The 72,089-nt window shown below is 35.8% G+C and overlaps 2 protein-coding genes and 1 pseudogene across 2 annotated transcripts; all 3 read left to right on the forward strand.

Moving 5' to 3' along the window:
• The first annotated feature begins 495 nt into the window (after positions 1-495).
• Positions 496-1,907, forward strand: LOC119542896 (annotated as a pseudogene).
• An 18,688-nt stretch (positions 1,908-20,595) lies between these two features.
• LOC119542897 (taste receptor type 2 member 13-like) lies at positions 20,596-39,247 on the forward strand. Its single transcript, XM_037847495.1, is given in 3 exon segments — positions 20,596-20,650; positions 38,422-39,012; positions 39,015-39,247. Coding segments are annotated over 3 exon segments (879 nt in total).
• Positions 39,248-55,753: 16,506 nt separating this feature from the next.
• On the forward strand, positions 55,754-56,704 carry LOC119542898 (taste receptor type 2 member 8-like). The gene has a single exon (XM_037847496.1). It carries the CDS (start codon positions 55,754-55,756, stop codon positions 56,702-56,704), a length of 951 nt encoding a protein of 316 aa, XP_037703424.1.
• Positions 56,705-72,089: the final 15,385 nt, after the last annotated feature.

Consider the following 72,089-nt stretch of genomic DNA (forward strand, 5'->3'; position numbering starts at 1 on the left):
AAAGTTCTGAGTTTAGATAGGTATAGCCTGTCAAAGGGATAGCTTCATTTCATTTCTCCTTATATCGATGTTGAATACTCATTCTATTTTCCAATTCTTCATGAATTCTAAAAAGTTTAATTTTAAACTAATCACCATCACATTCATAAATAGCCAGAATTAACTCACCATTGTAGCATTTGTAGTTTGCTTGTCTATATGTCTAATGAATTTTGTTCATAACATCTGTTTTAGCTCCTATAATACTGCATTATAATTATATGTATTTATTCTGGGAGTTGGGTGTGGTCCTTGCACCATAAATACTTTCCTTAAATAATTTCTATAAATCATGTTTCATCATAAAATGCTTGATATAGAGGGATCTTATTACATTGGTAAGAAAGAATGACTAAATTATGCAACTTTTTCTAGCAATTTATATTCAAAATCAAAGATATTTATATTCAAATGATATGGCTCAGGGGAGATGAAAGTACAAATTAGTGGAAAACAATCTCTCTCCTATTTGCTTGTTTACATGCTGACTTCTTCCTCGTAGGCATTGCCACAAATGGAAAATTGTAGCTGGTGTTGAAGATAAATTGATTCCCTTAGCATTTACTCTGGAAATTATCTAGTACCCGACTGAAAGTAGTAACAAGGGTGTTCAGGAAGCTTGGTGAGCCTGTATCTCTTAATAGAACTCTTTGGTTTAATATTGGAATTACAATATAAATAGAGTGACCTATTCTTTCATGAAGATATCTGAAACTATCTCAGATGGCAGAATTTTGGCAGTATCTTCTGGAATGAAAACATATAGAGAAAGCATCAGAAATGGATTTGCAACTGTTTGACCATGAAGCTATCAGTGAGGTACTACATTAGAAATACTTTTACAGAAATGTCACTTAGAATAAAGATTTCCTTTCTGTTAGTGGCAACAAGAGAATTCTTATTGGGAATGCTGGAAAATGGATTCACTGGATTGGTGAACTTCATTGAATGGATCAAGAATTGGAAGTTCTCATCAGCTGATTTTATCCTTACTAGCTTGGCTATAGCCAGAATCATTCAACTGTGGATGACACTAATTGATTCAACTATGGATGACACTAACTGATTCATTTATAATGTTGCTGTCTCCTCATCTCTGTTTCACCAAAACACTAATAACACTTCTGAGTATTCTCTGGGAAGTAGCTAATCACTTAACTACCTGGTTTGCCACCTGCCTAAGCATTTTCTACTTCCTTAAGATAGTTTCTCCCACTTCTTTTTCATCTGGCTGAAGTGGAGAATGAACACGGTGATTCTTATGCTTTTTCAGGGGTCTTTGTTTTTACTGTCTATTAACATTTTAATACAGGATGTTTGTAGTGAGTTGTGGATAAGTATCTAACGTGCATGAAAGAAACATGACTTTGCATTTAGATGTAAGTAAATTTTTCTATCATAAAAGACTTATTCTACTTAGTTTGACTTACTTTATCCTTCTTGTTCTGTCTCTAATCTCTTTGCTCCTTTTATTTCTGTCCTTGGTGAGACACTCTAAAAATTTGCAGCTCATGAACTCTAGGGACCCCAGCACGGAGGCCCATAAAAGGGCCATGACAGTGGTGACAACTTTCCTCCTCCTCTTCATTATTTATTTTTTTTCAACTCTATTAGAAACTTGTATCTTTCTTAAGGTACAGGGATATCAGGCCACTATGTTTTTCACGGTGATATCAACTACCTTTCCCTCAGGCCACTCATTTATTATTATTTTGGGGAAAAGCAAGCTGAGACAGATTGCTTTGAGACTACTGTGGCATCTTAAATTCTCTCTGGGAAAAGTAAAACCTTTAGCTTCAAAGATAGAATTTGAAGAAACTTATGGGTTAATTATCAGTTCCAACATTTCTTTCACTGAGTTCTTTTAAATATTGTTAAACAACACTAAAATTTCCCTTACAACATACTGTTAACTAATCATATATTTTCATAGTCATCTGACATAATATTTGATTAAATGAAATATCTATTCTGTAATAACACTTGCTGATTACAAAAGAATATTTGAGACAGTGGAGAAGAAAAGTTATAAAACATATAATGGGGAGGCGGGGCAAGATGGCAGACTGGTGAGCTGTAAGTTTTAGTTACTCCTCCAGGAAAGTAGGTAAAAAGCCAGGAACTGTGTGGACTGGACACCACAGAGCAATCTGTTTTTGGGCATACTTCATACAACACTCATGAAAATGTCGAACTGCTGAGATCAGCGAAATCTGTAAGTTTTTGTGGCCAGGGGACCTGCGCCCCTCCCTGCCAGGCTCAGTCCCGGGGGAGGAGGGGCTGTCAGCTCCGGGAAGGAGAAGGGAGAACTGCAGTGGCTGCTCTTATCGGAAACTCATTCTACTGATTCAAACTCCAACCATAGATAGACTGAGACCAGACACCAGAGACTCTGAGAGCAGCCAGCCCAGCAGAGAGGAGACAGGCATAGAAAAAAAACAACACGAAAAACTCCAAAATAAAAGCAGAGGATTTTTGGAGTTCTGGTGAACACAGAAAGGGGAAGGGCGGAGCTCAGGCCTTGAGGCGCATATGCAAATCCCGAAGAAAAGCTGATCTCTCTGCCCTGTGGACCTTTCCTTAATGGCTCCGGTTGCTTTGTCTATTAGCATTTCAATAACCCATTAGATCTCTGAGGAGGGCCTTTTTTTTTTTTTTTTTTTTTTAAATCCTTTTTTCTTTTTCTAAAACAATTACTCCAAGAAGCCCAATACAGAAAGCTTCAAAGAATTGCAATTTGGGCACGTCAAGTGAAGAGCAGAACTAAGAGAGCTCTGAGACAAAAGGCAATAATCCAGTGGCTGAGAAAATTCACTAAACAACACAACTTCCCAAGAAAAGGGGGGTGTCCGCTCACAGCCACCATCCTGGTGAACAGGAAACACTCCTGCCCATCGCCAGCCCCATAGCCCAGAGCTGCCCCAGACAACCCAGTGTGACGGAAGTGCTTCAAATAACAGGCACACACCACAAAACTGGGCGTGGACATTAGCCTTCCCTGCAACCTCAGCTGAATGTCCCAGAGCTGGGAAGGTGGAGCAGTGTGAATTAACAAAGCCCCATTCAGCCATCATTTGAGCAGACTGGGAGCCTCCCTACACAGCCCAGCAGCCCAGAACTGCCCTAGGGGGACGGCACTCACCTGTGACATAGCACAGTCATCCCTCAACAGAGGACCCGGGGTGCACGGCCTGGAAGAGGGGCCCACTTGCAAGTCTCAGGAGCCATACGCCAATACCAAAGACTTGTGGGTCAGTGGCAGAGACAAAATGTGGCAGGACTGAACTGAAGGATTAGACTATTGCAGCAGCTTTAAAACTCTAGGATCATCAGGGAGATTTGATTGTTAGGGCCACCCCCCCTCCCCGACTGCCCAGAAACACACCCCACATACAGGGCAGGCAACACCAACTACACACGCAAGCTTGGTACACCAATTGGGCCCCACAAGACTCACTCCCCCACTCACCAAAAAGGCTAAGCAGGGGACAACTGGCTTGTGGAGAACAGGTGGCTCGTGGACGCCACCTGCTGGTTAGTTAGAGAAAGTGTACTCCACGAAGCTGTAGATCTGATAAATTAGAGATAAGGACTTCAATAGGTCTACAAACCCTAAAAGAACCCTATCAAGTTCAGCAAATGCCACGAGGCCAAAAACAACAGAAAATTATAAAGCATATGAAAAAACCAGACGATATGGATAACCCAAGCCCAAGCACCCAAATCAAAAGACCAGAAGAGACACAGCACCTAGAGCAGCTACTCAAAGAACTAAAGATGAACAATGAGACCATAGTACGGGATATGAAGGAAATCAAGAAGACCCTAGAAGAGCATAAAGAAGACATTGCAAGACTAAATAAAAAAATGGATGATCTTATGGAAATTAAAGAAACTGTTGACCAAATTAAAAAGATTCTGGACACTCATAGTACAAGACTAGAGGAAGTTGAACAACGAATCAGTGACCTGGAAGATGACAGAATGGAAAATGAAAGCATAAAAGAAAGAATGGGGAAAAAATTGAAAAAATTGAAATGAACCTCAGGGATATGATAGATAATATGAAACGTCCGAATATAAGACTAATTGGTGTCCCAGAAGGGGAAGAAAAGGGTAAAGGTCTAGGAAGAGTATTCAAAGAAATTGTTGGGGAAAACTTCCCAAATCTTCTAAACAACATAAATACACAAATCATAAATGCTCAGCGAACTCCAAATAGAATAAATCCAAAAAAACCCACTCCGAGACATATACTGATCACACTGTCAAACATAGAAGAGAAGGAGCAAGTTCTGAAAGCAGCAAGAGAAAAGCAATTCACCACATACAAAGGAAACAGCATAAGACTAAGTAGTGACTACTCAGCAGCCACCATGGAGGCAAGAAGGCAGTGGCACGATATATTTAAAATTCTGAGTGAGAGGAATTTCCAGCCAAGAATACTTTATCCAGCAAAGCTCTCCTTCAAATTTGAGGGAGAGCTTAAAATTTTTCACAAACAAATGCTGAGAGAATTTGCTAACAAGAGACCTGCCCTACTGGAGATACTAAAGGGAGCCCTACAGACAGAGAAACAAAGACAGGACAGAGAGACTTGGAGAAAGGTTCAGTACTAAAGAGATTCGGTATGGGTACAATAAAGGATATTAATAGAGAGAGGGAAAAATATGGCAAACATAATCCAAAGGATAAGATGGCCGATTCAAGAAATGCCTTCACGGTTTTAACGTTGAATGTAAATGGATTAAACTCCCCAATTAAAAGATATAGATTCGCAGAATGGATCAAAAAAAATGAACCATCAATATGTTGCATACAAGAGACTCATCTTAGACACAGGGACACAAAGAAACTAAAAGTGAAAGGATGGAAAAAAATATTTCATGCAAGCTACAGCCAAAAGAAAGCAGGTGTAGCAATATTAATCTCAGATAAAATAGACTTCAAATGCAGGGATGTTTTGAGAGACAAAGAAGGCCACTACATACTAATAAAAGGGGCAATTCAGCAAGAAGAAATAACAATCGTAAATGTCTATGCACCCAATCAAGGTGCCACAAAATACATGAGAGAAACACTGGCAAAACTAAAGGAAGCAATTGATGTTTCCACAATAATTGTGGGAGACTTCAACACATCACTCTCTCCTATAGATAGATCAACCAGACAGAAGACCAATAAGGAAATTGAAAACCTAAACAATCTGATAAATGAATTAGATTTAACAGACATCTACAGGACATTACATCCCAAATCACCAGGATACACATACTTTTCTAGTGCTCACGGAACTTTCTCCAGAATAGATCATATGCTGGGACATAAAACAAGCCTCAATAAATTTAAAAAGATTGAAATTATTCAAAGCACATTCTCTGACCACAATGGAATACAATTAGAAGTCAATAACCATCAGAGACTTAGAAAATTCACAAATACCTGGAGGTTAAACAACACACTCCTAAACAATCAGTGGGTTAAAGAAGAAATAGCAAGAGAAATTGCTAAATATATAGAGACGAATGAAAATGAGAACACAACATACCAAAACCTATGGGATGCAGCAAAAGCAGTGCTAAGGGGGAAATTTATAGCACTAAACGCATATATTAAAAAGGAAGAAAGAGCCAAAATCAAAGAACTAATGGATCAACTGAAGAAGCTAGAAAATGAACAGCAAACCAATCCTAAACCAAGTACAAGACAAGAAATAACAAGGATTAAAGCAGAAATAAATGACATAGAGAACAAAAAAACAATAGAGAGGATAAATATCACCAAAAGTTGGTTCTTTGAGATCAACAAGATTGACAAGCCCCTAGCTAGACTGACAAAATCAAAAAGAGAGAAGACCCATATAAACAAAATAATGAATGAAAAAGGTGACATAACTGCAGATCCTGAAGAAATTAAAAAAATTATAAGAGGATATTATGAACAACTGTATGGCAACAAACTGGATAATGTAGAATAAATGGACAATTTCCTGGAAACATATGAACAACCTAGACTGACCAGAGAAGAAATAGAAGACCTCAACCAACCCATCACAAGCAAAGAGATCCAATCAGTCATCAAAAATCTTCCCACAAATAAATGCCCAGGGCCAGATGGCTTCACAGGGGAATTCTACCAAACTTTCCAGAAAGAACTGACACCAATCTTACTCAAACTCTTTCAAAACATTGAAAAAAATGGAACACTACCTAACTCATTTTATGAAGCTAACATCAATCTAATACCAAAACCAGGCAAAGATGCTACAAAAAAGGAAAACTACCGGCCAATCTCCCTAATGAATATAGATGCAAAAATCCTCAACAAAATACTTGCAAATCGAATCCAAAGACACATTAAAAAAATCATACACCATGACCAAGTGGGGTTCATTCCAGGCATGCAAGGATGGTTCAACATAAGAAAAACAATCAATGTATTACAACACATTAAAAACTCGAAAGGGAAAAATCAATTGATCATCTCAATAGATGCTGAAAAAGCATTTGACAAAATCCAACATCCCTTTTTGATAAAAACACTTCAAAAGGTAGGAATTGAAGGAAACTTCCTCAACATGATAAAGAGCATATATGAAAAACCCACAGCCAGCATAGTACTCAATGGTGAGAGACTGAAAGCCTTCCCTCTAAGATCAGGAACAAGACAAGGATGCCCGCTGTCACCACTGTTATTCAACATTGTGCTGGAAGTGCTAGCCAGGGCAATCCGGCAAGACAAAGAAATAAAAGGCATCCAAATTGGAAAAGAAGAAGTAAAACTGTCATTGTTTGCAGATGATATGATCTTATATCTAGAAAACCCTGAGAAATCAACGATACACCTACTAGAGCTAATAAACAAATTTAGCAAAGTAGCGGGATACAAGATTAATGCACATAAGTCAGTAATGTTTCTATATGCTAGAAATGAACAAACGGAAGTGACACTCAAGAAAATGATACCATTTTCAATAGCAACTAAAAAAATCAAGTACCTAGGAATAAACTTAACCAAAGATGTAAAAGACCTATACAAAGAAAACTACATCACTCTACTAAAAGAAATAGAAGGGGACCTTAAAAGATGGAAAAATATTCCATGTTCATGGATAGGAAGGCTAAATGTCATTAAGATGTCAATTCTACCCAAACTCATCTACAGATTCAATGCAATCCCAATCAAAATTCCAACAACCTACTTTGCAGACTTGGAAAAGCTAGTTATCAAATTTATTTGGAAAGGGAAGATGCCTCGAATTGCTAAAGACACTCTAAAAAAGGAAAACGAAGTGGGAGGACTTACATTCCCTGACTTTGAATCTTATTATAAAGCCACAGTTGCCAAAACAGCATGGTACTGGCACAAAGATAGACATATAGATCAATGGAATCGAATTGAGAATTCAGAGATAGACCCTCAGATCTATGGCCGACTGATCTTTGATAAGGCCCCCAAAGTCACCAAACTGAGCCATAATGGTCTTTTCAACAAATGGGGCTGGGAGAGTTGGATATCCATATCCAAAAGAATGAAAGAGGACCCCTACCTCACCCCCTACACAAAAATTAACTCAAAATGGACCAAAGATCTCAATATAAAAGAAAGTACCATAAAACTCCTAGAAGATAATGTAGGAAAACATCTTCAAGACCTTGTATTAGGCGGCCACTTCCTAGACTTTACACCCAAAGCACAAGCAACAAAAGAGAAAATAGATAAATGGGAACTCCTCAAGCTTAGAAGTTTCTGCACCTCAAAGGAATTTCTCAAAAAGGTAAAGAGGCAGCCAACTCAATGGGAAAAAATTTTTGGAAACCATGTATCTGACAAAAGACTGATATCTTGCATATACAAAGAAATCCTACAACTCAATGACAATAGTACAGACAGCCCAATTATAAAATGGGCAAAAGATATGAAAAGACAGTTCTCTGAAGAGGAAATACAAATGGCCAAGAAACACATGAAAAAATGTTCAGCTTCACTAGCTATTAGAGAGATGCAAATTAAGACCACAATGAGATACCATCTAACACCGGTTAGAATGGCTGCCATTAAACAAACAGGAAACTACAAATGCTGGAGGGGATGTGGAGAAATTGGAACACTTATTCATTGCTGGTGGGACTGTATAATGGTTCAGCCACTCTGGAAGTCAGTCTGGCAGTTCCTTAGAAAACTAGATATAGAGCTACCATTCAATCCAGCGATTGCACTTCTCGGTATATACCCGGAAGATCGGAAAGCAGTGACACGAACAGATATCTGCATGCCAATGTTCATAGCAGCATTATTCACAATTGCCAAGAGATGGAAACAACCCAAATGTCCTTCAACAGATGAGTGGATAAATAAAATGTGGTATATACACACGATGGAATACTATGCGGCAGTAAGAAGGAACGATCTCGTGAAACATATGACAACATGGATGAACCTTGAAGACATAATGCTGAGCGAAATAAGCCAGGCACAAAAAGAGAAATATTATATGCTACCACTAATGTGAACTTTGAAAAATGTAAAACAAATGGTTTATAATGTAGAATGTAGGGGAACTAGCAGTAGAGAGCAATTAAGGAAGGGGGAACAATAATCCAAGAAGAACAGATAAGCTATTTAACGTTCTGGGGATGCCCAGAAATGACTATGGTCTGTTAATTTCTGATGGATGTAGTAGGAACAAGTTCACTGAAATGTTGCTATATTATGTAACTTTCTTGGGGTAAAGTAGGAACATGTTGGAAGTTAAGCAGTTATCTTAGGTTAGTTGTCTTTTTCTTACTCCCTTGTTATGGTCTCTTTGAAATGTTCTTTTATTGTATGTTTGCTTTCTTTTTAACTTTTTTTTTCATACAGTTGATTTAAAAAAGAAGGGAAAGTTAAAAAAAAAAAAAAGAAAGAAAAAAGACAAACAAGGAAAAAAAAAAAAGATGTAGTGCCCCCTTGAGGAGCCTGTGGAGAATGCAGGGATATTCGCCTACCCCACCTCCATGGTTGCTAACATGACCACAGACATAGGGGACTGGTGGTTTGATGGGTGGAGCCCTCTACCATAAGTTTTACCCTTGGGAAGATGGTTGCTGCAAAGGAGAGGCTAGGCCTCCCTATATTTGTGCCTAAGAGTCTCCTCCTGAATGCCTCTTTGTTGCTCAGATGTGGCCCTCTCTCTCTGGCTAAGCCAACTTGAAAGGTGAAATCACTGCCCTCCCCCCTACGTGGGACCAGGCACCCAGGGGAGTGAATCTCCCTGGCAACGTGGAATATGACTCCCGGAGAGGAATGTAGACCCGGCATCGTGGGATGGAGAACATCTTCTTGACCAAAAGGGGGATGTGAAAGGAAATGAAATAAGCTTCAGTGGCAGAGAGATTCCAAAACGAGCCGAGAGATCACTCTGGTGGGCACTCTTACGCACACTTTAGACAACCTTTTTTAGGTTCTAAAGAATTGGGGTAGCTGGTGGTGGATACCTGAAACTATTAAACTACAACCCAGAACCCATGAATCTCGAAGACAGTTGTATAAAAATGTAGCTTATGAGGGGTGACAATGGGATTGGGAATGCCATAAGGACCAAACTCCACTTTGTCTAGTTTATGGATGGATGTGTAGAAAAGTAGGGGAAGGAAGGAAACAGACAAAGGTACCCAGTGTTCTTTTTTACTTCAATTGCTCTTTTTCACTCTAATTATTATTCTTGTTATTTTTGTGTGTGTGCTAATGAAGGTGTCAGGGATTGATATAGGTGATGAATGTACAACTATGTAATGGTACTGTAAACAATCGAAAGTACAATTTGTTTTGTATGACTGTGTGGTATGTGAATATATCTCAATAAAATGATGATTAAAAAAAATAAAAATAAAAATAAAAGAACAAAAAAAAACAAAAAAAAACAAAAAAAAACAAAAAAAAACATATAATGGAATATGAATAAATGTGTATGTAATATATAATGCGATTGAATAAGTGTATATGAAATAACAGTCACTGGACAACGGAAAGGGAAAGAATAAGGTAATTCCTTAGAACTGAAGATAAATTCCAAACTAGAGTATGGAAAAGAATTGTAAAATGTTAAATATAATATAAATTGAGTAATCTCATGATACTAATTTTGGAAAGGATATGAAGTAATGATAAAACTACTTTCGCCAACATTTTGGCTTTATTTTAATGAGGTGGCAATGCATATCCAAAGACCCAGTAATGTACTCCTATTTATATGTCCTAGAGAATCTTTGGTATATGTGCATCAGGAGACATATATGAGGATGTGTATATCAATATTGTTTTAATACCTAAAATGAGAAATCACCCAAATGTCCATTAGTGATAAAATGTATAAATAGATTATGGTTTATTTATGACATAGAATACAGAAATGAAAATCAACAAAGTAGAGCAATATGGTTAGAATTGGATATTATATAAACAAAGAAAATGAAAAAATTAGAGTTACATGGTTAAGTAATGCACACCAAAAATTGAGAGAAAATGAAAAGATACTAGAGAAAATTTTCAGTGCAATCTTGGTTATAGAACATTTAAAATAGGTAAAACTTTACTGTGTAAAATTCATTCTGTGGGTGGCCAAACTCTAAAGTAAAACAAATTAGTGATTGCCATAACAATTTGGGATAGTAGGGGGGAGGATGGGAAGGGAAAACAGTAAAAACAGAAAATAATGTATGGGCAATGTGTGGATTGCTGCCAGTATCCTACTTCTTGACCAATGTTGTTACATGAATGTTTTTGTTCAAATTATTTCTTTCACTGTGAATTTAGTTTTATTATTTTCTATATGTGTGTTATGTTTCACAATAATTAAATGTTTAAGAAACAGAAAAAAGAAAACAAATTAATGAATATAAAATTAAACTAAGGTGGAATGATGGGTGTAAGATTTCCTGGCTAATGAGTAGAAGAACAGTGTTCAATCCCAGATTAGTCTAGCTCTAAAAACAACACCCATCCATTCTATTCCTCCTGCTTCACCATAATCTCCAAAGACTATCTGGTCCAACCCTCTCATAAAAGAAAAAAAAATAATCTGGAATAACATACTCTCATAGACGTCTTAGAGCTCTTGCCATAAAAAAGGAGAATAAGTATTATTATAGTAAGAAATCCAACTTAAAATTTTAAAAATACTAATTGAAAAAAGTAAGACTTAAGCAGGAAAGGGAGATCAATATTCTTAGTACTAATGTTAATTTAAAACCATAAATTTTAAGTGTTTGGTAGCTCCTAACACCTCTTTTCTTTCTAAACTCCAATTTAATTATTTCTAATAAACATTACAAAATGGCAGAAATTAGTGAATTTTCAATGTCTTTTGGTACAGATATTAAAAATATAGGATAGTTATCCCTAAATCAATAATTATATTGCTACCAAAGATCATAATCACAACCATACATTAAGATTGTGTGTGAATTTGTGTGTGTGTGTGTGTGTGTGTGTGTGTGTGTGTGTGTAACTATGCATGTATACAGATGTGTGTTAGGGCATATATTTTGTTACATTATAAATTTTTTGAGTTCCTTGTCAGAACAAAATTAGACATAGATACACCCAGAAGGGTAAATTTATTAAAGCATAATACATATTTATTTTAATGTTTGAATATTTTTAGGTATATGTAGTGCTACTTTGACTATTGTAATAAAATAACCCAGATTTAATAATGGTAGCTGGAACTGTAAATAAGCAGGTGGGAGAATTTTGCTTGCTAATGAGGCTATTAAAATGTGAAATAAAGATTATGTACTGACTGTTTATTGTACAGAGGGTATATCCGTGTCACTTTTGTCATAATTTTTAGAATGCAGTAAAGGAAAAAATAGGACATAAATCATCAGAAATACATGAGTTTTAGATTGTTTTTGATGAAGTACTAGGTGAAGGTATTCCTCTAGGCTAAGCCCTGATGCTGGGAATGATGCTTGAATTATAAAGCATAAGGAACAATGGTAGTGTTTTCCTATCACAGTAACTCTGCTACTTGAAAAACTGAACTAAAGTCACAACTATCATGTAGGGTGCTCTCACTTAGATGCCATCATCACTGTCATCATCACTGTTGTCTTTGTCATTGTTGTCATTATCACCATCAACATCATTATCACCACCAATACAGTAAGTGTATCTCACTTAATGACTTATATTTGAAAATTTTTACATATATAATTTGGACAATGTCTAACTAATTTCCTAAAGATTATCATTGTGAGTAACTTACTTTAATATAACATAAAGTTCCTGTCAATATGAGCATGTTAAAAATTGTGTATATTTAGAAATTGTGTGTATTTTAGCTTCCAATGTACTACTTGAGCAAATGATTTATAGATTATTTTAAACTCAAAGATATAACAGAGGATGATAATATGAAAGATTCAGTTTTTCATGTATATGAAATTCCTTTAATAAGAAAGATAAAGTAAATGAACTAGTTTGTGAGCAAATTCTTATTTCTGAAGAGAGAGCTTTAGGAGTCAGTGGATCAAATAGGAGTAATACCTCACATCTTCTCATACTTAAGGGAGATGTTGTTCTGAGGGAGAAGCAGAGCAAAAGGACTACTTACAAGTTAAGTTATGCCATAGTATGATGTTGCTGTGACTGACGTACTGTATCTTGTTTATTTGAATGACATTTTGAGATCAAGTCATGCTTCTGAATTACTTCATAATGAGAACCTATGACAAGGACCTTACAGTGAACTAGCCACCATCCAAGAAAAGCTACTCTTGTCACATCCATTGCCTGTTTGTTCCAATTTGTGGAGAGTGACTAATCCATGATTTAGTTTGAAAAGAAGGAGATTGTTACCACTTTCGTGTCTATACTAAAAATAAATAGCTTTCTAAAAAGAGATTGTTGTTATGAATGTAGGCATACCCTGAAGATGTTGTGGATTTGGTTCCAGACCACCTCAATAAAGTGAATATCACAATGAAATGAGTCACACAATGTTTTTTTGGTTTCACAGTGCATTTAAAAGTTATGTTTACACTTTACTATAGTCTGTTAAGTGTGCAATAACGTTATGTCTAAAAAACAATATGCATACTTTAATTAAAAATACTTTATTGCTAAAAAATGCTAACCATCATCTGAGCCTTCAGTGAGTCATAATCTTCTTGCTGGTGGAGTGCTTGCTTCAATGTTGATGACTGCTGACTGATTAGGGTGGTGGTTGCTGAAGGTTGGGGCAGCTGTGTCAATTTCCTAAAATAAGACAATGAAGTTTGCTGCATCCACTGACTCCTCCTTTCACAAAAGATTTCTCTGCAGCATGTGATGCTGTTTGATAGCATTTTACCCACAGTGGAGTTTCTTTCAAAATTGGAGTCAACCCTCTCAAACCCTGCCACTGTTTTATTGACTAACTTTATGTAATATTCTAAATCCTTTGTTGTCATTTCAACAATGTTCATAGCATCTTCACCAGGAGTAGATTCCATCTCAAGAAATCACTTTCTTTGCTCCTCCAACTCCTCATCCATTCAAGTTTGATCATGAGATTACAGCAATTCATTCATATCTTCAGACTCCACTTCTAATTCTAGTTCTCTTGCTGTTTCTGCCACATCTGCAGTGACTTCCTCCACTGAAATCTTGAACCCTTCCAAGTCATCCATGAAGGTTGAAACCAACATCTTCCAACTCCTGTTCATGTTGATATTTTTACTTCCTCCAATTAATCATGAAGGTTTTTGATGGAATCTAGAGTGGTGAATCCTTTCCAGAAGGTTTTCAATTTACTTATTCCCAATGCATCAAAGGAATCACTATTTATGGCAGATACAGCCTTATGAAGACTCTTACTTTCACTTGAACACCAGAGGCCATTGTGGGGTTATTACTTGGCCTAATTTCAATATTGTTGTATCTCAGGGAATAGGGAGGCCTGAGGATGGTGAGAGGGAAAGGGAAATGGCTGGTCAATGGAGCAGTCAGAACACACACAACAATATCTATTAAGTTCGCTCTTATATGGGCATTGTTTGTGGTGCCCCAAAACATTTATTGTAGTATCTTCAAAGATCACTGATCACATATCACCATAACAGATAAAATAATAATGAAAAAGTTTGAAATATGGCAAGAATTACCAAAATGTAACACAGTGACTGAAGTGAGCACATGCTGTTGGACAGATGGTGCCAACAGACTTGCTTGATGCAACATTGCTACCAGCAATCAATTTGTAAAAATGTAGTATATGCAAAGAGCAATAAAGTGAAATGCAATGTAGTAAAGTATGCCTTTATTTTATTCAGTTTCCCCATAGAAGATGATTTATAGAAGGAAAGTCAAAGTTTGCTTCTGTCACCTGAAAGTAATACTTAAAAATGTAATAATCATGAATTAAAAACTCAATAGATTTAACAACCAATTAGACATAAAGGAAGAATTAGTTAATTGGAATGTAATTATGCAAAATGAAGCATAAAGAGACAAGGAGATGGAAAATATAGGCTAGAGGATAAGAGAGATTGAGTCTACATTGAGAAATTATAACATATTTATGTAGTTTTTTAAAGAGAGATTACGGGGCAGGGACAATATTGCTGAGGATTTCCTAAACTGATAAACTGTATCAATCTCTTGATATGAAGCCAACAAGCCCCAGACAGGATAACTAAATGAAATCCACATATAGATACTGCAGGAAACCAATGACCAAGAGAATATCTAAAAGTGGTCATAGAAAAAAGAGATTATATTCAAAGCAATAGCTATTTGAATGACTGCTGATTTTAACAGAAATAAATGGAAGCTAGAGTTCAGTGGAATTATACTTTTAATATACTTCAAAAGAATAGTAGCTCTTTCATCAATGGAAATTCAGAATGATACCCTTCAGACAGAAGAAAAATTATTCCAAATAGAAAACTGGAGATGCAAGAAGGAATGAAAATGAATGGAAAAAGTAAATATGTGGGTAAATTCTAAATGAATATTGACTGTTAATAACAATGCCTTCTAGGGTTAAAATATCTAACAAATAAAATATATGAGGATAACAGCATATGACTGGAGGTGAAGGTAAAAGTGGTAAATATAGTTGAAACATTTTTTTTAACTTTTCTTTTCTGTGAGGAGGGTCAGAATATCATATACGATGACCCTACAATTTTACTTCTTATACCTAACAGAAGTGCATCGAAGGACATGTAAAATAATGTTCACAGTGGCATTATTCACAATATCTCAAAAAAGAAATACCACAAATATCTATCAACATAAGGATGGATTAATAATTATAGTAAATTCATACAGTGGAATAGTACAGAGAAATGAACCAAATTGGGCATAAGTTTCCTAAGTCCATTTCATAACATAACTATTGAAGGTCAAATAATTCAGACTGTTGTTTCCTAATATTATTCAATGATTTTTTTTTTTTTTTTCAGGTCAGAGAAAAGTAACTCAAATAGACTTAGGTTTACACAACTGAAAAGTCAAGGGACAAAGCAGCTTCGCATATAGCTGGTTTTAAATGAACATGTGACACCCGTGGCCAAGCCCACATTAAATCCTGGAAAATTAGCATACTTGTTCTCAACTTCTGTAGTAAAAATAGAATGAATTTTGTCACATACCTGCACTCTTCAATAAAACCAATATACATCTTTTGTTAGACTGTCAATGATTCCGTTTTTTAAATAAATTTATTGGCCTCCTGTACTTATTAGGAGATAATGACCCCTCAAAGATGTTCACATCCAAATATCTGGAATCTGTGAATATTTATGTTATATGGCAAGGGGAAAATTAAGGTGACAGATGGAATTAAGTTTCTTAATTGACTGACCTTGGGGAGATTATCCTGGATTATCTGAGTGGGCACAATGTTATTATAAGTGTCCTTTTAAGTGAAAGAAGGAAGTAGGAGAGTCAGAGTCAGAGAAGGAGATATGTTATGGAAACAGATTGGAGTGAATTGATTGCTTATGAGATGGCCATGAGCTAAGGAATGCAGGTAGCCTCTAGAAGATGGAAAAGGCAAGGAAACGGATTCTCCCTAGGGCCTCCAGAAGGAATGCATTCCTGCTGACACCTTGATTTCAGCCCAGTGATACCCATTTCAGACTTGTGACCTGCAGAACTATAAGGTTATAAATTTGTGTTGTTTTAAGCCACCAAATTTGTGGTAATTTTTTACATAGGAAACTAATGTACTTCCTTATGAAAAAAATTTTCACCGTAGATAACTTCTGTATTCATGGATTATCCAAACACATGATTTCTGATCATGGCTTTTTGTATAAACTGTTTTTGAAAAGTACTGTACATATACATAACATGTATCATCCATCCACTGCAGTTCATTGGGAGATCATCGTTAATCAAACTGAGTATATTCACATGTCCAATAACATATTTATTTCCACAAATTGAAATGACAATATGTCTGGTACACCTACCTATCTTACTATTGTGAAATATTTCTGTAAATTTGACTATATTCAATTTCAACCATCCCATTGCACAGCAATTATGGTCTCAATATTATTAGTTGTGGCCCCACTACCAAATAAATTGATCCAGAAAGAGAAGAAATCACAAATATTTTAAAGAGTAGAAAAATTAGAGATTAGACATTTTTAAAATGTAAAATAACTCAATGAATAATTTTATGCCAAACATTAAAAATTCAAATAAAATGTGCAATTTTTAGAAAAGTGTAGAAAAAAGGAATTTTCTTATGAAGAAATAATAAATTTTCATGTGTCAATAATGTTGCAAGAAATTTAATTATGTGATTATCCCACAAGTTATCTTTTCTAGAGGATTTTAGGTTAATTTTTACCAAATTTTCATGGAAGAGAAAATTATCATGTTCTAAAAACTATTTCAGAGAACAAAAAATAAGGAAAACTACTCCATTTACATAATGAGGATTGAAACAGAACAAAATCAGTGCAAGAAAAAAGAAATATGGGGCTATCTCACTTAATAATGTAAGTCCAATAATCCTAAATAAAATATAAGCAAAACAATCTGGCATAGCTAAGAAACATTGATCCCAGAAATGTGAATGTGATTTAACAGAAAGTAGTCTATCATAATTTGACTCACTAATAGACTTAAGGGGAAAATAATATGATTATAAAATAGATATAGACACTCAACATTGCCCTAGCAATTTTAGACAATGTAATAAGATGAGAAATAGAGATTAATTTAAGAACTTGAATAGATATAATCACACCATATCCAGATATATGATTGCCTTTAAGGACACTCCAAAAGAATCAACAGGTAGTATTAGAATAAGATACTCCAGCAAAGTTGCTGTATATATCATTGCTTTTTAAAAAACAACATTTTTCCCTATCATGAACAATAACAAATTATAGAATATAAATTTTAAAAATTACATTCATAATAGTGAATATATATGTATATGTACAAATATATCTTTTATATAGATAGCTTAGAAATACATAAAACAAAAATTTGTGGAAGTTATTTTTAAAATTTTAGAAATATTATCTTAGTTTGCCAGGGCTGCTATGACAAATACCACAAAATGAGTTGGCTTAAGCAACAAGAATTTATTATCTCACAGTTTTGGAGACTAGAAGTCCAACATCAAGGTATTGGCAGGGCTTGCTTTTTCTCAGTCTTCAGTGTTATGAGAAATCCTCCCTCTCCTTGTGTCTGCCCCTCTGGTTCCCAGATTTCTGACTTCTGTTGATTGACTGTGTCCAAATTTCCTCTGCTTATAATGACTCCAATCATATGAATTAAGGTCAATCCTGATTCAATTTGTTCTCATCTAAATAGGATCTTCAGTGATCCTATTCAGCAATGAGTCCACACCTTAACTAATAATAGCATCTTCAAAAGTCCTATTTACAAATGAGTTGACACCCACAAGACCAGAGGTTAGGACTTGAACATGTCTTTTGTGGGGGACATGATCAATATCCAAAAAAGGCACAAAAGAAAACCTGTATAAATGTTCATAGATAGATAAACTGAATATATAACATGTAATTTTTTCCAAATCAATTCATATATAAATGCAAGTTGAGCAAAATCCCATTAGGAACTTTTTTAGAAGTTGAAAAAAACTGATTAAAAAATAAACATGTATGATTAACAGTTCAAATATAGCCAAGACAATCTGTAAAAAGAAGAAGGTGGGTGTTCTCTTGAGTTTCAAGATATATTATGGAGTAAGCATTAAAAGAAACCAATGGAATTTTGGCATGTAAAGAGACAAAAAATCAACAAGAGATAATGGCAAGGGAATGTACATATATGTTGCTCAGAAGGAGAAATACCTGAAGAGATGTCAGTCCACTCCACTACAGGTGTCCAATACAGCTATGATGAAAAGCCTCTGATGAAAAGATGTTTTACTCATGAAGAAAAGAGACAGAGCAAAGTCAGCTTCACTAAGTGGATGTCGGTTCCTCATACCCAGCAGGTCTCAATACATGGCCTATGCAGGGAGATATTTTACACATACCAACCTCTCTTATGTTTGTTTCTGCCAAAGAGGAGGGACTGCCCCCTCCCAGCTGGGGACAGATATACCATTAGGGTGTGATCTGAATGTCCTAGAACAGTCCATCAGACTCAGACCATCTCCATGGAATGTTTATATATGCTTGGGACATTAGGGGAAGGAATGTACCAGCAGTCTTCTTATCTACTGGGGGATTTTTATCCTGCCAGGCTGAGACACCTGGTCCTGAACACAGGATGCATTTGTAGGTCCTAGGGAAAGGTGACAGACACCCTAGGACTGTCCCCTACCACAATACATAATTTGTTTTATGTTAAAATTCTGATTAGAAATTAGTAGGTTGACTAAATGACTCCCAAGGGAATGAATCTCCCTGGTGATGTGGGACATGACTCCCAGGAATGAGCCTTGCCTTGGCGGTGAGGGATTGAAAATAGCTACTTGACCAAAAGGGGGAAAAAAGAAAGGAAACAAGCTGAGGTCACAGTGGCTGAGAGATCTCAGATAGAGTTGAGAGATTATCCTGGAGGTGTCTTTTATACAAGCTCCAGCTAGACATCCCAAATAGCCACAGTATGCCATGCCTTTACCAAAAGTAATCCCCAAATTCCTAGGTCCCTACCTGAGATTCTGTAAAAGATTCACTCACTAAGTTTTATCTTTCAGAAATTTAAATCCACCAGAGTGTTCCTATGCCAGACAAGTCCTAAAACCCAGAGGCAACAGCCTCCTTAAGATCAACAATCAGATGCAGCCTCCTTTCCCATACTGTCAACACCCCCTTTCAATATGAGCAAGTTATGGTGCTCACTGCCTAGACACACCTGAGGATGGAGAAAGAGATTAAGTGAGAGGAAGGGGTAGCAACAAACAAGATAAGTTTTAACAAAGGTCTGTGAATACTGAAGCTTTATATATTTGGATGCTAGGGTGTTGGAATAGCTGGAAGGAGGTAGATAACATGGTGGAACTGTGGCCTATTACATCCTTTGAGATTTCCTCTATAGCTGCTTGTTGAACTGTGCTTTCAAAGTCTTCACCTTTCTTAATATAACTTATATTGCATAATAAGGAAATAGCTGAAATGATGGAACTGTAACTCATAACAATTTTTGCAATTACATATATAACTGTTGGGCTGTATATCAAAAGTTAACACCTTTCTACATGTATGTCATATTTTTACAGTAATGGAAATAGTTGAAGTTGTGGAACTGTGATCCATGACCACAGTTGTGGTCCATGACATTCTTTGAAATTTGCTCTCCAACTACTTGTTGAATTGTACTTTGAAAGTTATCACATATTATGTAAATATGTTAAATTCACAATAAAAGAATGCTTTAAAAAAGAAAAATTAGTAGGTTAAAGTTCTGCAATAAATTGTTTGGACATTTGACTTTTCATATGGAGAAAAATCAAAGGAATAATTTTTACTATAAAAAAATTCTAAAGGTACTAAGCTCTAAATTTGAATAACAAAATTTGAAGCTATTAGGTGAAAATATAGAATATTTTACAAATTTAAGGTAGACAGACTTTATATGGAAGATACAAAAAACATAAATTATAAAATAAAATTTGATAAATTTAAAATGTCTGGGAAAGAGCTTTTAATTAACCCAGCTTGAGTCAGAAGTCCAATTTTAGCTTAATTAGCAAAATTACACATCTTGACACCCACAAATAAGTACAGACAAGTCATTAAAAAGGAGGATTATATAAGTGGAGAGAAAAATGACAATTATTTCACTTAATAAAAGATCATATTGTTAGATGGAAGACTATGTTGTAGTGACATCAATTTTTTTCTACATTCAGTCATGTATATAAGGTATCACAGCAAAATTTCCTTTCTCTTTTTTTTTCCCCAGTTTTTTTTTTTTTTTTTGTTGTTGTTAAAGGTCTGGGAAACATTGTAGTCTCAAAGACTTACCCAGAAGAATAAAGGAGAATGAATAGTTAGAAGAAGACTGAAAGTGAAAATGAGTAAAGATACAGAGTATGGGGACCATCTTTCTATTATTAAAATATATTCTAAAAATGTAAAAATGGTACCCAAACCAGGCAAAGCCAGAAATATGGAAACTCTTTCATACACTGCGGGTAGGTGCATATAGTGGGATATTCCCTTTGGAGGGGAATTTAGTATAAATATACCTACACTTTATGTTTATACCTATGCCTGTATCTATCTGCACATACATATATGTGAGATATATATATATATATATATATATATATATAAAATACAATATATATTTGCTATATTTTGTATAGCAATTTATCATTTCTAACAATTTATCATAAAATAATTACAGATGTACACACAAAATTAGATATATGTGTAATTATTAACATTAATCTATAAGCCTAAAAACTTTTATTTTGCTTAAAACCATTCAAATACATCAATGTACTAGAATGCCCCACATCTTTAAGAGAGATACAGAGCAGCATTTTCTAAAGTTTTGAAGATCACTGGTTTATCAGGTGGTTAAGGGTTATTACAAAGAGGCAGTTCTCAATTTTTAAGTAATTTTTAGTAATGTTGGTGTTCTAGTTTGCTAATGCTGCTGGAATGCAAAACACCAGAGATGGATTGGTTTTTATAAGAGGGGGTTTATTTGGTTACACAGTTATAGTCTTAAGGCCATAAAGTGTCCAAGGTAACACATCAGCAGTTGGGTACCTTCACTGGAGGATGCCCAATGGTGTCCAGAAAACCTCTGTTAGCTGGGAAGGCACGCAGCTGGCGTCTCTTCCAAAGTTATGGTTTCAAAATGGCTTTCTCCCAGGATGTTCCTCTCTAGGCTGCAGTTCCTCAAAAATATCACTCTTAGTTGCACTTGGGATATTTGTCCTCTCTCAGCTTCTCCAGAGCAAGAGTCTGCCTTCATTAGCTGTCTTCAATCTGTGTCTCATCTGCAGCTCCTGTGCTTTCTTCAAAGCATCCCTCTTGGCTGTAGCAAGCTCGCTCCTTCTGTCTGATCTTATATAGTGTGCCAGTAATTAATTCAGACTCACCCAATTGGCGGGCCAACACCTCCATGGAAATTATCCGATCAGAGTCATTACCCACAGTTGGGTGGGGTGCATCTCCATGGAAACACTCAAAGAATTACAATCTAATTAACACTGATAGGTCTGCCCACCCAAGATTACATCAAAGATAATGGCATTTGGGGGACATAATACATTCAAACTGGCACAGTTGGTTTAAGCAAAATTAATCAGTTTTCTTTATCCCAGACTTCCTATGTACTTTGTTAATATGCAACGGGAAGTACTGTAGGTGGGGTTTCCCAAGTTTCTTTATCAGTAAAACTATAAGCAGTTTCAGAGAATATCTTTTATATCTAACATTTTCTGTTTCTGGAAATATCTTTTAAATCTGATATCTGGGGACTTTAATTTGGGAAACTTGAATCTCAAGGGACTGTATATCAGTCAGAAATAATTTCAGTTTTTTAAACATGTAAGCACATGTGTCATTTTGGATAGATCAGTGAATGTAGCAAAAATGTAAGAGTTCTACTCTGGATCAAAAGACCTCATTTTAGACCAGATCTGTCACATGTAGCTGCATGATTTGGGCAAACTGTTTAGATTCTGTGATCCCTAATTTATACATTTTAGTTAGAATATTCTTCTAACTCTACTAAATGATGGTTTTGAGAAGTAAATGAGAAATCAAGCATAAAAATACATTGTAATGTGTAAGCACTAACCTAGAGAATATTGATCAATATTACTGTAATTAACAAAATAAAAATTCTTCTGGTAAAATGTAATATATTTCTTTTAAACTTTAATTATTGACATTCATTTTTGTCAAGTTTTCCCAATTTATGAATTATTTGCAACTGGCTATCTTCTTTCATCCTACTAGAGTTGATTTATTGGTGCTTTACTTTTTCTTTCTTTCTGATGGTGCTTTTTGTGTTGCTGAATTTCCATTTCTAATATCAGTTTTTGGCTACAATTTTATTTCTGCAGACGGCTCTTAGAAACTCCTATTTGGTGATGTTTATGTTTTCTTAATGTGTATTTTAGGGTAGGGCAGAAGGTGAGACATTGAAAGAGAATCTTTCTCCATTTGCATCTAAGCAAACTAAATTTCATCCTTTCACTCATATTAGAATATGGAAAATTACAGCAGGCATTACTATACAAGAAGAAAGACCTCTTTTATTGGTAAGGAAATCACAAACTAAGGCATTTTAAAGGAAGTGAAATGGTTTTCACAATGTTGGCTAGGCCCAGTGTGATAGCACAAGCTGGTGTTTATTGAAATGGAATGGAAGACACAATAAAAACAAAAAAGTACCACAAAAAATTTTAGTTTTAATCCATCAATTCATCAACAGTGATATTTGAGATGGTAATTTTTCACTCAGAAGAAATGTTAGGCACAAAGGACATCTTTTTTGATTGTCTTAACTGTGGAATCCACAGTAGGTATTTGGGGAAATGGATTGATTGGGATAATAAATGTACCAACTGGGTAAGAAACAGGAAAGTCAGCTTCATTAACCTCATCCTCACCTGCTGGTGAAACATAATACTAATTGATTCATTTTTACTGATAACTCCCTTCAGATTCAAATAACATTGATCAAATTGAAAAAGTTAATATTTTACTTGGAATAGTGACCAACCACTTAAGAATCTGCTTTGACACATGCCTCAGCACATTCTGTTTCCTGAAGATAGCTGCTTTTTTCCATTCTCTTTTTCTTTGGCTGAAGTAGACAACAGAGTGGTTATTATTTTTCTGGGGCCCTTGCTCATTTTCCTTATTTGCCCCCCAGTAATAGCATAATTCCTGGTGTTTTAAATCCAGAAAGGATCAATACTTGATGATCAAAATGTATGAAACTCAAAGCATTCTTTTCTTAATTTTCATCAATGTTGAGATCACTGTCCTCATAATTACTTCCATAGCATCATTTCTGTGATTTCTTTCTCTTTGGAGATACATCAAGAGAATAAAGTTCAGTACCACAGGCTTCCAAGGTCCCAGCACTGAAGCACATATAAAAGCCAAGAGAATGGGGACTTCTTTCTTTTTTTTATCTTTTAAATTTATATTGTGTCAATTCTTATCATAGTTTACAGCATTTTATCATCTCCTAACAAGGTGATATTGACATTTGGCAAAGTAATAAAATTTGTCTATCCTTTAGGACATTCATTTACCATAATTTTAGGGAACAGCAAGCTGCTCTCTTAGGGTTTGGGGACAGAGGAAGTGCTTTCTAAAAGGAAAGGAAACTTAAACATAATAAAGTGTAAATAGAGGAAGTTAAGTGTTCTAACAATGTTTGGGGGAATTTTTAAAACTATTCCCATCTTCTCCCACCTGACTTTCTTGAATTTTAAAAACATATCCTTGGAATAAGATCTTGTCTGTATGACTAATAATAAATATATACATATTTATAATTTTATAATTTACAATGTATACATTTCACACATTTATAATAAAATCAGATGCATTTTTATATGCTGAATGATATCTGAGAATATAGACCTACAATATTACTCTTCAAGAATAGTCTGTCAACTCTAATATCACTTACTGTTTCTTATAGAAACTCTTTCCTGAGTGATGGAAGTTAAAGTTGGGTAATCCTGAGAACGAAACCAGACTGACATTCAAAGGCAAAATTCTCAGCTGGGAGTTTTTTTCCTGTAGAATTCAGTAATGATAATTGTCTATTTTTATTGATTGATTGATTGATTGATTGCTTCTAGACACAATTTCTCCTGGTAGGATCTGACACCTATAATGTGTAAGTTGTTTTCTTATGTTCTACTCTGTATTTATTTCTCATGCCCCCCTCTCTGCATAAACTTACTGAAACATTTTTGTTAATTTCAGCATTTTCAGTTATGAAGAAGTGTTCTCCAAAGTTGAGCTAGAATATGTTAAAAGGGGGAGCAGCACTTTCCTTGACATTATATTGAAGGATATAATAATATTATTGAGAGAAATAAAAATGGAAGATGTAATTTAAAGATTCATTTCAAGGCTACTTTGTGGGCTGTTCTATCAGGAATTTTTTTTCAATTAATAAAACTGGTTTGTTAAGGAAAGAGGCATGTGGGGAAGACAGTTCTAAATATTGTTTTGGTATTTGATGGTACCATGAGGCATTGGCTAGAGGCATACCCTAGAGAGCCTGGGATGAGCCAAGTAGGATCTCTGGAAACTGAGGCAGAGGCCCTTTATTGTTTGCTGTGCTTTTGAATTAATGCCATTCAACTTGCTCTTTTGTCCAATCACCTCAGATAGTTCTAGTCTATCAGGCACAATTTCAGATTAGAATTAAAAGTGGCTTTTATATATATATATATATTTCATTTTTTAAAAATTAACTCTTTTTTTTAATCAACTATATAAAAAAATTAGAAAAACATACAATAAAATAACTTTTCAAACAAATGATAACAAGGGAATAAGAAAAGACAACTAACCTAAGATAACTATTTTACTTCCAACATGTTCCTACTCTACCCCAAGAAAGTAACCTAATAGCAACATTTCTGTGAACTTGTTCCTACTATACCCATCAGAAATTAACAGACCATAGACTTTTCTGGGCATTCACAGAACGTTAAATTTACTCACAATAACTTATCTGTTCTTATTGGGTTATCATTCCCCCTTCCTTGTTTTCTGTCGCTAGTTCTCCTACATTCTACATTATAAACCATTTGTTTCACATTTTTCAATGTTCACATTAGTGGTAGCATATAATAGTTCTCTTTTTGTGCCTGGCTTAGTTCGCTCAGCATTATGTCTTCAAGGATCATCCATGTTGTCATATGTTTCACGACATAGTTCCTTCTTACTGCCATGTAGTATTCCATCATGTGTATATACCATATTTTATTTACCCACTCATCTGTAGAAGGACATTTGGGTTGTTTCCATCTCTTGGCAATTGTGAATAATGCTGCTATGAATATTGGCATGCAGCCATCTGTTCATGTCACTGCTTTCCGATCTTCCGGGTATACACCGAGAAGTACAATCACTGGATCGAAGGGTAACTCTATATCTGGTTTTCTAAGGAAGTGCCAGACTGTCTTCCAGAGTGGCTGAACCATTATACAGTCCCACCAACAATGAATAAGAGTTCCAGTTTCTCCACATCCCCTCCAGCATTTGTAGTTTCCTGTTTGTTTAATGGCAGCCATTCTAATAGATGTGAGATGGTATCTCATTGTGGTCTTAATTTGCATCTCTCTAATAGCTAGTGAAGCTGAACATTTTTCATGTGTTTCTTGGCCATTTGTATTTCCTCTTCAGAGAACTGTCTTTTCATATCTGTTGCCAATTTTATAATTGGGCTGTCTGTACTATCGTCATTGAGTTGTAAGATTTCTTTATTTATGCAAGATACCAGTCTTTTGTCAGATACATGGTTTCCAAAAATTTTTTCCCATTGAGTTGGCTTCCTCTTTACATTTTTGACAAATTCCTTTGAGGTACAGAAACTTCTAAGCTTGAGGAGTTCCCATTTATCTATTTATTCTTTCGTTGCTTGTGCTTTGGGTGTAAAGTCTAGGAAGTGGCTGCCTAATACAAGGTTTTGAAGATGTTTCCCTACAGTATCTTCTAGGAGTTTTATGGTACTGTCTTTTATATTGAAATCTTTGATCCACTTTGAGTTAATTTTTGTGTAGGGTGTGAGGTAGGGGTCCTCTTTCATTCTTTTGGATATGGATATCCAACTCTCCCAGCCCCATTTGTTGAAAAGACTGTTATGTCCCAGTTCAGTGACTTTGGGGGCCTTATCAAAGATCAGTCGGCCATAGATCTGGGGGTCTATCTTCGAATTCTCAATTTGATTCCATTGATCAATATGTCTATCTTTGTGCCAGTACCATGCTGTTTTGACAACTGTGGTTTATAATAAACTTCAAAGTCAGGGAGTGTAAGTCCTCCCACTTCGTTTTTCTTTTCTAGAGTATCATTAGCAATTTGAGGCATTTTACCTTTCCAAATAAATTTGATTACTAGCTTTTCCTGCAAAGTAGGTTGTTGGAATTTTGATTGGGATTGCATTGAATCTGTAGATGAGTTTGGGTAGAATTGACATCTTAATGACATTTAGCCTTCCTATCCATGAACATGGATTATTTTTCCATCTTTTAAGGTCCCCTTCTATTTCTTTTAGTAGAGTTATGTAGTTTTCTTTGTATAGGTCTTTTACATCTTTGGTTAAGTTTATTCCTAGGTACTTGATTTTTTTAGTTGCTATTGAAAATGGTATCTTTTTCTTGAGTGTCTCTTCAGTTTGTTCATTTCTAGCATATAGAAACATTACTGACTTATGTGCATTAATATTGTATCCTGCTACTTTGCTAAATTTATGTATTAGCTCTAGTAGCTGTATCGTCAATTTCTCAGGGTTTTCCAGATATAAGATCATATCATCTGCAAGCAATGACAGTTTTACTTCTTCCTTTCCAATTTGGATGCCTTTTATTTCTTTGTCTTGCTGGATTGCCCTGGCTAGCACTTCCAGCACAATGTTGAATAACAGTGGTGACAGCGGGCATCCTTGTCTTGTTCTTGATCTTAGAGGGAAGGCTTTCAGTCTCTCACCATTGAGTACTATGCTGGCTGTGGGTTTTTCATACATGCTCTTTATCATATTGAGGAAGTTTCCTTCAGTTCCTTCCTTTTGAAGTGTTTTTATCAAAAGTGGTGTTGGATTTTGTTGAATGCTTTTTCAGCATCTATTGAGATGGTCATTTGATTTTTCTCTTATGATTTGTTAAGTGTTTTAATACATTGATTGATTTTCTTATGTTGAACCATCCTTGCATGCCTGGAATAAACCCCACTTGGTCATGGTGTATGATTTTTTAATGTGTCTTTGGATTCAATTTGCAAGTATTTTGTTGAGAATTTTTGCATCTATATTCATTAGGGAGATAGGCCTGTAGTTTTCCTTTTTTTGTAGCATCTTTGCCTGTTTTGGTATTAGATTGATGTTAGCTTCATAAAATGAGTTAGGTAGTGTTCCATTTTCTTCAATGTTTTGAAAGAGTTTGAGTAAGATTGGTGTCAGTTCTTTTTGGAAAGTTTGGTAGAATTCCCCTGTGAAGCCATCTGGCCCTGGGTATTTATTTGCGGGAAGCTTTTTGATGACTGATTGGATCTCTTTGCTTGTGATTGGTTGGTTGAGGTCTTCTGTTTCTTCTCTGGTCAGTCTAGGTTGTTCATATGTTTCCAGGAAGTTGTCCATTTCCTCTACATTATCCAGTTTGTTGGCATACAGTTGTTCATAGTATCCTCTTATAATTTTTTTAAATTTCTTCAGGATCCGCAGTAATGTCACCTTTCTTACTCATTATTTTGTTTATATGGGTCTTCTCTCTTTTTGATTTTGTCAGTCTAGCTAGGGGCTTGTCAATCTTATTTATTTTCTCAAAGAATCAACTTTTGGTGCTATTTATCCTCTGTATTTTTTTTTTTATTCTCTATGTCATTTATTTCTGCTTTAATCCTTGTTATTTCTTTTCTTCTACTTGGTTTAGGATTGGTTTGCTGTTCATTTTCTAGCTTCTTCGGTTGATCCATTAGTTCTTTGATTTTGGCTCTTTCTTCCTTTTTAATGTATGCATTTAGTGCTATAAATTTCCCCCTCAGTACCACTTTTGCTGATTCCCATAAGTTTTGGTATGTTGTGTTCTCATTTTCATTCATCTCTATAAATTTAGCAATTTATCTTACTATTTCTTCTTTAACCCACTGATTGTTTAGGAGCATGTTGTTTAATCTCCAGGTATTTGTGAATTTTCTAAGTCTCTGATGGTTTTTGACTTCTAATTGTATTCCATTGTGGTCAGAGAATGTGCCTTGAATAATTTCAATCTTTTTAAATTTATTGAGGTTTGTTTTATGTCCCAGCATATGATCTATTCTGGAGAAAGTTCCATGAGCACTAGAGAAGAATGTGTAACCTGGTGATTTGGGATGTAATGTTCTATATATGTCTGTTAAATCCAATTCATTTATTAGATTGTTTAGGTTTTCAATTTCCTTATTGGTCTTCTGTCTGGTTGATCTATCTATAGGAGAGAGTGATGCGTTGAAGTCTCCCACAATTATTGTGGAAACATCCATTGCTCCCTTCAGATTTGCCAATGTTTCTCTCATGTATTTTGTGGCGCCTTGATTGGGTGCATAAACATTTATGATTGTTATTTCTTCTTGTTGAATTGCTTCTTTTATTAGTATGTAGTTGCCTTCTTTGTCTCTCATCACAGCTTTGCATTTGAAGTCTATTTTATCTGAGATTAATATTGCTACCCCTGCTTTCTTTGGCTGTAGCTTGGATGAAATATTGTTTTCAGCCTTTCATTTTCAATTTCTTTGTGTCCCTGTGTCTACGATGAGTCTCTTGTATGCAACATATTGATGGTTCATTTTTTTTATCCATTCTGCCAATCTATATCTTTTAATTGGGGAGTTTAATCCATTTACATTCAACGTTATAACCGTGAAGGCATTTCTTGAATCAGCCATCTTATCCTTTGGTTTATGTTTGTCATATATGTTTTTTCCCTCTCTCTATTAATGTCCTTTAATGTACCCATACTGAATCTCTTTAGTACTGAACCTTTCTCCATATCTCTCTCTCCTTTCTTTGTTTCTCTGTTGGTAAGGCTCTCTTTAGTATCTCAACTAGGGCAGATGTCTTTGTTAGCAAATTCTCTCAGCATTTGTTTGTGAAAAATTTAAGCTCTCCCTCAAATTTGAAGGAGAGCTTTGCTGGGTAAAGAATTCTTGGTTGACAATTTTTCTCTCTCAGAATTTTAAATATGTCATGCCACTGCCTTCTCGCCTCCATGGTGGCTGCTGAGTAGTCACCACTTAGTCTGATGCTGTTTCCTTTGTATGTGATGAATTGCTTTTCTCTTGCTGCTTTCAGAACTTGCTCCTTCTCTTCTGTATTTGACAGTGTGATCAGAATATATCTCAGAGTGGGTTTATTTGGATTTATTCTATTTGGAGTAAACTGGGCATTTATGCTTTGTGTATTTATGGTGTTTAGAAGATTTGGGAAGTTTTCCCCAACAATTTCTTTGAATACTCTTCATAGACCTTTACCCTTCTCTTCCCCTTCTAGAACACCGGTGAGTCTTATATTTGGATGTTTTATATTATCTATTATATCCCTGAGGTCCATTTTGATTTTTTTTTTCCCCATTCTTTCTTTTGTTTTTTCATTTTCCATTCTATTATCTTCCAGGTCACTGATTCGTTGTTCAGCTTCCTCTAGTCTTGTACTATAAGTATCCAGAAATTTTTTAATTTGGTCAACAGTTTCTTTAATTTCCATAAGATCGTCAATTTTTTATTTACTCTTGCAATTTCTTCTTTATGGTCTTCTAGGGCCTTCTTCATGTCCTTTATATCCTGTGCCATGCTCTTCTTCATGTCTTTGATATGCTGTGCCATGGTCTCATTGTTCATCTTTAGTTCTTTGATTAATTGCTTCAAGTACTGTGTCTCCTCTGATCTTTTGATTTGGGTGCTTGGGCTTGGGTTATCCATATCATCTGGTGTTTTCATATGCTTTAAAATTTTCTGTTGCTTTTGGCCTCTTGGCATTTGCTTAACTTGATAGGGTTCTTTTAGGGTTTATAGACTGATTGAAACCCTTATCTCTAATTTGTCAGATCTTCAGCTTCGTGGAGTACACTTTCTCTAACTAACCAGCAGGTGGCATCTGTGAGCCACCTATTCCCCTCAAGCCAGTTTTCCCCGACTTTGCCTTGTGGTGAGTGGGGGGTGTGAGTCTTGTGGGGTCCAATTGGTGTACCAAGCTTGCGTGTGTAATTGGTGTTGCCAGCCATATATTTGGGGCGTGTGTCTGGGCAGTTAGGGAGAGGGGGCGGCTCTAACAATCAAATCTCCCTGGTGTTCCTGGAGATTTAAAGCTGCTGCAATAGTCTAATGCTTCAGCTCGGTCTTGCCACAGTTTGTCTCTGCCACTGACCCACAAGTCCTTGGTATTGGCGTATGGCCCCTGAGTCTTGCGAGTGGGTCCCTCTTCCAGGCTGTGCACCACCAGTTCCTAGATTTCACTGATCTCAGCTGTTCCACGTGTTCATGAGTGTTGTATGAAGTATGTCCAAAGTCAAATTGCTCTGTGGTGTCCTGTCCACGCAGTTCCTGGCTTTCTACCTACTGCCCTGGAGGAGTAACTAGAACTTAAACCTCACCACTCCGCCATCTTGCCCCACCCCTTCTCTCTGGCCTTTATATTTTATAACCTCAGTACTGGGTTATAGGACCTAGAGGTAGCTTGTTAAAAAGAATATAGACTTTGAAGCCAGGTTCAAGTATTTTATATTTTGACTGTGTGATCTGAGGAAGTTATTCAAACTTTATGACCCTCAGATTCTTCATGTGTGGAATGCGGAGTGTAGGCTTCTTGTGCAAATTCTTTTTTTAAAAACAATTTTATTCACATACCATACATTCTATCGTAAGTGTATAATCAATGGCTCATAGTTATGCATTCACCACCAGAATCAGTATGAGAACATTCTCATTTCTTCCAAAAAAAAATCCCATACTCCTTTCACCACCACCCCCGTTATTGACATTTGGCTTTGGTACAGTGCCTTTGTGACAATTAATGAAAGAATATTACAATGTTACTGTTAGTTTGCATTAATTGTATTTTTTCCCATATGCCACCCTAGTATCATTTAAGAACTTTTTTATATTTATACAATTAACCACAGTCATCTCCTACTCTATGTTTCATTAAGTTATACAGTTCCAGGTTTTATCCTCGAGCTTTCCTTCTGGTGGCATACATGACCCTAGCCTTTCTCTTTCAACCATACTCACACTCAGCATTGTTAATTATACTTACAGTATAGTGTTACCATCACACAGTATTATGCTATCCATTTCTAAACATTTACAATCAACCATATTAAACATTCTGTATTCCTTAAGCATCATTTGTGCAATCTCTTCCCACTTTCTATCTCCTGATAACCTATGCTCTTGAATTTAACTCCCAAAGTTTTCTCATTATAATTAGTTCATATTAGTGAGATCATACAATATTTGTCCTTTTGGTTCTCACTTATTTCGTTCAACATAATGTCTTCAAGTTTCATCTGCATTGTTGCATGCAACATGACTTCATTCCTTCTTACAGATGCATAATATTCCATTGCATATATATGCCACAGTTTGTTTATCTACTCATCAGCTGATGGATATTTGGGCTATTTCCATCTGTTGGTAATTGTGAATAATGTCACTATAAACATTGGTTTACAAATGTCCATTAGTGTCTTAGCTTTCAGTTCCTCTGAATATATATCTAGCAATGGAATAGCTGGGTCATGTGGCAAATCTATACTTAGCTTCCTGAGGAACCACCAAACTGCCTTCCAGTGTGGATGCACCATTATACATTCCTGCCAACAGTGAATAAGTTTACCTCTTTCTCCACATCCTCTCCAGCACTTTATTATTACTTATCAGTCCCTTAATTAATGAGATATTATTATAAAATCTGGGATTTTTGGCTCTGAAGAGAGGCCAAATACAGAGGAGAACATTTTCATTGTGTTATTAACTGTAGAATTTACCACTCCCTTGACTAGGGAAAGAACAGGATGATCAATTTCAATGACCTCATCTCACCAGCCAATCCAAACTCAGAATATGTTTCTTGATGGTAACACTAATCAATTCATTTCTACTGGAGTTCTTTTCAGAACTTCAGGGAGGAAGGAGAATTCCTACAAGAATCCTACAGAATACAATTCTTAGAATCCTACAAGACATGAAATGTTGGACAACAGCCCTAACTACTATTTCACTACCACTGTGCTATTTACATATCTAAACCTTAATGATACAGAAAAGTTAAAAGTAAATTTTAGAAACATATATACAAAGCACTAACAAAGAAAAGCTAGAATAATTATTTTAATATCAAACTATGCTTTAGGGAAAAACACATTAGGGTAGGTTAAATCACTTCATATTAATAAAAAGGTTAAATTCATCATGAAAATACAACTTTAGTGTTGTATACACCAAATAACATGGTATCAAAATATATAAAGCAAAAACTGACAATAATTCAAAGAGAAATATAGTTGTCTATACTCAGAATAGTCTATACTCAGAACAAGATGACAAAATTCAGGAAGCCTAAAGGATTTAAACATCACAATTGAAAAATAGACGTAATGGATGTATGGAAAAATATGCAAAAGCTACAGAACACACATTATTTTCAGCACATACAAAACATTTACCAAAATTTTCCATATAAATGCCATGAAATAAATTTCAACAGGTCTCACAAGTTGTCAATATACAAATTATGATATAAGATGTTAATTCAATTTTGCTAGAAGTCAAAAATAAAAAGATAATGGAAAATTCCATGTGTATGGAAATTTAAACATATTCTTTTTTTAACATTTTTTATTGTAAAATATAACACACATACAGAAATGTCATAACTTTGAAAGTATGGCTTAACAAGTAGTTATAGAGTGAATTTCAAAGAATGTTATGGGGTACAGTTCCACAATTTCAATTATTTCCTTCTAGCTCTTCTAATACTTTAGAGACTAAAAAAAAAAAATCTATATAATTATTCAATATTCATAATCCTTTGTTAAATCCCATCTTGTCCATTGCTACTCTTCCCTCTCACTTGATCACTGTCTCAGTTGTCAGGGATATCTGGGCAGTGGCCACTCTAACTTGTTCATATTGAAAAGGAGTGTGAACATTATGGGGAAGGGAGATGCAGCTGGTTGATGTTCTTGAAGAGGCTGTTGTCTCTGGGTTTTGGGACTTATCTAGCATAGGAACAATCCAGAGGTTTTAAGTTTCTGAAAAATAAACTTAGTGAGTGAAATTTTTATAGAGTCTCAGATAGACACCTGGGCAGTCTTTAGGATTTTCAGACTTACTGTTGATTTGGCCTTGGTATGCTGTGGCCATGTGTAATATCTAGCTGAAGCATGCAGCAGAGTAAACCCCAGGATAACCTCTCAACTCTATTTGAAATATCTTAGCCACTAAAACTTTATTATGTTACCTTTCTTTTCCCCCTTTTGGTCAAGAAGGCATTCTCAATCCCTCAATGAATCCAACAGTATATAAAGAAGTATACAGCATGATCAAGTGGGATTTATTCCTTGTATGCAATTGATTAGTTCAACATAAGAAAACCAATGTCATGCACCACATTAACAGAATGAAGTGGAAAAAAAAAAAAACCCACATGGTCATCTCAATTGACACAGAAAAGGCATTTGACAAAATCCCCATAAGTCTTCTTGACAAAAATGATTAGAACACTAGGAGTAGAAGGAAACTTCTTCAACACGATAAAGGACATTTATGAAATGCCCACAGTTAACATCCCGCTTAATGGTGAAAGAGTGAAAGCTTTCCCTCTAAGATCAAGAACAAGACAAGAATGCCCATTGTCACAACTGTTATTTTACATTGTACTGGAAGTTCTTGCCAGAGCAATTAAGCAAGAAAAGAAATAAAAGGAATCCAGATTTCCCTATTTACAGATGATTTGATCTGATATATAGCAAATCCTTTCAAATCCACAGCAAAGCTCCTGAGCTAATGGTTTAATTAAGCAAAGTGGTGGGGTACAAGATTTACAACCCCAAACCAGTAGTGTTTTTATGCACAGCAATCAACACTAAGAAAAAGAAATCAAGGAAAATATTCCATTTACAATAGAAACTAAAATAATCAAATATCAAGGAATAAATATAACCTTGGTTGTAAAGCACTTGTATATAGAAACTACAAAAGATTGGTAAAAGAAATTACAGAAGATCTAAATAAATGGAAAGACATTCCATGTTCATGGATTGAAAGACTGGGTATCATTAATATGTCACTCCTATCCAAAACAATTTATAGATTGAACACAATACCAATCAAAATTCCAACAACCTTCAAAAAGCCAATCATCAAATTTATATGGAAGGATAAGTGTCTCCAAATAGCTAAAGCCATCCTGAAAAAGAAAAATGAAGTTAGAGGACCCACACTTCCTGATTTTAAAACTTATTTCAAAGCCACAGTAATCAAAACAGCATGGTACTGGCACAAGAACAGACATATAGAAAAATGGATTTGAATTGAGAGCTCAGAAATCAAGCCACACATTTATAGCCAACTGATTTTTCACAAGAGGGCAAAACCACTCAATTGAGAAAGAACAGTATTTTCAACAGACGGTGCCCAGAAAACTGAATCTGTCTTTGCAAAATGAAGAGGACCCCTACCTCACATCTTATACAAAAACCAACTCAAAATGTTTCAAAATCCTGAATACAAGAGCTAGAACTATCAAATGCCTAGAAGAAAACATAAGAAAGCATCTTCAGAACATTGCGTTAGGTAAAGTTTTCTTAGACTTTACACCCAAAGCATAAGTAATAAAAGAAAAAAAAAATACATAAATGGGCTTGCATCAAAATTAAAAACTGTTGTTCCTCAAAGGACTTTGTCATGAAAGTAAAATTGTAACCTACACAATAGAGAAAATATTGAGAAACGATGTATCTGCTAAAGGTTTAATATCCAGAATATATAAGGAAATTCTTGAACTTAACACAAAAAGACCAACAATGCTTTTTTTTTTTTAAAATGGGCAAAAGATTTGAACAGACATCTCTCCAATGAAGACATACAAATGGCCAGAAAGCACATGAAAAAATGCTCAACATCATTAACAATAAGGGAAATGCAAATCAAAACCAAAATGAGATACCATTTCACACCTATTAAATTGGCAACTATTTAAAAAAATGGAAAATAACAAGTGTTGGAGAGGATGTGGAGAAATAGGAACACTCATACATTGCTGCTGGCAATATAAAATTGTGCAGCTGCTGTGGAAGACAGTCTGGCAGTCCCCCAGAAAGCTAAGTATACAATTACTATTTGACATGATAATCCCACTATTAGGTATATACCCCAAAGAATTGAAAGCAGGGACTCGAACAGATATTGGCAAACCAATGTTCATAGCAACATTATTCACAATGTCAAAAGATGGAAGCAACCCAAGTGTCCACCAACCAATGAATGGGTAAATAAAACATGGTATAAACATACAATGGACTATTACTCAGCTGTAAAAAAGAATGAAGTCCTGATACATGTGATAGCATGGATGAACCTTGAAGACATCATGTTGAGTGAATTAAGCCAGGCAGAAAAGCACAAATATTGTAGGATCTCACTGACTTGAAACAATTAGAATAAGCAAGTTCATAGAATCAGTATCTAGAATATAAGATACCAGGGGACAGAGTCGGGATAGGGAGCAGGAAGTTAAGGCTTAAAATGTACAGGGTTCCTATTTGGAATGATGGAAATGTTTTGGGCTATGGATGGTTGCGATGATAGCACAACATTTTGAATGCAATTAATGGCATTGAAATATATATTGAATGTGATTAATAGGAGGAAATGTTATATTGTATATATGGTAACAGAATAATAAAAAAGAAACCATGGAAGTACACTACACTAACAGTGAATCCTAAATTAAAACATGGGTTATAGTTAGTAGTACAATTATAAAAATGTGCTATTATCAATTATAACAAATATTCTACCTGAATGCAAGATGTTGGTGGTGGGTTGGTATACAGGAATACTGTATTTTATTCATGATTGTTCTTTAAACCCACAACTTCTCCAATAAAGAAAAAAAAGTAAAAAATAAAATAAATTTAAAAAGGATAATAGACTAATAGCTCTAGGTACAGATATAGGTATACATATAGGTATAGGTATAGATATAAGTATGTTTATAGACATAAAGGCAGTTGAAGATATGGCTATATAGATACCCTGCATTGTGGTTGAATTTCCTTCTTTTTGCTCACTTAAACAAATCAAGTCATCAGCAAACAACAAATTAAATTCCATGCAGGAATTCCTTCCACCATGACACAAGTAACTGACACTGATACAGACAAACACACACGAATACTCTCTCAGAGACTAAAAGTTTAATTATTAGGAAAAGTAAAGATTTGCCCAAGTAGAATCTGTATCTATCTATCTATCTATCTATCTGACCTAACATTTCCCCTTTTAACCACATTCAAATATGTAATTCAGAGCTGTTAGTTACATTAACAATGTTGCGCCACCATCACTACCATCCATTACCAAAACTTTCCCATCATTTAAAATAGAAAGTCTGTACAATTTAAGCATTAACTCTCCATTCCCCACCCCCATTCAGTCTCCTGGTAATCTGTATTCTAGATTCTGTCTCTGTGAGTTTGATTATTCTAATTATTTCATACCAGTGAAATATTTTGACCAGTATTTTATCTTTTATTATAAAAATTCATATTTAAAGCTGTAAAATATTAATTGTTCATTTAATTAATTACTCCTACCTGTCTTCCTTTTCCTGTTGCTACATTTTTTCCCTTTTTGTTCTTAACCGAGACTTTGTCTTGCTGGGTAACAATGTGCGGAAATTCTTCTGTAGAAATGACACGCATCTTCTAGGAATGGAGTGCCTTTCCCTAAGGACCACTGAGAATGCTGGTTGCCGTTTAGAGTACAGAGTTTCTCTGGGGCCTAGGGCACCTTTTATTGGGAACCTGGGTTCTGCTGTCATCCCATAAAAGTCCCGTCCAAGAGCTCTCCATGGCCCAGGGTTGTCTCCATTCCTATGGAATCTGTCCTGTTCTCAACCTCTTCCCAGGGCCTGGTAGAAGCCAAGCCAGTCCACCCTGCCTGCCTCTGCCTTGGTGGTGTGTCGTGGCATCTATCTAGAGTGTATTTCCTGAACGTTTACCGTGTCTGCTATTTACCTCCTCAGTCCACATTTTCAGCATTTTGCTAATTCACTTTCTTTCCTCAGTACTGCTTGGGGGTGGGGTGGGGTGGGGTGGGATCAAGCATCTTAGATCTTCACAACATTTTCCTGTTTCTTTACTTGGCTGCCACTTTTGAAATTTATGTCATGATGCGATTCTGCAGTGGTAGCTGCTGATTTTTAAAAATTTCTCTCTTGTTCACTTTTAAGTTTTAGAAGAGAAAGATGAGAGGAAGATGGATACATCAGAGGGCATTTGATGCCTATGGGGGTGTGGTGGTGAGCACTCCTGAGTGGTGAGGGCTGAGAAAGACGTGCTATGGAGATGAGATTCTCTTCATTCACATCGGCCCTGATCTGGCGTTTAGCTCTGTAGGTAACTGAGGACTGTTTTGTGAGATAACATAGTCCTGCCTTTGAGTATTCTATAAATCCTCAGTGATAATGATGTTAGACATGAAAGATCCATGTACATACTTGCTACTTATTCTATGTATTAGATTTTTAGAATCTTTGTACCTCGAAACACAAGCTGGTGGGAAAAAATTGTTTACAACTTAGACAAGGCAAAAAGTACAAACCAATGAAAGAGAATATGTCTTTATTTGCATGTTAGCATACCTGAGTTTGGCTTTTGCTTCATAATCATCTGTGAAATATTTCGGTCTATGGTGAGGACAGAAATATGTTAGTTAGTGCTCAGAAGGGCAATTGGACAAAAGCAAAGATTTCCTGAGAACAGCTATTTGCCAATTGATTATCAAAGGTTGGATATTTTTAACTTGTCATTGGGCCTACAATTTGAGAATAAGAAAGAAGAGAAGGAGAGGAGGAAAAAGAAGAGGAAGAGAAGAAGAACGTAACTGCATATTCAAGGATATATTGTAGCATTTTAGATCAGGAAATCACCCATAGTGATATTAGGATTTGAGCTTTCTCTGTTCTGACATGGAAAGTGAACTGCAGATATCCTCACCCTAATTGTAATTGCAGAGTTCATAACTGGGAATTTGGGCAATGGATTCATAGTACTCATAAACTGCCTCGACTGGGCAAATAGAAGAAAGCTCTCCTCAATTGATCAAATCCTCACTGTCTTGGCGATCTCCAGAACTGGTCTTCTCTGGGAGATATCAGTAAATTAGTTTAGATCTCTACATTATTCAGGCTTATTTATTCCTGGAACAGAAGTAAGATTTGTTAATTTTGCTTGGATAGTTACCAGTCACATTAGCCACTGGCTTGTTATGATCCTCAGCATCTTTTATATGCTCAAAATAGCCAGTTTTTCCAGCCCAGTTTTTCCCCACCTGAAGTGGAGAGTTAAAAAAGAAGTGATTCTGGTGATAATGCTAGGTACCTTAGTCTTCTTGTTTTTAAGTCTGATACAAATAAACATATATTTTAATGACTGGTTGCATCGGTATGAAAGAAACACTTGGAGTTCCAGAATATTTTCTAGTCTGACATTATTCACTATGACTATGTTCACCTTCATCCCATTTACTGAGGCCCTGATTTCTTTTCCGCTATTAATCTTCTCTCTGTGGAAACATCTCTAGAATACACAGCTTGTTTCAAAGGACCCAGAGATCCCTGCACCAATGCCCACATAAATGCCTTGAAAACTATGGTCTCGTTCCTCCTACTCTATGCTAGTTTCTTTCTGTCCTTTCTCATGTCATGGATTAATGAGATGCTGCAGAACAAACTTGTCTGCAGGCTCTTCCAGCTTATTGGAATTGCCTATCCATCAAGCCTCTCATTTCCCCCAATTCTGGGAAACTCTTAAGTTCAGGCCTTTCTTTTGGTGCTGTGGCAGCTGAAGTGTGGACAGACAGATGAAAACCTCACAGTTCCATAGGCCATTCAGAAGTAATCTTGTATGTTCTAGATTTAAAAAGAGCCTCTGAGGAGTTGTTGAAAGACATTTTATAGTTCCCCCAGGTTCTTCCATTGTGAAGGTCATTGTAAAAATTTCAAATGTATGTCTAGAATAGTGTCTTACATATGTAACATATTACATATCTGCATTGTGTCCAGTGTATTATCAAAAATTGGAAACTTACTTGAGGAAATCCTTGATTGATCCTATTGTAATTTAAAAATATGCACTACAGAATCCTTAGATGGTAATATATGAACCTCCAATCTTTTGACTGGTAATGATCCTTCAATTCTAAATTACTCATTAGGGATTGGTGTTTGAGGTAAATATTTTATTACATCATGCATATCTATTTAATTGATGAATTGAAATTTGGAAAAGAAATAGGGAAATTTTAGGTTTGTGACTATTATTAGTACTAATGGAATGGGGTAATTGAAAGGGATTAACAGGTCAAATAAATAGATAGCTGCCACATAAAACAATGCCCTTCCCTTTTCAGTAATTACATCATACATATGTGCACATATCCTGGGGCATATTTACATTTTTGTCTTTTTAAATAAACTTTATTGGAGAATAATTTACATATAATAAAATGCAACATTTTTAGTATACAGTTCAATCAGTTTTGACACATGTATATACCTGTGTAACTATAACATCCATTCTATATCAATAAAGATTATTTCTACCACCAACCCAGGAGTTTTTCTGTGCACCTTGTAGTCCATACTCCCAGTCCCCATCTCTTCCCCCCAGGCAATCACTGATCTGCTTTTGGTAACTTTAAAAAAGAATTCTAGGTTTCCAGAATTTCAAATATATAGAGTCAAGCAGTATATACTGCTATATGTAAGACTTCTTTAACTCAGCATGTTTTTGAGATTCATCCATGTTGTCATTTTATCCGTAACTTGTCTCTTTTTATGCCTGAGTAGTATGGATATATCACATTTTAAAAAATCATTTTACTTGTTGATGAACATGTGAATGATTCCCAGTTCTGGGCTATTATGAATAAAACTGTCGACCTTCATGTAGATACCTTCTTCTGGATATATGGTTTTGTTACTCTTGGGTAAATATCTAGAAATAAAACTGTTGAATCATTTGGTAAGAATGCTTAACTTTATTAAAAACTACTAAAGAGTTCTCCAAAATGGTTATACCATTTTATATTTCCACCAGCAATGTATGAGAATTTCACTCATTCCACATCATGATTGACAGTTGATACTATTGTTTTTGTTTGTTTGTTTGTTTGTTTAGTTTTAGCCATTCTACTTTCTTTGTCGGGCTTCTCGTGGTTTTATGGTTTTAATTCACATTTTCCTGATGCTGAGCATCTTTTCATGTGCATGTTGGCTTCTTTTATGTAATGTGTGTTCAAATTTGTTGCCTATCATTTAATTTGATTTATTGGTTTGTCTTTTTATTATTGAGTTGTAGGAGTTCTTTGTATAGTCTGGGTATAGGTCCTTTATCAGATATGTGTTTTGGGAATTTTTTTTTCCAGTGGTTTGACGTTTCATATTCTTTATAATGTCTTCAAAATTAAAAGAGCAAAAGTTTTTAAAATGTTTAGTCCAATAATCAATTTTTTAATGCTCAGTGTTTTTTGTGTTCTGTATAAGAAATCTTGGCAAACTCCAAGATTATGAAGATTATCACATATGGCTTCTTTCAGAAGTTTTATATTTCAGATTTTATGTTTAAATATATTTATGTTTAAATATATGTTTATATCTCAAATTATGTTCATGGCATGAGATTAGGATTGAGATTCATCTTTTTAAATACAGATATCCATTTCTTCAAGAACCAATTGTTGAAAAGACTATCCTTTCCCAATTGTATCAACTTTGCATTTTTGTTGAAAATGAATTGATTATTTCTGGAGTATTTCTTCTGATCTTTTAATTTAAATATTTATCCTGATGTCAATACCACACTTTTGTGATTATGGCAGTTTAATACTATATCTTGAAATGTAGTAGTAAGTCCTCCAACATTGTTCTTCTTTTTCAATATTGTTTCAGTTATTCTGGTTCTTTTGCTTTTCCATGTATGTTTTAAATTCAGTTTATCAATTTCTTCTAAAAAGCTTCCTGGGATTTTGATTGTGATTGTATTGAATTTCTACATACATTTCTGGAATAATTGCCATCTTAGCAATATTGAGTCTTCCAATCCATGAATGTCACATACCTTTTCATTTATTTAGGTCTTAAAACTATAAATAGTTTTCAATGTGCAGTTTGGGACACAGTTTGTTAGATTTATCGCTAAATATTTCATGTTTCTGTGGGTATTACAAATGTTACTTTTAAAAGTTCCAAAACCTAATTGTGGCTAGTATATAGGAATACAATTAATTTTTGTATAACATTGACTTTATGTGCTGTGAACTTGAAAATTCACTTGTTAGTTTTAGCAGTCTATTTTGTAGATTGCTTGGGATTTTCTATATACATGACCATGGTGTTTGAAGATAAAAGAATTTTGTTTTTCCCTTCCCAATCTTTTGACTTTTATTTCATTTTATTGCATTATTGCACTGGCTAGGCCCTCCAGGACAATGCTGAATGTAAGTGTTGACAGCATATATTCTTGCCTTTCTTCGAATCTTGAGCTAAAGCTTTCAGTTTTTCAGCATTATCATATTACCTATAGGTTTTTTATAAATGCCCTTTATCAGTTTGAGGAAGTTTCCTTTTATTTCTAGTTTGCTAACAGTTTTTATGATGAATAGGTGTTGAATTTTATCAAATGATTTTTATGCATCTATTGAAATGATCATATGATTTTCTTCCTTCATTTTGTGAATATATGGTCAATTATATTAGTTATTAAATGTTAATCCAGTATTACATTCTTAGGATAAACTCCATTTGGTCCTTTTTATATGCTGGATTTAATTTGTTAATATTTTGAAGATTTTTTTGTTTCTATGTTCATGAGAAATATTGGTCCATACTTTTATTTTCTTATAATATGTTTGTCGGATTTTGATATAAGGGTATTCCTGACCTCATAAAAAAAGTTCCAAGTTGCAGGAGGATCCCCTCCTCTATTTCATGAAAGATTTGTGTAAAATTGGTAATTTTTCTCTATAAATATTTTATAGAAGTAAAGAGTCAGGTCACTCTTTGCTTTATGGACAGGTTAAATTAAGAATTTAAATTTTTAAAATAGATACAAGGTTATTCCAATTCCCCACTTCTTTTTGTGCCTGCCTCAGGAATTTTTGTCTTTCAGGGAATTGTCCATTTTATCCAAGCTGCCCAATCATTGACAGAATCTTATAAATAGTATTTCCTTAACTTCATTTCAGTATCTATAGGGACTGCATGTTTGCCTTAATTTTCAACCTGATATTTTGTGCCTTCTCACTATTTCTTGGTCTTTCTTCTTTGAGGTTATTAAATTTATTTTTTTCAAAGAACCAACCCTATTGTTTTTCATTTTTCCATTTCACTGATTTCTGCTCTTACATTTATTATTTCTTTCCTTCTACTTAAGATTCACATTGCTCTTCTTTTTCTCATTTCTTTGATCTTTAATTTTGGACCTTTATTCTTCTATAACATGAGCAAGTAAAGCTTTAATTTTCCCTCTGAGCACTCTAATAAGTTACAGGTCCATATTGTAAATCCTAATGCAATTATTAAGCAATTAAACAGCTCATAGAGTGCCTGCCATGAACTTGATATTCAATAAGTATTTATTGTCTGACTGAAATAAATTATTCATCTTTCAGCCTCTTTAATATTTTTCCTTGAGTTTTCATCTATATTATTTCAGTTTTTATCTGTCTTTTTGCATTTACCAGTCAGAACTTTGCCTATTATTTTATTGTTTGCCTCTTTCTGTCATTGTGCCTTAGGTTGTGCCTCTTGGGAGGCTATCTGTGCTGGTTTGAAGCTGTTATGGACCCCAGAAGAGCCATGATCTTGTGGGATGAGACCTTTTGATTGAATGTTTCCATGGAGATGTGACCCATCCAACTATGGGTGAGACTTTTTGATTAGATTATTTTCATGGAAGTGTTACCCCGCCCATTCAGGGTGGGTCTGATTAGATCACTGGAGTCCTTTTAGAGAGCTCACAGAGAGAAGGAGCTCAGAGAAGCTGAGAGAAGCATTTTGGAGAGAAGCTAAGACATGTAATCCACGGTTTGCCCTGGAGAAGCTGAGAGGGCCCCCAAATGCTTAGAGAGAAATGCCCTGGGAGAACAAGCAAGGATGCACAGAGACTGAGAGAAGCTAAGAGAGACAGAAGCCCTGAGATATCTTGGAAAAATCCATTTTGAAATGCAACTTGGGAGCAAAGGACCAGCAGATGCTAGCCTCGTGACTTCCCAGCTGACAGAGGTGTTCTGGATGCCATCAGCCTTTCTTCAGCAAAGGTATCCTCTTGTTGATGCCTTAGTTTGGACACTTATGACCAGAGAACTGTAAATTTGTAACCTAATAAATTCCCTATATAAAAGCCAATCCATTTTCAGTATTTTGCACAACAGCAGCTTTAGCAAGCCAGAACAGTATCATTTTTCTTTTATTTATTTGGTTCTTCCCAGATATTATCTCTGACTCTTTTTCCAGACTCATGAATTTGCTTGCATTGTCTATTTTGGGCAGAGAGCACAGCAGTCACAATTCCCAAGGGGGCTGATTAACTCAATGCCAGTGGTTTTGGATGGTAAAGAAATAGCCTGTCCTCAGAGCTATGTGTTGTTTTCATTTTGCTTTCACATGGGACAATTGAAATGGTTCAGAGTTTAACATTTACTTGCCTGTTGTGCCAAAGCTTCTGCCTGTAAATACTTCTGAGTATTTGCAAGTAGTGGTGCAGCCAGAATTAGGCTTCATTCTTGGAAGGATCTCAGTTTAGGTGGTTGATGTTGACAGCAGCTGTGTATTTCTATGATGATTTGGGAGAAGCCAAGAAAGCTTGGCCCTCCCTCTGGGAATGAACAGCACTGTTTCCTGTCATCCCTTCATGCTGCTATCTATATGCAAGTGAGTTTATACTACCCTTGCCATTAAAAGCACTATGTGACTTTTGACTCTGATGCTGGTTTCTTGTGGGGATGTGTGATCCTAATTTACTTAGAGCTTTCCTTAGGAATTGTTCCTGAATTTTATCAGGTACCTTTTTGGCATCTGTTGATATAATTTTGTGGTTTTTCTTCTCTAAATTGAAATGTACTGAATTACTTAACTATACTTTCTCATGTTGAACTATCCTTGAACGCCTGGAAAAAATTCTACTTAGATGCTCTGTATAATTTCTCTAATATTCTGTTTGATTTGCTATGGTTATATTTAGATCCCATTTTTCTCCTTCCTTCCTTTAAATGAAAGTGATCTATAGTACCTTATTTATATTATCTTTATCAGAGTTTGCTATACAACACATCCAAATTTCATAAAATAAACTGGACTAAATTTAATTGTTTTCTCTGGTTCTCTGGTTAGAATAGTTTAAATACATAGAAATTATCTGATCTTTAAAGAATAAATACAAACCAGCCATAAAGCTGATTTCTCAGATGTCTTCCTTAATAGAAATTCTTTAACTTCTATTTCCATTAACATAGGATTATTCTCTTTTCAGATTTTCTGCCTCTTCTTGGGAAAATCAGGCAATTTTGGTTTTGCTGAGAGATATTTTTTAATGTATTTCCACATAGCATATTTTATATTATATGAAAATATAATTATTTAAATTATTTTCACACCTTTCTCATTCCTAATGTTTGGGAGGAACACTTATTTTCCACTCATCATATTTCAAAGGAGAGTAACCTGACTGGAGAAAAACCTCTGGCCTCTTTCCTCAGGTCATTTCCAGCATTTTAATAGTAACAATCATTGATTTCATAGTCAGAAATAAGTAATAGATATGTTTAAAAATAGATAAAAAAGTTCAAAACATTTGAGAGGGAATTCTACGTCATGAAATCTACTGCAAGGAAATATATACATATGTTTATGTATGTATAACATAAATTATATATAGAAATTATGTATATGGATTATAGCAACATATATGTTGCTCTGTTTGATTCTGACTAAGCACATGGCATCCTACAGTCAGGAAATCTTTTAGAAATTACTTCAGGTTTTGCTATAAACCCAAAATAACAAGTCACCCTATTTACTTTTGGTCCTCAATATTATAAATTTGATGATTTCTTATAAGTATAATCTAACTAAAGTAACTTCATCTCTGATTGTTATTATGCTGACATCTATAAATATGTCACAAAATTTATGGATATGGTAATCTTGTAAAAAATTATGTAATTAAACTACAACAGATTGAGATCAACTATGATAACCTTGATAATCTTGCCAGGTTTTAACCCCTTAAATATCTTTAAATATCTGCTTTGATTTTATTTGGAAGTCAGTCCTTGTGAAAACTGACTCCCTTGTACCACATTGCAAGTATATTTCTAATGCTCCTTATATCTGAATCTTCCTTTGGTAATATATCCTTTTTATGCCTACCCTGCTAGGAGACAGGAAAACTTGGAGGAGCACATGGATATTCAATTAAGAGTAAATGTCCTTGTCACAGTCCTAGAGCTGATGTATTTATATCACGCCATAAATTCAGTTTATACAAAGTACCCTACACTTTTCTCCCTTAAGTTTTTGTGTATTTAATTCTATCTATATCTTCCTTACAAGTATCGAATGCCCATGTGAACACATCTTGCAAACCTTGGAAAGCATATTTAAGCATTTATGTATAAAGACACAAGAAGCTAACAGGTACTTTATAGTGATTGCTTATTCTATGCAAGGCATTCTGCTAAGAGCTTATGTAGATGAACATAATTTTTCTTAACTTGTGTAAAATAATATTGTCCCATTTTATTTGTGAGAGGACTAATGTTCATAGACATTAAATGACTTTCCCAAGATACCAATGTCAGTAGGTATAGAAACGGGGATTCAACACAGACTGCCTGTCTCTGGTGCTTGTATCTGTATATTCCAATCCATCTGTTCAGTCTCATTCCAGCCCTCAGATGAAGAAGCTGAGAGGTAGAATAGGATGAAGGTGACTTAGTCATTGACTGCTCAATGGGGATGAGAGGCTGGAAGGAAGGTTCAATGGGGAGGAATTAGGCTTGCTACATTGGTTATGTGATTGTATGGCATGGTGCAGAATTTTAGACATTCTGAGAGCAGGGTTTAGGACTGAGACAAGAGTAGAGTTGAATGAGGTTGAATTCCAAGTCCGACTGTGAGGCACCTCCTTTAAGTGTCTTAGTAGCTTGGACCTAGAGTCATTGTTGGTGTTTGGGAAGCAAGCAAATAACAGTAGGCCTGAGATTCACTCCAACCTACTTGGGGATGGATGCCAATGTGAGAAGGATTGACAGGCACTAGACCTCCTTGTAAGCAACTAACTGTGTTTACTAGCAAAAGATAATGCTAGTAAGCAATGCTTTTGCATAGTATATACTTAGGCTATATGAATTGCTTACTGTAAATAAATTAGAAAATTATGGATTTATGAGGCATAGTTTTCTGGAGAATGGGAGGGTAATTCCAAACTGAAACAACTTTATTTGAGAAAAATATTTCCACAGACACTGAGAATTCATTTGCTAATGAAAAAGCAAAACATATCCTCATAAAAGAGAGTGAAATATATTATTGAAAACTATGTCTGAAAGTTTTTAGCATCCCTAACAGGAAATGCTATGTCTCTACTTAGTTCTTGCCTGTGTATTTTGGATCATTAGTAAAGTTTAATATTGTAAGATCTTAGATTACCTTGACTCTTCTTTGACAACTTAGCCCTTTATTAATTAAACCTATAAATTATAATGGTAAAGCACTTTATTGTAAGCAAATGGAGGGTAATATGACTACTTGAAAAAACGAGAAAATATGAGAATTTGACACCCAGATGGCAACCTATATATCCTTGATATAAAAATGGGGAAAGTCTTGCAGCAGATTATGGGGTTAAGTCTTACCATTGGAATCTGAAGTAAGTGGAATGTAGACCCAGGGGAATTAGCTAATGGATAGACAACAAAGATCAAGTAGGAGGAATTTTAAAGAAAAATACTCAAATACCCTTCCCTGGTTATTAGCAGCTATGGTAAAAACTAGACTTATGAAAGAGAAAGCTAATATTTAGGAAAAGAATGAAATAAAATCAGTTTTCCCCATTACTATAAAGTTCTCCCATGCTTTTATGGCCTCTTGGACAGATTTTTCATTTACTCTCACAATAACTCACTTTTGGTCATTGCTTGCCCAGAAGATTATATAGATAGGTGGGAACAATGGCAAGTTCACCATGGAATCCAAAAGATAATCTGTTAAAGAACTGGGACACTTTGTGGAGAAATATTAGCACAAGACTTATGAATTACTGCAAGCATGGATTCTTAGAATAAATGATCAAAGAGGCACATCTCTATTTCTACATCATGAATGGAAGACATTATTTGGGTGGATAATCTATACTCAAGTGCTGTGAATTTTGATGAATAGTCACTTCTAAATGGTGCAACTACCTTATTGCAATAAGGTAAAGGAAAAAATTTTGCAGACCAACCCTGAAAAGGCTAATTGCCACCCTTCATCTCTGAATATCAAATGGACTATTTCTTTTAAAGCAGTAGGGATGTTATGTATAGGCAACTCTGGATTGGCTGGCATAAAGATAATTAGAGAGGTATACCTAATTTAAAGCTGTTTGCATGGAACATGGTAGATGATATGAAAAAAGTTTCTACAATCTTGGGTACCTTGAATAAACTTGACAATGGGGCAGAGCAAGTACATATTCAGGAGGCAGTAACTGGTCTGCAAGCTCAATCACTATTCCTGGGGCTAAATTATGGTAAAGAAAATTAATGCTATCCTACAGAAAGATGGCATTAAGGCAAAAAACAAAATAAAACAAACAAGCAAACAAAAAATGACAACAAACAGTAGGCAAGAAGAAAACCATAACTGGCTTAGGCAGGTTGAGTTGTTTAGATATCAGTTGAATAATGGAATAAAAAAAGGATATTGACCCAATTTCCCAATTTCCATCAGAGAACTGATGCTTGAGGGGAGTAATATATAGTGAGGCATCATCAAATTTGCTTTATATGTATCCCATCTTGAATAAATTCTAATCCACTTATGGATTTGTGATTCAGAACTGAAAAGTATTTGAGTAGGGGGCTACATGTACTCCTGAAGTTACAAACATAATTTCTAAAATGGCAGTCTGAAAGTCCAGGACCTGTGCACCAGTTCCCAAGTGGGAGATCCAGAGTCTTTTTCAGTAACATAGATGAAATACTCAGGGGAATATGGAAAGCATTTTGGAATTACCAGACATGATCACTTAATGAAAGAGAACAAGTAGGGAGACCACTCTAGAGTTGGAATAAAAAAAATATTCAGAGTAGATAAAGATTCTGTTGTAGAGGGACCTAAGGTGATTTTTAAACTATTAAAATATTTGGTGGTTATGTAGACATTATCTGAACACAAAATTAGAATAAATATTATGTGCATTTTCATTTTCATATGTTTCAATTGAACATCCCAAGTATAAACGTTTAGAATCTTCCAAGTTGACCTATGTAATAATAAGCAATGTTGAATTTATGGAGGGCCAGAAGAGATCCTGCTCTGATTATGGAAATGATTGAGGTGAGAATACTGATCCCAGTAGAACTTTTCTTAAAAGTCTTTTCTGACCAGTATGTCAGACTGAGAGTACACAATCAAGAACTAAACAAGCTGATTTTCCCTATTTTTTCAGCCAAACATAATAGGTGAGCTCCTAACTCAAAATTACAAATCAAAAAAAAAAAAAAAAAAAAAAAACCCATGATGTAGAAGCAGAAGAATAAAAAAACAGAATTATGAACTCTCTCCACAGACTTCAGACAATAGGATAATTGAACAAAAGCTTTAAATAAGAATGTTTAAGTAAGTCAATTATTAAATAGAGCAAGAAACTATTAAAAAGTACCCAGCAGATTTGAAAAAGAAGCAATAGAAATTTTAGAAAGAAAGTATAATAATTGAAGTTAAAAACATAAAAGATGGCTTGAAAAGCAAATTAGATGCTTCTTTAGAAAGAATTAGTGAGTTGGAAGAAGTTCTGTGAAAATTTCTGAGAATGCAGTATAAAGAATTAAAAATTATAAAATGGGGGGTTGAGACATGGTAGATAGAATTAGAAGGCTCACCATGTTTAACAATAGTTTCAGAAAGGAAAGATAGAGAGAACAGAGAAGAGAGGCAATATTTATAGAGACACTGGATGATAACTTCCAGAATTGATGAAAGACAAACTACAAATATAAGAATTACATTGAATCTCAAGCAATTTGAACAAAATGAATGTTCATCTAGACATACCACGAAGAAGCTACAGATCACCAAAAAGAGATTACTTCAAAAGCATTCTAAGGATAAAGATTAGTTTCAAATAAAGTAATGCCAATTAGGTTAATAAAATAATTTTTCATCATCAATAACTGAAGCCAACAGATACTGGAATAAAATGTAAAAAAATATTGAGAGTAAGTAGATGTAACTATGATATGGGGTCAACTTTAAGAAACACTTGCATATATAATTTTAAAAATATATTTGATATATTTGTTTCAGTATCATATAATCTAGTATTATAAAATGACTTGGAAATATTTAATTTTTTTCTATGCTTTGGAAAACTTTAAATGCAATAGAAATTATCTGACCTTTTAAGAATTAACCCTTTAAACTGAGCAAAGTGCATTTTTTTGGATGAGTTGGAGGGGGGGGTATAAAATTATTTCTGCCTCTCCAATTGTTCTCATTTTTGGGTCTAGATAAATTAATATTTTCTTCTATCATTGAATCCATATTGAAAATTAGTATCTTCCTAGAAAATCATCCATGTCATCTAATTATTCAAATGTTTTGATATATTGCTTGGAATAATCATTATATAAAATTTTCATTGTTGTTTCTGAATTGTATCTCCTTCTTAGCAATAATATGAATTATGTTCATTTTCTTATTTTTCTGTATCAAAAGTTTCTGTATCAGAAGTTTTCCCCTCTTGGAGCTGATCTGTAATTTGTGCAGCATTTTTTTTTTAATTGAGATATATTCACAAACCATGCAGTCATACAAAGCGTACATTCAGTTGTTCGCGGTATCATTATCTAGTTGTACATTCATCACCAAAATTAATTTTTGAACATTTTCATTACCACACACACAAAAATAATAAGAATAAAAATTAAAGTGCAAAAGAACAATTAAAGCAAAAAAGAACACTGGGTACCTTCCCCCCACCCCCCCATTTTTCTACTCTTCCATCCATACACTGGACAAAGGGGAGTGTGGTCCATATGGCTTTCCCAATCACATTGTCACCCCTGATAAGCTACATGCTACATTTTTATACAATTGTCTTCAAGATTCATGGGTTCTGGATTGTAGTTTGATAGTTTGAGGTATTCACTGCTAGCTATTCCAATTCATTAGAACCTAAAAAGGGTTGTCTATATTGTGTGTAAGAGTGCCCACCACAGTGACCTCTTGTCTCCTTTTGGAAAGTCTCATCCACTGCAACTTATTTCATTTTCTTTCACATCCCCCTTTTGGTCAAGAAGATGTTTTCCATCCCACGATGCCAGATTTTGATTCCTCCCCGGAAGTCATATTCCACGTTGCCAGGGAGATTCACTCCCCTGGATGTCAGATCCCACATAGGGGGGAGGGCAGTGATTTCACCTGCTAAGTTGGCTTAGCTAGAGAGAGAGGGCCACATCTAAGCAACAAAGAGACATTCAGGAGGAGGCTCTTAGGCACAATTATAGGCAGCCTTAGCCTCTCCTTTGCAGCAATAGTCTTGCCAAGGACAAGTCCTGTGGTAGAGGGCTCAGCCCATTAAACCACCAGTCCCCTATGTCTGTAATCACATCAGCAACCATCGAGGTCAGGAAGCCCAACACCCCTGAATTCTCCACCAGCTCCTCAAGGGGGATCAGTGCAGCATTTTTAATAAGTTGATTGTAAATATTTAGCAATGGATAGAGGTGATGGTAGCCCATTTCTGTGAGTGTAATGAACAGCGCTGAATCATTTGGGTGACTGTGGTTGAAAGGGGAAGTTTTGGGCCGTGTCTTCACTAGAAGGAAAGCTAGAGGATGAAACATGATATTGTATAACATAGTGAACCATGTTGTGGATGATGAAGGTGGTTAATAGTACAAATATAAGATAGTCCTTCTATGAACTAAAACAAATGTGTGTCACTATTACAAGGTTTAATAATTTGGTGCTGCATGAGAAAAAAATACACCTACTGCAAACCATGGACTATACTTAAAAGTAATATTTTAATATTCATCCATCAGTTGTAACAAAGGTACCACATCAATGTTAAGTGTCAATAATGGGGGAGGGGTTTCTTTTTGGAACAATGAAAATGTTCTAAAATTGCTTGTGGTGATGAAAGCACAACTCTGATTATACTGAGACCCAATGATTGTATACTTTTGATGGACTGTATGGCATATGAATAAAACTGCTTAAATTTTTTTTTTTAATTTTAAAAGAAAGAAGTTTTCTAAGTTCATTCTTGATTTTTTTCTCTTGGCTCGCTGTTTTATTTTATCATATTGTCAAATTTTCAAATATTATTGATTTCTCATTTATTTTTATAATTTCTTCCTCTTAGCTTTACTTCTTTAAAGAAAAGTTGAATACTTAATTTATTTTCAAGATCATCTTTATTTAATAACAGACATTTTTAGGGATAAAGATCTTACCTGTTTGAATATAGCCATGCTTTATGGGTTTTAATATATAATGTTCTCATTATTAGTCATATATAAATAACCATTACTCCCTAGACCTTTTTTCTGTGCAATAGCTCTGTGATGATAGTGCTAAATTCTCCAATGTATGAATTTATATTCTCCCTGAGTATCTCAAGTATTACATTTTGTGAAATTCTTCATGTATTTCTGAACATGGTGTTTGTTTTAAAAATGACTACTACCTGGCTTCATGGGATTGAGAAAGCCTTCTTGACCAAAAGGGGGAAGAGAAATGAAACAAAGTTTCAGTGGCTAAGAGATTTAAAATGGAGTTGAGAGGTCATTATATGTGTTATATAGATATCCCTTTCTAGTTTTTAGTTTATTAGAATAGTTAGAAGGAAATATCTGATACTGTTGAATTGCAATTCAGTATCCTTGATTCTTGAAGACGATTGTGTAACTATATAGCTTATACGGAGTGGCCGTGTGATTGTGAAAACTTTATGGCTCATATTCCCTTTACCGAGTGTCTGAACAAATCAGTAGAAAAATGTGGACAAAAAGTAAATGAAGAATAGGGGGATGTGGGACACGGGATATTTTCAATGTTCTTTTTTACTTTTATTTTTATTCTTATCTTCATTCTTAATTTTTGGAGTAATGAAAATGTTCAAAAGTTGATTGTGGTGATGAATGCACAACTATCATGGTGCTGTGAACAACTGATTGTACACTTTGGATGACTGTATGGTATGTGACTATATTTCAATAAAACTATTAAAAATGAGTCCTATATAACTTGAGTTTTCTCAATGAATTACATGTAATCAGTTTTAAATTAATAGACATTGAGAGGAGATTTATTTTCCAAAGATGGCCCCAAGAGTTCTAACTTCCTATGTACTCTTCTTGCATTGCCACTTTGCCATCAGCAAATCGTTTTAACACTATGTTTAAATATATATATACAGAATCCAGCCAGTTCTCACAGTACTCCTATGTCAATGCCATCATCACCAGAATTAAACCATTTGTTCCCACAATGGTCTAAGCTAAGCATCATCTCTTCCCTGGTTTGTCACAAAAGCTTCTTATCTGGTTTCCTGCTTCCACTTCTCCAAACTTAGAACCTGTTCTTGACAGGAATATTTTTCCTTAAAATATAAATTAAATTTTGTCGCTTCTCTGCTTAAAATCCTTCAAAGCCTTAAATCTCATTCAAGTAAAAGCCAGATCCTTCCATATTCTTTGAGGTCCCACATGATTTGCCACCTAATCCCATTTACTGCTTTGACCTCCTCACCTAGTGGTCTCACTCTCCCTTTCTCTGCATCAGCCACACTGGCTTCCTTACTTTTCCTCTAACTCATTAAGAAGCTCCAATGTTAAGACACTTGTATGTGCTGTTCCATCTGTGTGGAATGTACTTCTCCAGATACCACATGGCTCATCCCTTCACTTATTTTAGGTTTTTACTCAAATGTCACCTTCTCAATAAGTCCTTCCCAATCACTCCATTTAAAATTTTAACTTCCCTCCCCACACACTATTTATTTCCCTTCTCTATTTTTATATGCAGCTTCTTATATAATGTATTTTCCCCATACACTATAAATTTTTGCTACTTAATTGTTTATAACCCATCTTCCCATACTATTTTGTTAGCTCATTAGAGGCATTATTTAAAACAGTTTTGTTCACTGCAGCATTCTAGCTCCTAGAGGTCTGGCACAAAGAAGACATTCAATAACTATTGGTTATCTGAGTAAATAAAATAATCCTCATTCAGCGTATTATTTTCTCCTGAATTCCCTTCTGTATATTTCAGTTTGATTTCTGTTTGTTTTTTGCATTTGCCTATTATAATTACTTGTGTACTTTTCTTTCTAAATTCACCTGGAGTGTGTCTCATGGTGGGTTATCCAACTTATTTCTTCTACTCCTTCTTGGACTATATCACAGCTCCCATCAATTTCCTTTTAATTTTGGACTAACTACTTTGGGCAGAAAATGGACCAGTTGCAATACTGCAAGAGACCTAGTTAATTGATCTTCCACGGTTTGACCTCATCAGAATTAAGACTGATTAAGCAAATTTAGTTCAATGCATTGAAAAGTTTTGAGAAACTTGCACAGGTCTCATCTTATACTTTGTGAGGAAAATAAAGATGTTACGCATGCTTCTATTTGGGGAGAGAGGGAGAGATGAAAATTTGAAATAATAAAATCCAAATGATAAATAATTCTATTCTGATAATTTAAAAAAAGTCATCCCAAAACTTAGTGGTGTAAAACAACAACTGTTGTAGTTCTTTACATGTTTGTGGACTTGGCATGCTTGTAGATTCCATGGATCAGGATTTTTGACAGGACATAACTGGGATGGCTTCTCTTTGCTCTGCAGTGTCTACAGCCTCAGCTAGAAAGACTTGAATGTCTGGGTTGATTCAAATGACTGGGGGCTGAAATCATGTATAGCAGAACTGAAAAATAGATCATTCAGCAATGATGGAAATGTTCTATATATCTGCTATTCAATACAGTACCTACTAGCCACATGTGGCTGTTTTTTACATGGAATGAGAATAGTACCGTTGAGCAACTGAATTTTAAATCGTATTTCATTTTAATTGGTTTAAATTTAAATAGCTGTATATGACATGTAGCCAGTGGCTACTGTATGGCAGCACAGATACAAAGTCTTCTTGGCTCATATGTCTGGTACCCGGGATAGAAAGGCTGGGCTCAGAAGAGACTGCTGTTCAGAGGGCCTGCATGTGGCCTCAGGGTAGTTAGACTAACAAGATGTTGGCTCAGAGTTTCAAGAGTAAATGTCCCAGTGATCAAGGCAGAAGCTGCAAGGCCTTATGACCTAACTTCAGGGTTCCCATAGTGTCATTTCTGCCATTTTTTATTAGTTGAAGTACTAAGAAACCATACTAGATTGAAGGAAACAGGATATAGGCTCCAGTTGTCAATGGGAGGAGAGTCAAGGAATTTGTTGCTGTGTTTTAAAACTGCTGTAGATTCTAAACAATTTTAGTGTAACAACAGAGAGCAGATTCTCTGTATTTTCCTAGATTTGGGGTATCTTATAATTAATCTGCATTGGTGAGGTTGGTAATACAGTTAAATGTAGATCATAAACTCTAGACATATATTGCATTTCTAGACTGCAGCTTTAGGTTACTAGCTCTTACCAAGAGAAATGGAGCAAAATGTATGAATCTTGTGGAAAGGATGATATTGTAAAACAATAAAAGAAAACCTATCTCCATTTAGCATGTTAACAAATGGGGATTCAAATTCTAATGCAAAGCTTTACATGCAAAATATAACCAGTGTCAACAGCAGCAGGGAATATAATATGTGCCTTGAAAATCACATTCTGATACCCTTGACATATAGGTGTAGTTTTCCAATTTAACTAATATCTTATTTTTTTGATAATACAACTTGGAACTTTCCAGGGCCTAACAGAACAACGGAAAGAAGAAATCCATTGGACATTATAAATTTGGACTCATAAATCTGTAACTGCAGCTACAATCATTCAGCCAATGGTGTACTGAAGGCAGAGACTACCTATCAACAGAATGTCTAGTATACTGGAGACCCTGTTTATGATCATTTCTGCTGTGGAATTGATAGTGGGGATTTTGGGAAATGGATTCATTGTGCTGGTCAACAGCATTGACTGGATCAGGAACCGGAAAGTCTCACTGATTGATTGTATTCTCACATGCTTGGCCATCTCCAGGATATGTCTTCTGTGGGTGATAATTTTAAATAGCCGTTTAAATGTCTGTGAGATATTATTTTACTGCAGGAATACAGTAGCGCTAATTTTTCAGGATCTTTGGCTAGGATCCAACTATTTCTCCACTGTTTGTAATACCTGCCTCAATGTCTTCTATTTCCTCAGGATAGCCAATTTCTCTAATCCCATTTTCCTCTGGATGAAATGGCGAATTCACAGGGTGCTTCTCATCATTGTTCTAGGGCCAACCTTCTGTCTCTTCACATGTTTTCTCCTGAATGAAACATTACTTATTAAGCTGTGGGAAGACCAGGTAAACATGGAAGAAAATACGACATGTATTTTTGTGAGGAATATGTATGCTTTTATGACTTCTCAGAGTCTGCTTGGCATGGCATTCATTTTCCTTTTTCTAGTATCACTGGCCTCCTTTCTTCTTTTAATCCTCTCCTTATGTAACCACACCAGGCAGATGAAGCTCCAAGGCACTCGTTCTAGGGGACCCAGCACAGAGGCCCACATAAGAGCTATTAGAGCTATGATTTCATTCCTCCTACTCTTTGTTGTGTACTATTTGAGCAGTTCTTTGATGGTTTTGACCCATGGAATAACGCACAGTGTCATGGCAAAGATGTCTGCTAATGTGCTAATGTTTTTCTACCCCTCCTTCCATTCGCTTCTACTGATTTTATGGAACAACAAACTGAAAGAGGCTTCTTTCTGTGTCCTGAGGAAGCTGAAGTGTGCCTGGAACCAGGGAAATCCTCATTCCCATAAAATACCCTGATATGTGTGGGATGTTCTGTTTAAAAAAGGAGGATGAGGAAGAAAAGGGGGACTCTACATATGTCCCTTTTACCTATCTCTTCTTTTGTTATGTTCTATAATGTGCTATGTTCTATTGAGCATTACAGAAAATATCTGCCTGATTTAAGTTAAAACAAAAAGATTGCTATCTTGTTTGCATTAGATATAGAGATTATGTATTTAGTAGTTAAATTATAATATATTGTCAATGCATTTTACATTAGATACTCTAAAAGGCATTTTTGATTATTCCATTGTGTTTGTTTTTAAAATTGTTAGATAAGCATGTATGAAGGAAGGCAATATATATTTCTGAGTTTGTATCAATGTGTGTATAAACAGATTGACATACATAAACATAAATGAATTAGTTCCCAAAAATAATAATACAATTTATTACTCCAAAGTAGAAAAGAGCACCCAAATGAAAATAGTAAATATGAGAATATGAAAATAAAGTCAATTGAAAGTCACATGTCATTAAGAATTATTTCCAAATACTTGTCCTCTCCTATAAATATTTCAGTAAAAATATTAAGCAACCCTGACTATCAGTGTTAGAACCAGTAGACAGTGCCTAGAATGAACTATGGAATTAAAATTAAATTTTACTTCACTGGTGAACTGTAGATGGAAAGCAAAGACATTTATTAGAAAATGAGTGAGATTCCAGGAGACAGTAGTGGTAAAATACAGAATCTCATGTGATGAAAGACAGTATGCAAAGAACAAAGAAAAATAAATATCTCAAAGATAAAAAATCAGAGACAATCTCTTGGATTTAAGAATTAAATTCAATAAGAATGACTCCTCTTAAAAAAAAAAGGAATTAGGGAGCATGTAATAAAAAGCAGGACAAAGAAAAAGTACAAATAGCATGTCCCAGAAAAACATTAAAAAGTTATTCAAATTGAATGTTTGGGAGAATAATTGGAGAACAATTTGACATTTTCTCAAAGACAGAAAAGAGGATGTTGCAAGGAAATATAACACTCCTCAATAAAGTTAATAGACAAAATTTCAACATTTCAAAAGTTGACTTAGAAAGTCAGTTATGTAAAAATCAGTGGAATGAAAGATAAAGCCTAGAAAATTAACCTAGATATTGTAGGCTTAAAATAAAATAAACTTTAAAGAGGTGAGTAAAGTAAAATATCTGGAGAATCCATGGGGTTCCCATGGGTGACGGGATGGATTTTGCCCCCAGGTCACTGTCTGGAAATATTTTAGTTGTCAGAATTGGAGGGTCCTACTGACATCTGGTGTATGGTTGCCAGATTTAGCAAAAGAATCAAATAGATATTTGAGAACTAAAATCCATAATATCTGAAATAAAAAATTACTGGATGATATCAATAGCTAGAAGTAAATGACAGGGAAAAGAATCAGTGCTCTTGAAGATGGATCAATAGAGATTGCATAATATGAAGAATGCAGAGTAAAATCTTTGAAAGAAATGAACCGAGCCTCAGGGATACGAGGGAGTATAACAAAATATCTAATATTCAAGTCATCTGAATCCCAGGAGAGAAGAAAGAGGGTGAGGCTGAAAAAGTACTGAAGAAATAATGCCTGAACACTTCCAAAATATGGCAAAGGACATAAACTTATAGATTCAAATTGCTGAGCCAACCCAAAAAAATCCATACCAAGAATACAAAATTCCCAAGAACCATGCTCACTCACCCCCCCACACCAAAAAAAAAAAAAAAAAAACAAAACCACAAAGACAAAATTTTGAAAGTAGCAAAGGAATGATAACTTATACTTGGGGAATAAATAATTAGAATGATGGTGGATTTCTCATCAGAAACCATGAATGCCAGAAAGAAATGTCACAACATTTTTCATGTGCTGAAGTAAAGAACTGTCAACCCAGCATCCTATACCAGTGAAAATATTTGTCAAGAATGAAGGAGAGGAGGGTGGGGCAAGATGGCAGACTGGTGAGCTGTAAGTTTTAGTTACTCCTCCAGGAAAGTAGGTAAAAAGCCAGGAACTGCGTGGACTGGACACCACAGAGCAATCTGTCTTTGGGCATACTTCATACAACACTCATGAAAATGTCGAACTGCTGAGATCAGCGAAATCTGTAAGTTTTTGCGGCCAGGGGACCCGCGCCCCTCCCTGCCAGGCTCAGTCCCGTGGGAGGAGGGGCTGCCAGCTCCGGGAAGAAGGGAGAACTGCAGTGGTAGCCCTTCTCGGAAACTCATTCTACTGATCCATACTCCAACCATAGATAGACTGAGACCAGACACCAGAGAATCTGAGAGCTGCCAGCCCAGCAGAGAGGAGACAGGCATAGAAAAAAAAAAAATAATAACATGAAAAACTCCAAAATAAAAGCAGAGGATTTTTGGAGTTCTGGTGAACACAGAAAGGGGAAGGGCGGAGCTCAGGCCTTGAGGCGCATACGCAAATCCCGAAGAAAAGCTGATCTCTCTGCCCTGTGGACCTTTCCTTAATGGCCCTGGTTGCTTTGTCTATTAGCATTTCAATAACCCATTAGATCTCTGAGGAGGGCCCTTTTTTTTTTTTTTTTTTTTTAATCCTTTTTTCTTTTTCTAAAACAATTACTGTAAGAAGCCCAATACAGAAAGCTTCAAAGAATTGCAATTTGGGCACATCAAGTCAAGAGCAGAACTAAGAGAGCTCTGAGACAAAAGGCAATAATCCAGTGGCTGAGAAAATTCACTAAACACCACAACTTCCCAAGAAAAGGGGGGTGTCCGCTCACAGCCACCATCCTGGTGGACAGGAAACACTCCTGCCCATTGCCAGCCCCATAGCCCAGAGCTGCCCCAGACAACCCAGTGTGACGGAAGTGCTTCAAATAACAGGCACACACCACAAAACTGGGCATGGACATTAGCCTTCCCTGCAACCTCAGCTGATTGTCCCAGAGCTGGGAAGGTGGAGCAGTGTGAATTAACAAAGCCCCATTCAGCCATCATTTGAGCAGACTGGGAGCCTCCCTACACAGCCCAGCAGCCCACAACTGCCCTGGGGGGACAGCACTCACCTGTGACATAGCACAGTCATCCCTCAACAGAGGACCCGGAGTGCACGGCCTGGAAGAGGGGCCCACTTGCAAGTCTCAGGAGCCATACGCCAATACCAAAGACTTGTGGGTCAGTGGCAGAGACAAACTGTGGCAGGACTGAACTGAAGGATTAGACTATTGCAGCAGCTTTAAAACTCTAGGATCATCAGGGAGATTTGATTGTTAGGGCCACCCCCCCTCCCCGACTGCCCAGAAACACGCCCCACATACAGGGCAGGCAACACCAACTACACACGCAAGCTTGGTACACCAATTGGGCCCCACAAGACTCACTCCTCCACTCACCAAAAAGGCTAAGCAGGGGAGAACTGGCTTGTGGAGAACAGGTGGCTCGTGGACGGCACCTGCTGGTTAGTTAGAGAAAGTGTACTCCACGAAGCTGTAGATCTGATAAATTAGAGATAAGGACTTCAATAGGTCTACAAACCCTAAAAGAACCCTATCAAGTTCAGCAAATGCCACGAGGCCAAAAACAACAGAAAATTATAAAGCATATGAAAAAACCAGACGATATGGATAACCCAAGCCCAAGCACCCAAATCAAAAGACCAGAAGAGACACAGCACCTAGAGCAGCTACTCAAAGAACTAAAGATGAACAATGTGACCATAGTACGGGATATGAAGGAAATCAAGAAGACTCTAGAAGAGCATAAAGAAGACATTGCAAGACTAAATAAAAAAATGGATGATCTTATGGAAATTAAAGAAACTGTTGACCAAATTAAAAAGATTCTGGACACTCATAGTACAAGACTAGAGGAAGCTGAACAACGAATCAGTGACCTGGAAGATGACAGAATGGAAAATGAAAGCATAAAAGAAAGAATGGGGAAAAAAATTGAAAAAATTGAAATGGACCTCAGGGATATGATAGATAATATGAAACATCCAAATATAAGACTCATTGGTGTCCCAGAAGGGGAAGAAAAGGGTAAAGGTCTAGGAAGAATATTCAAAGAAATTGTTGAGGAAAACTTCCCAAATCTTCAAAACAACATAAATACACAAATCATAAATGCTCAGCGAACTCCAAATAGAATAAATTCAAATAAACCCACTCCGAGACATATACTGATCACACTGTCAAACACAGAAGAGAAGGAGCAAGTTCTGAAAGCAGCAAGAGAAAAGCAATTCACCACATACAAAGGAAACAGCATAAGACTAAGTAGTGACTACTCAGCAGCCACCATGGAGGCAGAAGGCAGTGGCATGATATATTTAAAATTCTGAGTGAGAAAAATTTCCAGTCAAGAATACTTTATCCAGCAAAGCTCTCCTTCAAATTTGAGGGAGAGCTTAAAATTTTTCACAAACAAATGCTGAGAGAATTTGCTAACAAGAGACCTGCCCAACTGGAGATACTAAAGGGAGCCCTACAGACAGAGAAACAAAGACAGGACAGAGAGACTTGGAGAAAGGTTCAGTACTAAAGAGATTCGGTATGGGTACAATAAAGGATATTAATAGAGAGAGGGAAAAATATGGCAAACATAAACCAAAGGATAAGATGGCCGATTCAAGAAATGCCTTCACGGTTTTAACGTTGAATGTAAATGGATTAAACTCCCCAATTAAAAGATATAGATTCGCTGAATGGATCAAAAAAAATGAACCATCAATATGTTGCACACAAGAGACTCATCTTAGACACAGGGACACAAAGAAACTGAAAGTGAAAGGATGGAAAAAAATATTTCATGCAAGCTACAGCCAAAAGAAAGCAGGTGTAGCAATATTAATCTCAGATAAAATAGACTTCAAATGCAGGGATGTTTTGAGAGACAAAGAAGGCCACTACATACTAATAAAAGGGGCAATTCAGCAAGAAGAAATAACAATCGTAAATGTCTATGCACCCAATCAAGGTGCCACAAAATACATGAGAGAGACACTGGCAAAACTAAAGGAAGCAACTGATGTTTCCACAATAATTGTGGGAGACTTCAACACATCACTCTCTCCTATAGATAGATCAACCAGACAGAAGACCAATAAGGAAATTGAAAACCTAAACAATCTGATAAATGAATTAGATTTAACAGACATATACAGGACATTACATCCCAAATCACCAGGATACACATACTTTTCTAGTGCTCATGGAACTTTCTCCAGAATAGATCATATGCTGGGACATAAAACAAGCCTCAATAAATTTAAAAAGATTGAAATTATTCAAAGCACATTCTCTGACCACAATGGAATACAATTAGAAGTCAATAACCATCAGAGACTTAGAAAATTCACAAATACCTGGAGGTTAAACAACACACTCCTAAACAATCAGTGGGTTAAAGAAGAAATAGCAAGAGAAATTGCTAAATATATAGAGACGAATGAAAATGAGAACACAACATACCAAAACCTATGGGATGCAACAAAAGCAGTACTGAGGGGGAAATTTACAGCACTACATGCATATATTAAAAAGGAAGAAAGAGCCAAAATCAAAGAACTAATGGATCAACTGAAGAAGCTAGAAAATGAACAGCAAACCAATCCTAAACCAAGTACAAGACAAGAAATAACAAGGATTAAAGCAGAAATAAATGACATAGAGAACAAAAAAACAATAGAGAGGATAAATATCACCAAAAGTTGGTTCTTTGAGAAGATCAACAAGATTGACAAGCCCCTAGCTAGACTGACAAAATCAAAAAGAGAGAAGACCCATATAAACAAAATAATGAATGAAAAAGGTGACATAACTGCAGATCCTGAAGAAATTAAAAAAATTATAAGAGGATATTATGAACAACTGTATGGCAACAAACTGGATAATGTAGAAGAAATGGACAATTTCCTGGAAACATATGAACAACCTAGACTGACCAGAGAAGAAATAGAGGACCTCAACCAACCCATCACAAACAAAGAGATCCAATCAGTCATCAAAAATCTTCCCACAAATAAATGCCCAGGGCCAGATGGCTTCACAGGGGAATTCTACCAAACTTTCCAGAAAGAACTGACACCAATCTTACTCAAACTCTTTCAAAACATTGAAAAAAATGGAACACTACCTAACTCATTTTATGAAGCTAACATCAATCTAATACCAAAACCAGGCAAAGATGCTACAAAAAAGGAAAACTACCGGCCAATCTCCCTAATGAATATAGATGCAAAAATCCTCAACAAAATACTTGCAAATCGAATCCAAAGACACATTAAAAAAATCATACACCATGACCAAGTGGGGTTCATTCCAGGCATGCAAGGATGGTTCAACATAAGAAAAACAATCAATGTATTACAACACATTAACAAGTCAAAAGGGAAAAATCAATTGATCATCTCAATAGATGCTGAAAAAGCATTTGACAAAATCCAACATCCCTTTTTGATAAAAACACTTCAAAAGGTAGGAATTGAAGGAAACTTCCTCAACATGATAAAGAGCATATATGAAAAACCCACAGCCAGCATAGTACTCAATGGTGAGAGACTGAAAGCCTTCCCTCTAAGATCAGGAACAAGACAAGGATGCCCGCTGTCACCACTGTTATTCAACATTGTGCTGGAAGTGCTAGCCAGGGCAATCCGGCAAGACAAAGAAATAAAAGGCATCCAAATTGGAAAAGAAGAAGTAAAACTGTCATTGTTTGCAGATGATATGATCTTATATCTAGAAAACCCTGAGAAATCGACGATACACCTACTAGAGCTAATAAACAAATTTAGCAAAGTAGCGGGATACAAGATTAATGCACATAAGTCAGTAATGTTTCTATATGCTAGAAATGAACAAACTGAAGAGACACTCAAGAAAAAGATACCATTTTCAATAGCAACTAAAAAAATCAAGTACCTAGGAATAAACTTAACCAAAGATGTAAAAGACCTATACAAAGAAAACTACATAACTCTACTAAAAGAAATAGAAGGGGACCTTAAAAGATGGAAAAATATTCCATGTTCATGGATAGGAAGGCTAAATGTCATTAAGATGTCAATTCTACCCAAACTCATCTACAGATTCAATGCAATCCCAATCAAAATTCCAACAACCTACTTTGCAGACTTGGAAAACTAGTTATCAAATTTATTTGGAAAGGGAAGATGCCTTGAATTGCTAAAGACACTCTAAAAAAGAAAAACGAAGTGGGAGGACTTACACTCCCTGACTTTGAAGCTTATTATAAAGCCACAGTTGCCAAAACAGCATGGTACTGGCACAAAGATAGACATATAGATCAATGGAATCGAATTGAGAATTCAGAGATAGACCCTCAGACCTATGGCCGACTGATCTTTGATAAGGCCCCCAAGGTCACTGAACTGAGCCATAATGGTCTTTTCAACAAATGGGGCTGGGAGAGTTGGATATCCATATCCAAAGAATGAAAGAGGACCCCTACCTCACCCCCTACACAAAAATTAACTCAAAATGGACCAAAGATCTCAATATAAAAGAAACTACCATAAAACTCCTAGAAGATAATGTAGGAAAACATCTTCAAGACCTTGTATTAGGCGGCCACTTCCTAGACTTTACACCCAAAGCACAAGCAACAAAAGAGAAAATAGATAAATGGGAACTCCTCAAGCTTAGAAGTTTCTGCACCTCAAAGGAATTTCTCAAAAAGGTAAAGAGGCAGCCAACTCAATGGGAAAAAATTTTTGGAAACCATGTATCTGACAAAAGACTGATATCTTGCATATACAAAGAAATCCTGCAACTCAATGACAATAGTACAGACAGCCCAATTATAAAATGGGCAAAAGATATGAAAAGACAATTCTCTGAAGAGGAAATACAAATGGCCAAGAAACACATGAAAAAATGTTCAGCTTCACTAGCTATTAGAGAGATGCAAATTAAGACCACAATGAGATACCATCTAACACTGGTTAGAATGGCTGCCATTAAACAAACAGGAAACTACAAATGCTGGAGGGGATGTGGAGAAATTGGAACTCTTATTCATTGTTGGTGGCACTGTATAATGGTTCAGCCACTCTGGAAGTCAGTCTGGCAGTTCCTTAGAAAACTAGATATAGAGCTACCATTCGATCCAGCGATTGCACTTCTCGGTATATACCCGGAAGATCGGAAAGCAGTGACACGAACAGATATCTGCACACCAATGTTCATAGCAGCATTATTCACAATTGCCAAGAGATGGAAACAACCCAAATGTCCTTCAACAGATGAGTGGATAAATAAAATGTGGTATATACACACGATGGAATACTACGCGGCAGTAAGAAGGAACGATCTGGTGAAACATATGACAACATGGATGAACCTTGAAGACATAATGCTGAGCAAAATAAGCCAGGCACAAAAAGAGAAGTATTATATGCTACCACTAATGTGAACTTTGAAAAATGTAAAACAAATGGTTTATAATGTAGAATGTAGGGGAACTAGCAGTAGAGAGCAATTAAGGAAGGGGGAACAATAATCCAAGAAGAACAGATAAGCTATTTAACGTTCTGGGGATGCCCAGAAATGACTATGGTCTGTTAATTTCTGATGGATATAGTAGGAGCAAGTTCACAGAAATGTTGTTATATTATGTAACTTTCTTGGGGTAAAGTAGGAACATGTTGGAAGTTAAGCAGTTATCTTAGGTTAGTTGTTTTTTTCTTATTCCCTTGCTATGGTCTCTTTGAAATGTTCTTTTATTGTATGTTTGTTTTCTTTTTAACTTTTTTTTTCATACAGTTGATTTAAAAAAGAAGGGAAAGTTAAAAAAAAAAAAAGAAAAGAAAAACAAGGAAAAAAAAAAAAAGATGTAGTGCCCCCTTGAGGAGCCTGTGGAGAATGCAGGGGTGTTCGCCTACCCCACCTCCATGGTTGCTAACATGACCACAGACATAGGGGACTGGTGGTTCGATGGGTTGAGCCCTCTACCATAAGTTTTACCCTTGGGAAGACGGTTGCTGCCAAGGAGAGGCTAGGCCTCCCTATATTTGTGCCTAAGAGTCTCCTCCTGAATGCCTCTTTGTTGCTCAGATGTGGCCCTCTCTCTCTGGCTAAGCCAACTTGAAAGGTGAAATCACTGCCCTCCCCCGTACGTGGGATCAGACACCCAGGGGAGTGAATCTCCCTGGCAACGTGGAATATGACTCCCGGGGAGGAAAGTAGACCCGGCATCGTGGGACGGAGAACATCTTCTTGACCAAAAGGGGGATGTGAAAGGAAATGAAATAAGCTTCAGTGGCAGAGAGATTCCAAAACAAGCCGAGAGATCACTCTGGTGGGCACTCTTACGCACACTTAAGACAACCCTTTTTAGGTTCTAAAGAATTGGGGTAGCTGGTGGTGGATACCTGAAACTATCAAACTACAACCCAGAACCCATGAATCTCAAAGACAGTTGTATAAAAATGTAGCTTATGAGGGGTGACAATGGGATTGGGAAAGCCATAAGGACCAAACTCCACTTTGTCTAGTTTATGGATGGATGTGTAGAAAAGTAGGGAAAGGAAACAAACAGACAAAGGTACCCAGTGTTCTTTTTTACTTCAATTGCTCTTTTTCACTCTAATTATTATTCTTGTTATTTTTGTGTGTGTGCTAATGAAGGTGTCAGGGATTGATTTAGGTGATGAATGTACAACTATGTAATGGTACTGTAAACAATCGAAAGTACAATTTGTTTTGTATGACTGCGTGGTATGTGAATATATCTCAATAAAATGATAATTAAAAAAAAAAAAGAATGAAGGAGAAATTAAGACATTCTCAGATGAAGGAAAACTAAGGGAATTTGTCTCCAGTAGATCTACCTTAAAAGAATGACTAAAGTAAGTTCTCTAAATAAAAGAAACATAATAGAATAATGGATTGTGGAATATCAAGAAGTAAGAAAGAACAAAGGAAAGGGAGGAACATGAATAAATTCAATGTATTTTCCTTTTCCTATTCGATGTTTGATAGTTTCAAAATATGTTTGACAGTTGAAGTAAAAATTCAACACTATCTCATGTGGTTCCAAATGTACATAGAGGAAATATTAAGACAATATATTATAAAGAAAGGAGGGTGAAGTAACAGTCAGGGAGGAACTTAGGAATTAATTTGGTATAACAATAAATTTAACAAGAGGAAGCTGGAGTTCACCAGCTTATGCCACAAAAAAAGACACAGCAAATCTAGGATCTGTATCCTCTACTCCAAAGCCTATACACAACTCTAAAGGACTCATTGGTCTCAATTTACAAATGCAGAGCAACATCAAAGTAACTTTCTGTCATTTTAGGTTGTCTCTCATATTATTGCATATTCATGCTGGAAATTACAAATATATGCCATGTTAAGTATTTTTTTCATAAGCACAGATATAACTTAACTTTTTGCAAAATATTACTTTGAACATAACCAAATCATGGGTAAACATCTCTACCTTTCTCTCCACCAAACCAGATCTAGAGGACTAAGGTATCCTCTCCTCCCTGTTGTGGGCAGAATAATGCCCTCCCAAAGATGTTCATGTCTCAATTTCTAAAACCTGGATATATGTTAAATTATATGGAAAAGAGGAATTAAGGTTGCTAATCAGTAGAACCGTAAAATAGATCATCCTGGCTTAGTGGGGTGGTTCCAGTCTAATTACATGTGTCCCGAAATGTTGAAGTGGGAGGAAGAAGAGTCTGTAGCAGGGTGATGCAATGTGAGGAAGAGTTGAGTAGTCATTGCTGGTTTGGAAGATGGAAGAGGGTCACAAGGCAAGAAATGTGGACAACCAGAAAAGGGATTCCATCTTAGAGTCTCTGTAAAGGAACACAGCTCTTCTGACACCTTGATTTTAGCCCAATGAGACCTGTTTTGGACTTCTGAAGTCCGTAATTGTAAGATACTAAATTTGAGTTGTTTTAAGCTACTCAGTTTGTGGGAATGTGTTATAGCAGCAATAGAACAAATATGCTGTACATAGGCTCATGTAATATTTTCCTGTGGCTCCTGTCAAGAGTAGGATGCTGATTATAAAGTGTCCACCGCAGGGGAATAAAATTATTACTGGGCAGTTATTCGTATCAATTAATTATTTCTATTAATTACTTGTATTAAGCAATCCATTCCCTCATAAAATAAAAATCACTCTCAAAATTCAATTCTAAGGACTATTTATAGAGTCTGTATTAAATGGGACAAGGTTAACAGATGCTCCTTCATTCATCTGTGTGTTCAATTCTCTTTACCCACTGCACAATCCATGACCAGCTAAGTTTCCCCATAGCTGGAAACCCCACGCTTGTTTCACTAGTTTTCTACAATTTTGCAATCCCCTGTAGTCTAGTGGTGGGTTTGTTCTGAAGCTACAAATCTTCTTAGAAGGTGATAGGTAGCAGGGTGATGGCCACAGTTAATTGAGCATTTGCTTCATTTTCAGAAAAAAGAGTAGGGAGTTACAAGAGAAGCAACAGACCTATTGCTTTCTCGCTTACCACTGTGCACGTAACTTAATTTAAGGTGCAATACTTTATTCTCCCTTCCCTCCTTGTGCCTTAAGTGAGATATTTACACACTGTCCAGGTATCCATTTTACTGAGTAAAGAAATGATGTTTGAAGCATGCAAAAAAGCTAAGATCAAAACCGATTATTAAAACTTTGTTACCTCCTGATTCAGAGCCGTTAAGTATTAAGAGTTTTCAACTGAATTATATGTTCTAGGAATGAAAAACATTGATTGCTTTTCTTCAGTCCCTCCTATGGATAAGATTAAATTGGCTGGTCTGGAATCCACATCCTAGAGAGATGGAAAACTCAAGAGAGAGAACTTTTGAATCCTATGCCTGTTTGGTTACTGGAAATCCAGATAATTGGAATTGGAATATAGACCTCAGAGAGGAAACATAAAAACATTTAGTGTTTATAGTTGATATCAGCACATGAAATGTTTCAAGTTTGGAACTCTCATCCAGTGGATTAAAACCAGATTGAAAATACTACCATATCTCTAGTAAGGTATCAGGGGCAAAGAAGAAACTTACAAACATGCACTGAATTAGACTCATTGCTTCCTGTCGAGGTGCTGGTCTGTTCTGCACTTAAATCACGTGGTTTTCATTCACTTACCATGTGTCTGGCATTCTTCTAGCAGACTCAAGAAATCTTAGCCTATGTAGGACTCCAGTGAGTGTGTGGTGCCAAAACCTTCCTTCTCCTAACCACCAAATGCATCCTGCCATGCCTGAATCCTACCAAAGGAAATAGAATAAAAATGCATTGTCCTAGAAAGATCCTGCTAAAGGGTTGGGTTCCATTCATATTTTTTTTTTCCTTGCAGGTACGTGAGGGCCCCTGATTTTCACCTGCCCTGTGGGCATGGCCACCCCCCCCCCTCCGCCCCGTCACTCAGTTCAGAGAAAAGTCCTGCCAGGAGAGCCATCGGGCTAAGCCCTGTGCCTGTCTGGCCTGAGGTTTGGCAAAGCTGTGGTTATTTCTAATAATTTTTTTTTTTTACATTTTATTTTGAAATAAATTCAAAGTTATAGGAAGAGTTGCAAAAACAATACAAACCCCATACACAGAACTCCAGCATTCCCTGACCCCCCTGATACCCTGATTCACTAACTTTAACATGTTGTCACACTGCTATTTCTTTCCCTCCCACCCTCCCTCCCTCCCTCTCTCCCTATCTATCATCCATCATCTATTGCTCTGTCTTATGAACATATGAGAGCTACCGGCACACACCCTTGAACAAACACTATAATTCACATATACAATTCCCATGAACAAGAACATTCTTTTATGCAATCCCATTAAGCGCAGCTAAGAAGTACAAGAGGTTTAACAATGATACAAAGCTTACCTTCTATATTTCCTTTTCCTTATGTCTCAACTGGGTCCCTTTGAGCCTCCTGTCCTCCATCCCCAGATCCCATCCAGGGTCATCCTTGGCATTCAATTGTCATCTATTTAGACTGTCTTTTTTTTTTTTTTCTCAATTGTGGAAACATATATACAGCCTAAATCTTCCCATTCCACCCCCTCCCTAGCCTTCCATTAGTGGGATTAATCACATTTAGAATGTTGTAATGCTATCACCTTCTCCCCATCCATTACTAGAAATTTCCCTTCACCTCAAACAGCAACCCTACACTCATTTCTTAACTCTCCATTGCCCCTTCCCCCATTTCTCTTAACCCATACTCTACTTTTCATGTCTATGGTCATATTCTCTGATAATTTCTTTGTTTACTATGGGGCTTAAAATTAAACTCTTAAATCTATAACAATCTTGTTTTTCTTTGATACCAACTTAATTTCAATATGACACATAAACTATGTTCCTATACTCCTCCATTCCCCCACCTTTATATTGTTCTTTCAAAAATTACATATTTTACATTGAGTTCCAAACCACTGATTTGTCATTACAGTTTGTGTGTTTTATATCATATAGGAAGTAAATAGTGGAGTTACAATTCAAAAATTATTGACTTCTATTTGTATTCCATTGTGGTCAGAGAATGTGCTTTGAATATTTTCAATTGGTTTTGTTTGTTTGTTTGTTTTCTTAATTTATTGAGGCTTATGTCCCAGCATATGGTCCATTCTGGAGAAAGATCCATGATCACTAGAGAAAAATGAGTGTCCTGGTGATGTAAGGTTCTATATATGTCTGTTAAAATTCTCTATATCTCTTTCTCCTTTCTTTGTTTCTCTGTCAGTAGGGCTCCCTTTAGTATCTGAAGTAGGGCAGATCTTTTATTGGCAAACTCTCTCAGCATTTGTTTGTCTGTGAAAAATTTAAGCTCTGCCTCAAATCTGAAGGAGAGTTTTGCTGGATAAAGTATTCTTAGTTGGAAATTTTTCTCTCTCAGAGTTTTAAATATGTCATGCCACTGCCGTCTCACCTCCATGGTGGCCGCTGAGTAGTCACAACTTAGTCTTATGTTGTTTCCTTTGTATGTGGTGAGTTGCTTTTCTCTTACTGCTTTCAGAACTTGCTCCTTCTCCTCAGTTTTGAGAGTCTGATCAGAATATGTCTTGGAGTGGGTTTATTTGGATTTATTCTATTTGGAGTTCACTGGGCATTTATGCTTTGTGTAATTATATTGTGTATAAGGTTTGGGAAGTTTTCCCCAACAATTTCTTTGAATACTCTTTCTAGACCTTTACCCTTCTCTTCCCCTTCTGGGACTACAATGAGTCTTAAATTTGGAAGTTTTATTTTATCTATCGTATCCCTGAGATTCTTTTCAATTTTTTTGATTTTTTTCTCCGTTCTTTCTTTTGTTCTTTCATTTTCTGTTCTGTGGACCTCTAGGACACTGAGTCATTGTTCTACTTCCTCTAATCTTGTATTATGAGTATCCAGAGTCTTTTTAATTTGGCCAGCAGTTTCTTTTATTTCCATAAGATCTTCTATTTTTTATTTAATCTTGCAATTTCTTCTTTATGCTGTTCTAGGGTCTTCTTTATGTTCCTTTTATCCTGTTCCATGGCCTTCTTCATGTCTTTTATATCCTGTGCCATGTTTTCATTCCTTGATTGTAGTTCTATGATTAATTGTGCCAAGTACTGTGTCTCTTCTGATATTTTGATTTGGGTGTTTGGGATTGGGTTTTCCATATCATCTGGTTTTATCATATGTATTAAGATTTTCTGTTGTTTTTGGCCTCTTGGCATTTGCTTTGCTTGATAGGGTTCTTTCAAGTTGTAAAAAAAAAAAAAAAAATACCAATCTAATTTTTCAGAAATACAAGTTGGTGGCATACACTTTCTCCAACTAACCAGCAGATGGCATCTGCGAGTCACCTATACCCCTCAAGTCAGTTCTCCACAACTCTGTCTCTGTGGTGTGTGGGGAAATGATTTTTGTGGGGTTCAGTTGGTGAACTCAGTTTGGGTTTGCTGTTGGAGCTGTCTGCCCTGAACATGGTGTGTGTGTCTGGGTGGTCAGGGAGGCAGGGCCACTTTAATATTCAAACCTCCCAAGTGTTCCCAGAGATTCAAGGCTGTTGCCAGAGTCTAAGCCTTCATTTAAGTTTTGCCCCAGATTTTCTCTGTTGCTGACCCACAAACCACCGGGGGGTTTTCTGAGGGGGCCTCCCTTCTCAGCTGTGATCTTCCAGGACCTCTGCTGAGGGAAGGCTATACTACGTCACTAGTGTGCATTGTCCCTCAAGGGAAGCCCTTGGCTGCTGGGCCGTGCAGGGGCACTCTCTGCCTGATGCAAAGATTAGCCTGTAATTCTTGACTTGTGTAAGTTCTGAATGAAAGGCAGGTAGTAGAGCTGCCCCTCCCTTTCCTCTTAGAGAAGATAGATGCCCTAGGAGGAGGTCATTAGCATTTCAATGGTCTCTCTCTGCCTGTGCAACACCCCTGTCT

This window comes from Choloepus didactylus, chromosome 8 (genome assembly GCF_015220235.1).
Source record: "Choloepus didactylus isolate mChoDid1 chromosome 8, mChoDid1.pri, whole genome shotgun sequence".
Classification (NCBI taxonomy): domain Eukaryota; kingdom Metazoa; phylum Chordata; class Mammalia; order Pilosa; family Megalonychidae; genus Choloepus; species Choloepus didactylus.

What these genes read in the sequence shown, in the direction of transcription:
- LOC119542898 (XM_037847496.1), top strand. Translation starts at nt 55,754, where the DNA reads ATGTCTAGTATACTGGAGACCCTGTTTATGATCATTTCTGCTGTGGAA.